The sequence below is a fragment of the Phoxinus phoxinus genome (genome assembly GCF_949152265.1).
Source record: "Phoxinus phoxinus genome assembly, chromosome: 4".
Lineage (NCBI taxonomy): Eukaryota > Metazoa > Chordata > Actinopteri > Cypriniformes > Leuciscidae > Phoxinus > Phoxinus phoxinus.
Window position 1 is genome coordinate 30,115,541 of NC_136879.1, and position 53,757 is coordinate 30,169,297.

A 53,757-nucleotide genomic window follows, 5' to 3' on the forward strand; every position below is an offset into this window, starting at 1 on the left:
CATATGCGGAAGTGAGATAGCCTACTGTAGGCTAAGTTTTGAATGCTTATATTTTCTAAATGCGAATGTTGTGTTTTGGAGCACACTAGCTTATATATAACAATAAGGCTAAACATATTCATATTAAAGCAAAAAACTAAAACAAAAAAAACAACAACAACTCAGTTTTGATTTCATGGGGACTTTAAGGGGCGAGACGTTGGGAGACAATATTTTTCTTAAAATATAACAAAATATGTATTTCTGACTAATTTAATTATAGGCTACAAGTCAAATAAAATGTGTATTTTCATATTATGAATTGTGTAAAGCGCTATATAAATAAAGGAGACTTGACTTTATTTGGGTTATGTTATAGGCTATCGTTGCAGTTTCATCCCAGGATCACGTTAATGTATGGTGGAAATATGAATTGTCTCTCAATTAACCTAAATGTAGGCTATTTTAAAACAAAAATGTACATTTGAACAGCACACAGATTGTTTTCCCTATTGGTAGGCTATTTAAAGCTCAATTTTCTACTGTTGCAAAGTGTCCAAAACACTTGGGCACTTTATAAACTGACAAGTGACAACTATAGGCCTACATGTTTCTGCTATGAGTTCTTTGACCACAAGAGTGCAGTGCTTTTATTTTGATAACGACAAACAATAGCCTACCACTGTAAAACATTGCGGGTAAGCGACTTCACTCAATGAATGACGTGTAGTGTTAAACGACACGGTTATTGGATGGATCTACAGCGACAGCTTTTGCTATGTGAGGTGATGGTCCTAGAATATCACTCTCATGGACAAAAATCCATCCAATAGACTTATTCCACACATACAGAGACCAACTCCTGTGGCTGACATTTGTAAAGTGGTCCCAGCAGACAACATCTGAAAACAAATTGATTTAGGTTCATTTTCAGGTGCTGAAGGCAGCTGGCATCTCTTACCTCAGAGGTTTTACATTTTGATCCGTCTCCCTGTGTCAACATCCTTTTATGTTTCTGGGACTTCTTATGACAATGCTGTGCTTCTGAGTGTGCGCCTCTTAAATTAAAAATGATTCTTTGTTTTGTCTGGTAATTGCCTCTCAAAGTTCAGAGATTAGGGGCAGAAGAAAGGCAAATAGAGTCGCGCTGATTAAAGTGCTCTCAGAACATTCCTTACAAAGCGCAAATCCCCACTGAACTCATTTTAGTAGCCTGCGCGGTGGAATGTATTTTCAACTCGGAGATCTGTAAGATTGAATAATGGTAGAGAATAAGAAAGAGGCAGAAATCTATTCCTTAAAGTTGAGAAGACCCAAAAAATCAAAGGAGGGGCGTAGATGACCTGATGCAGCACAGCAGGCCAGAGGAAAAACCGACACACCTCAGTGAGTTCACTCAGGTTTTATTCGACCCTCAATCACCTCAATAACTTTTTGGACTGTTTGTCGCACAATAAACTGTGATAGGAAAAAAAATGATGTACATTTTATCGACAGTGAGGTCACCATGAAAGAAAAGAGTTTGCTACAAGAATAACAAATGGTTAGCCTATGACTTTCAGGCTTAGAAATATGCAACACACACACACACACACACACACACACACACACACACACTGAGGTCAGTTTTTCTGAGGTCAGAAAAGAGATGTGGAGTGGTGATGTCATCAATATAATACACTCGTCACATTTAGTGTGAGCAACACTTGATTTTATGACCAAAAAACAAACAAACAGATTTTCAGGAAAGAAAGTAAAAACAATTAAGATTATTCTTTTTTACCAAACACTTATTGTTTTGTAGAGTTATTTCACTTGCATAATCTAAAGTAGCTATTTCTCTAGTTTAATTTGATGCCTTTCATTCATGCTAACTTGCTAATACAGTTAGCTTATGGCTGTTTGGGGTGGGGATAGTTTTAACAGTTCATTAATGTTACAACCCCTTATGATGATTCCAGTTATCAATCACATCAGCTGTTAGACAAAATCACGTGATTTTTTTTTTTTTTGTGGTAGGCTAAATATGTTTCCTTCATAGTTTATCCACGTCTTCTTATCGGATAAAAACATTACCGGCCTCATTGAGCACATTTTGTTCACTATTTTACTTGCCATTTCCAGCAGTAATATTGCAACATTCACATAAAATTAGGTGGATGGCAACATATTCTGTGACTGAATGAGGCAGGAATACAGTACAGACACGAACACACACCGCAGTTGTTTTAGTGCTAGATTTAAAGTCGTATAGAAATACAATTTCAAAAATGACAAAAACTAAATTGTTCACATTATTCAAAACAAATTATTCTTTGTTCTTCAATTCCATTCTTGCATAAATTTAGATTGTGTGCATCCTAATTCTCTCATTGTTGCATCTATTCCTTCCCAGCCTGTGTTACAAATCACCCCAGTAGTGCGGAAGGTTCTAACAACGGAAATCTTTGTGTTTGACATGAACTCACATAATCTGTGATTGTGTAGGCTAGTACATGTCCAAGTGAGTTTTATTTGTAGGAGAAAAATGTTGCTACCATGTATTATTCGTTAAATTTATATAGCGCTTTTTCTGAGACCTCAAAGCGCTTTACATAGAAGAGGGGGAATTTCCTCAACCACCACCAATGTGCAGCATCCACTTGGATGATGCGACAGCAGCCATACCAGAACACCCACCACACACCAGCTTACTGGTGGAGAGGAGACAGTGATGAAGCCAATCAGTATATGAGGATGGTTAGGAGGCCATGATGGATAAAGGCCACTGGGCATAATGTATCAACGTTTAAGAGATCTAGCACAAACAACCACTGAGTTACCGATGCTCAAACAAAAGTTACTTTCATTACTTTCGGTCTTCCCCTACAGGTACTTCAAAATCAAATGTAAAAATTATAATTAATTAACAGCAAAAGAAACTTAATCTAAATATGAAACACTTTTCCCTGTCAATTTATAGCTACAATAAAAAGTGAATTACAGACGAGCCTGTGGTCAATGTCAGGTTTTCCGCAGCAAGGCAATGGGCTTCTAGACTTCAGAGTAATTGGAGCTCAACATCATGGTGACTGCCCTTGGGCCTCACTTTTACATAAGCTTAAATTACAGTAATTGCAGTCATGCACCCGTGCCCAGCATGTTGTCATCGCAAACCATAAAACGTAAAATAAGACATTCATCACTAAAACACATCTCTGCTTCTCACGCAAACAGACTGTTCTGAGAGAAAGCTGAATTCAGTTTACAGCCTCAGTGAATTCATTTAATTTAAATCTACGCTAATAAGAATATTGCTGTGAGAGACGACGGAGTTCTTGCTTTATTTAATTAAGGACAAGTCCACAGGAGGACTTGTCCCGGTGCTCGGAGAAACGTTATCACTTTAAACCTCCTTCCACAGAATTGCATTAGTTAATATGGAATCTGTCAGATCCTTTTAGAAATGCTTTTCACTCGGATGTTCCTCTAGGATGCTCTGCCATTACTGTTCCACACTCTATCAATTTCACAGATAGTTTAGTAACGGTCTCTCATACTGTCCTCTGCTTGTGCACAAAGATAATTTTCAGGCTTTGTTGTGAAACTCAGTTTTTTTTTTTTTTAAATGAGGGGCATCGTGAGCGGCTTGCTTAAGCCAGCCACAGTGGCGAATTTTTCTATTTGTGGCACTTTCACCTGCTTTCACCCCTATATGAGGATGTTCCGCATACTAACATCTCAGAGTGGGAAAACAACAATGTTCTGAGCAATGTTGCTCTGTTTCTGTGGACGCCTGAAGGAGTTTGTGACTCTGGAATATCTTTGGAATTGGTTGGTCTGCACAGTAATTGTGTATGTAAATGGTTTTGTTGCAAAGCAATAGTAAAAGCACTGGCTCAAAACGTTAGAAAGCAGGAATCAGCTGAAGGAAGTGAGTTTAAAAACCACACACACACACACACACACACACACACACACACACACACACACACACACACACACACACACACACACACACACACACACACACACACACACACACACTCATATCAACATGTCAGACTCTGCCGTTCTCTAATTTATTTCATCTGTATTTAAAATCCAGGCCAGTGTTGCCTTAAACAAAAAGAGCATTAACAACCCAGGCCGCATTGGTAATGAGTGTCGCAGAATCAGCGTGGACTACAGCACATGGTGACGTATGTGCTCTATTGTTAGTGTAATGAACACCTGGACATCAGTGTAGTGCTAAATCAGACACACAGATGTAGCAGCTCTTCAGCTCTGTAGCCGTGAAGCGCAAGATGCTTCCCTTTTTTTAAAATGAATCTTTGTATACACTATAGTTACGAAAGCTGTGAAACATAACCAGCACAGTGATTTTAGCTCACACTTAAAGGGATAGTTCACCTCATAATACAAATTTTTTTTTGCTCATCATTTACTCACCCTTACGCCACCCCCGATTTATATGATATTTCTTATTCAGATAAACACGAATGAAGATTTTTAGGGAAATGATCAATCAAGGTGAATCCATAATGCAAGCGAATGGACATCATATACACACATAGATAATAAAAGATAGGGAAAGTCTTTGCCTTGATAGGCATAGATAATAATAGATAGATAATAAACTTTTTTGAATTGGAACTTGAAATGCGGTTTTAAAGCGACGGTAAAAAGGTAGAAGTTAAAAAAGCCTGTTTGAAAACAGTCATTATTTTAGCAGTTTGGTGTCACCAGTATCACAGCAATTGCACGAACCATCTTTGTATGGATATATAACAGACGATTTGGACAAACAAGGCAAAGACTTTTCCATCATTACAGACTAACTTACAACAACGAATAACAAAATTGTTGGGAATTTCATCAGCCACGTTCAAAATCATAAGAACACCCTTCTCCCACTAAACCACACAGCAATGGAGACAGCAGGAGCATGTGCATAATTTATTATCATGCCAGAATTTCATTAAGTGCAATGATTAAAAATAAGAAGCTCTCCTTGAGGGACCCTGATATAGCTCTTAATTACAAATTTCCATTAATTGCTGCTAAGGTACATTTCATTAAGATCATTCAGTGGAGGCAGTGGTCAGTATGCGGCCCATTCCACAATGCAAGTTTTATGATTCAAATGCAGCTGAAGCAAATTCGTCCAAACTGAAGGGACCAATTAAAATCCATAAAAGGTTATGAAAATTTCAGACAGTTACGCCTTCAGTTTCACAGACAAGCAGCTGATATCACAGCAGGAGCGAAAGTTCTAAAGGTTCCTTCTTTGATGATTATTTTATTATACTTCACGCAGAGACAAGTAGTGGTCCCCAAGAATCTTAATCTAACAAATCCAACTCAGATATCCTGATATTAGATTTATCAGGATTTAGATTTTAGATTTAACAGTGTATATAGTGTGAATATGTATACACATACTGTTAAAAAGTTTGGGGTCGGTAATATTTTTTTAACGTTTTTGAGAAAAGTCTCTTATACTCACTAAGGCTATGTATTGGATCAAAAATACAGTAAAAACAGTAATATTGTGAGATTTTAATTACAATGAAGAATAAGCTTTCCATTTTAAAGCAACACCAAGGAACTTTTCCTCTGCGGTCGCCCTACAGGTTTGAAGCGGAATTGTCCATTACCGCTGCCGTTAATAATTGAGCCTACCGCAGCCTACTGTCGCACTCACGCTCGCTGTTTATCCAGCACCGGCTTTGGAATGAACGATGTCCACAGACAAGGTAGAGTATGATGCATGATTTTATGAAAGTATGATGTATTGCAACATCAGAAACGAAGAAAAACTAAATAATGACTATTGCAACGCTTGACGTAAAGCAAGTCAAATTTGTAGTTTTCTTATGTCTCAATAGAACTACAGAAACGCGACCCGGTCTGGCAAACTTACATAGTGTGGTTATAGCACAGGACAGCAAAGCGGAGGCATATGCCTTTCACCCTGTTACGACTTGATGAACCACTGAAACAATTTTGGAAACATTATTTTAAGGTAAAAAAAATCTTCCTTAGTGTTGCTTTAATATAATTTAAAATGTAATTTATTTCTGTGATGACAAAGCAGATTTTTTTTAATTTTTTAATTTTTTTTTATAATATATATCATAATCTTCAGTGTCACATGATCCTTCAGAAATCATTCTAATATGCTGATTTGCTGCTCAAGAAACATTTCTTATTATTATCAATAAATTGCAGCACTTTTTTCAACATTGATAATAATAAGAAATGTTTATTGAGCAGCAAACCAGCATATTAGAATGATTTAGGAAGGATCATGTGACACTGAAGACTGAGTTATGATGCTAAAAAAAGTGCTGCTGCTTCATATTTTTGGTGGAACCCTTCCTGAATTTTTTTGTGAAAAAATTATTTGATTAATATAAATTTCAAAAGAACAGCATATATATATATATATATATATATATATATATATATATATATATATATATATATATATATATATATATATATATATATATATATATACATAGCTTACTAGCTTCATATAAGAACAGCTTTCAAAACTGCAGTGGGATTAAAGCAGTTGCTTATATATACAGTGTATGTGCACATGAAAAATACTCAATTACTAATCAAATATATGAGCATGTTAGCTGTGAAGAGGAAGATATTAGTTAATAATGATCACATCTGTCAAACACTAGATGGCTTTAGCGTGTCTTTGCTCTGTGCAGTGCTCTCATTTATTGGGGTTGTCATCCAAATAGCATGCAAAATTGTGAAAAATGTGTTTTTAAGGGGACAAGATGCCCAAACCAAGAGCGCGCATTATTACTTCTCAGCTTATCTTAAGCCTTTTACATCAGTTTGTGTAAGGACCACTAACTCTCGAGGACATCGGCTCTTTTTTTGGGGCTGTGAACACTCTGTGACAGACTGAGTCTTATCCTCACAGCATAATCAATGACAGCGGAGAGGCTGGGACGGATTGTTCCATCTGCTGATGACTGAAGTTTTTATCTTTTGGATGACAGGTATCAACTATTGGCTTTTCATGGCACAAGCTGAATCTGTTTACAGCACAGCAGGTTTTGAACTTGGTTCAGCATAATAGGGCAATTACAGTAAACATTATCTGTGCACATTTCATTCGTGTGCAATCATGTTATCCTCTTGTAGAAATAATACAATTAATTGCTCATTTCTGGCAGTAAATTGGGTGTCACTTTTCATGCTTGAACCTCCCACTGCATGAGGCAGACTTTCCCCCCTGCTCTATAAAAGTAACGTAACCCTATATATGTTTGTTTTTGCTTTGTGATTTATCTTCACCCTTTTGGTGTCACCAAACCTTAATGTCCCCAGTCATGTAAGGAAGGATAAAAGCACAAAATAACATGATAAGCCATGTTTGTTTTCATTCTCATGGCCTGATGTTGCATTTTTTCTGACAGAACTGAAATATTGTTTGCTTTTGTAAATCACCTGTTGAGTGTTTTTATGATTATTGCACTGATGACTCAGAAAACATCATTTGTCACAATAAGGTGTCTTGACAATTTAGATTTATCATTTTTATCCACATGGTTTTGCTCTCAGACAGTGTTTTCTAGCATATGGCTCTAGAATCACAATGCATAGCCATCCAAACGCCAAATAAATGACTAAAGAAGGAGAAAATAAAATATGTAAATTAGTCGAATTATTAGCATTTCAACAAAATAACATTCTCTCCTCTGGAACTTTTTGCCACATTCACGCCACAAAAAAACGAATCCTTGGAGAGACAGAAAAAAACCCAACTACATATATTATAAGTGCCTCTGAATCTCACTAAATACATAAACCAAAATGAGTCAGTTTAAGAGACACTCACTGTGACTAGTGAATGTGAAACCAGTTTTCTCTTTTAAAGGATCAGTGTTGAGAGATTAACTTTGACTAACATGAAAATGTTGGATTTCAATCCATTCAAAGGAGTACAAGCAATTTAAACACTTGGCAGGGATCCTTTTGCTTTGCCTCCGATTCCCTTGTGGTGCAGAACTAAGAAGTTTTGGATATTGGCAGGGAGGAAACTATTCTTAAGCTTCCCGAGCAATGGTTCAACACTGGTTTTAACCTTTCCATCCCAGCTTTTTACAGTCGCCCAGTAGCAGGTTTAGCAGAGCAGGCGATTTTCCCTGCTCAGTATATGAACTCAATCATGCGCCTGAGCTCTATTTGTAGCACTGGGACAGGAACAGATAGAATTAATCAAGGACAGAAATCATTGTATAATAACCAAAAGTGGCATTCAGTTTCCACAAAACTTGCCTTGTCTTGGAAAAATCTGACAGCATACGATAAATCAAGATTGTCCCATACAGTATGTGTATTCAGTGAGGCATTGAAATTGCATTGGATTATTTAATATATTTCCAAAAAGTGAACAAGGATCAAGCACCCTCTGAGGAAAGGTTATTCCTGTTTCAGAGCTGAAGTCCTGTAATTGCTTCAGCAAGGTATTATGAGATAAGATTCCGTCTGAGGATGTGACCTTTGGTTCCATTAAACATTCAGTCAGTCACCTTGTGCTCAAATACCTCTAATTAGACCAAAGTGCTCTAAAAATCATCACACTGGATATCCTAGCCCAAAATGTACACTCAATTTGTTGCTAACTTGTGCATTTGGAGGAATTACAACAATCCCCAGAGTATATGAGTTACAGTCATGCATATGCGGACATAAAATGATACTGAAATGTTATACAGCAGTTTAAGGGGTCAAGCGGGCTGGTTACCCTCTACTGGTAGATGTTGTAATTGCGTCTCTCTCCACTGGCGGCCATTCAATATTGCAATTTCTGATGAAGTGCTAATTTTGGCAAGCAACATTTTATTTGCAAATATGTATTTGTGTTATAACATATTTCATCAGGGGCTGATTTCACATTTTGCATACTTCTGGATGGGGCTACTGCAGATAAATGGATAGCTTTCTCTATGTATTGTAGACCTATGGGTAATGACATGAGAAATCATATTTGCCTTGCTCTTTTGACATATAAGAGGTCGTTGTACCATTAAAACATCCTGCAAGTTTTGTAGTTTCAAATATCCTCCTCATTATAAACAAAAGCATTTATTAAATCAAGCTCTAAAACAGCTCATTTGGATATTGTGAGATTTGTGACGTCACACGGGCAATTACATTTGCATATGATTTCCTCAAGAGCAAGAACAAATCATCGCACCATTTGCCTACAACAGATGCGAGCGTCACTTCCCGTCATATCATGTCAAAAGCAAATAGAACTCATTTTAATCACTGATGCTGTCTACACTGGATACACAGACGCGCGTTCAGTTTCTGACATACTCCACGCAATTGAGTCTGTCGACAACAGGACACAGGGTTTAGAATGGGGGTTGAGTGTGTGTGTGTGTGTGTGTGTGTGTGTGTGTGTGTGTGTGTGTGTGTGTGTGTGTAAACTTCATTTATATTATATAATAAGTGAACCTCAAGCAACATAAGTCCATGTAATGACCCCTTTAGACAATTACACTGTGTAATACTTCAAAAGTGTCTTCATGTCATCATGCCACATCATCAACAATAATGTCACGACACATAACTGATCCCCAGACCTGAAAATGTGCATCACTTACTGTAAATACTTTAGTCCTTCTTGAACCCAAATATGTTAAACAAGATTTTAACTGCCTGGCCTTTCTCCGACACAGCTGAGTTGATGCTTTCTGCCCTGCTCTTCACAGCAGTTCATTTCACTATTCAATAATTACTGGGTTCATTGAACTATGAAAAGTGTGAATCAACTCAAACAGCATTTGATGAATACATCACGGCACACGGCGCCTTCATCTGCCTCCCAATTACACATGCTGGGACATTAAGTGTTGAACACGCCCCGCTTTCACAACGCTGAAGGTCATGGTGATCCCAAACTCTGCCCTCTCACTCCCATCTGCCAGTATCCCACTGGCACACTCCTGCCAGACTTCACCGATGTGTGTGAAAGCAGGTTGAGTACCAGTATCATTAACTGGACCCCCCATCCCCCTCTAAATATAAAAATAAATTCAAGGTTTATTTTATGAAAAGTCTTTATTCAGTAGCCTCCTTTTTGCAATCTTGCTTTTAAATGTCTCTTTTAAAATTGGTCTGGAAAAAAACTCCAAATGACAATAGGTAAGAAATAATTATTTTATGGATGCCTCCTAAAGCACTTTGTCCATGCAATTAATAAAAGCTTGAATGTATCTGCTTGAATGTCTCTGTCTGAATTATACGGAGCCCCATGGTGATGGGAAAAATATGAGATGGGAGAAAAAAAAAAAAAATATTTCAATGCTTTTGTGTAGTGTTAGGGGTAACGCATTACAAGTAATGTAAGTTACGTAATCAGATTACATTTTCAAGTAAAGTAATGCATTACTTTTAAATTTACAACAAAATATCTGTTACTTTTTCAACTAAGTAAAGCAAGTTACTTTGTTTTCCCATTTATTGACTGACACCTCTCAGTCCCCATGTAGATAGAAATCAGTAGTGAGGATCAGAGGTGTTGTGTGTGCTGTGTAAACATGATGGTTATTGTAGTTCTAGACTAAATGTGAGCATTTACTTTTCACTTGCACAAAAACAGATTAAGATTCAGTCATAACTCAGAATATTACACAAACAATAATTAGAAGTGAAATAATACAAATATACTTTATGTATTTAATCTAACTTTATTAGCCAATGTTTTTCCTGCTGACCTTCGATGATCCAATTCAACCATACCAATAAGCAAAAATTACTTTAGATAAACAGCACATACATAAATACATCTACTTCCGCTTATCCTCCCGGTGGGACGCGCCCAGAACACCTTCCCGGAATGGCGTCCAGGAGGCATCCGGAACAGATGCCCGAGCCACCTCAGCTGACCCCTCTCTATGTGGAGGAGCAGCGGCTCAACTCTGAGCTCCTCTCGAGTGACTGAGCTCCTCACCCTATCTCTAAGGGAGCGCCCAGCCACCCTGCGGAGAAAGCTAATTTCGGCCGCCTGTATCTGGGATCTTGTCCTTTCGGTCATGACCCACAGCTCATGACCATAGGTGAGAGTAGGAACGTAAATTGACCGGTAAACCTTCTTCACCACGACAGACCAGTACATCGACGGCATTACTGCAGAAGCTGCACCGATCCGTCTGTCAATCTCCTGTCCCATCCTTCCCTCACTCGTGAACAAGGCCCCAAGATACTTGAACTCCTCCACTTGAGACAGGAACTCTCCACCAACCTGAAGTGGGCAAGCCACCCTTTTCTGACTGAGACTGGGATGAGAATCAGCACCTCGGATTTGGAGGTGCTGATTCTCATCCCAGCCGCTTCACACTCGGCTGCAAACCGTCCCATTGCATGCTGAAGGTCCTGGTCTGATTGGGCCAACACGACAACATCATCTGCATAAAGCAGAGACGAAATCGTGTGTTCCCCAAACCGGACACCCTCCGGCCCCTGGCTGCGCCTAGAAATTCTGTCCATAAAAATTAAGAACAGAACTGGTGACAAAGGGCAGCCCTGCCGGAGTCCAACATGCACCGAGAACAAGTCTGACTTACTGCCGGCAATGCGAACCAAGGCCCTTAGCAGAGGTCTCCGGACCCCATACTCCCAGAGCACCCTCCACAGGACAACGCGAGGGACACAGTCGAATGCCTTCTCCAAATCAACAAAGCACATGTGGATTGTTTGGGCAAAGTCCCATGAGCCCTCCAGCACCCTGGAGAGGGTATAGAGCTGGTCCAGAGTTCCACGACCGGGACGAAAACCGCATTGTTCCTCCTGAATCCGAGGTTCTACTGTTGGCTGAATTCTCCTCTCCAGTACCCTGGCATAGACTTTCCCAGGGAGGCTGAGAAGTGTGATTCCCCTGTAGTTGGAACAGACCCTCCGGTCCCACTTCGAGTTCTCCTCCTTCCGACGACATCCCCAGTGGAGGTCAACAGCTGCCCACCTCTACTGTAAACAGTGTTGGTAGGGCACTGCTTCCCTCTCCTGAGGCACCCGACGGTTTGCCAGAATCTCTTCGAGGCCAACCAGTAGTCCTTCTCCATGGCCTCACCGAACTCCTCCCAGGCCCGATTTTTTGCCTCCACAACCACCCGGGCTGCAGTCCGCTTGGCCTGTCGGTACTCGTCAGCTGTCTCAGGAGTCCCACAAGCCAGCCAGGCCCGATAGGACTCCTTCTTCAGCTTGACGGCATCCCTTACTTCCAGTGTCCACCACCGGGTTCGGGGATTGCCGCCTCGACAGGCACCGGAGACCTTGCGGCCACAGCTCCGAGCGGCCGTGTCGACAATGGAGGTGGAGAACATGGTCCACTCGGACTCAATATCTCCAGACTCCCTTGGGATCCGGTCGAAGCTCCGCTGGAGGTGGAAGTAGAAGATCTCTCTGACAGAGATAAACAGAACAGTTGTCTTAATTTTTATTTTTATTTTATTGCTGACAGGCATGAATTTGCATTTCCTTCAGCCTGAGGCTTATTCATTTCTCCTTAGATGGAAATGGCCTTTACGTGGCCTTGATCTGAATGGAGATGATCTCTGTTGAACCGGGGAGTGTAGGGGTTGTAAACTGTCTCATATGGCACATTTGAAAATTAGTCCTTTTTTTGCAGTGCAAATGGTAAATGCTGGAGAGCTTGTAGTACAGTGACTTCTTATCAAAATTTGTAGGAAAATGTTATTCCTCATGACAAGTAAATATTTTTTTTCAGGAAACCGAGCAGTGTATGATTAATCTCACATGAGTAACATTCAGATGTTGTTGTTTTTCAAAAGCAACCTTGAAAGTTTCTCTTATTCTGTCAAAAACTAAACATCTATGTCAGCAGTTCTCCTGCTGACACACAAACCATTAAACGCTCTGCGGGGCGCTGAGAAAGAGAAAATAATTTAATGTATGGGAAGTGTTATTCAATAGAGCAGTCTGTCTGATTTGTTATAAAAATGGATGACAACACCTGTCAGTCACCCATACCCAACCGGTGGAGGGGAATAGTGAGTCAGTCAGTTGTGAATTTTATAATGACATTCTAGGAGCAGGTTGAATTTTACATTGTGGCAGAGATGGAGTTTTCAGACTTACTCAGATAAATTGTCAATGTCAGAACAGAAACATCACTTTGAGCCTGCTTTATCACACTCACCCCATTTGCATGCATTAATGTGCCTCTATCAATAGGACAAAATAAGACATTCAGGTTGATCTAGATAAAAAAAAGTCTCAAACTAATAAGAGGAAATAATCAATCTTATACATGCTTTGCATTTTCTTGATCAGCCCATCCCCCATCTTTGTTTTTCAAGTGCTTTGCTGCCTTCATTCTTGCATATCAGTGAAAAGAAGGATAAGACTCGTAAGTGTTTCCTCGGCACAGTTTTTATCTAACTCTTACTTATCGTTTAGCAGCAGCAGGCTCACAGCCTTGACAGCACAGCACAGCTTAACAGGCTTAGAAAGGCAGATGCACGGTCAGAGCCAGATCACCACGTTCTGGGTCAAAGACCTGGATGTGATGAGGGAGATCTGGGATGCCTGGCAGATGTTCTCTTATCAAAAAACTCAGCCATGATCTCACTCTGAAAGCCATCCTTATCAAATTAATGCTGTTTAGTCTGGGGATGAAAGCACATATAAGGAATATGAATGGATTTGGTTAATGAATAACTTTATTATTGATTGATTGATTGATTGATTGATTGATTGATTGATTGATTGATTGATTGATTGATTGATTGATTGATTGATTGATTGATCGTTTAAAGTCGCAGGTGTATTTGAGAAAAGCATGTACTGTATCAAACCATCAAGGCAGTCTCAAAAAAAGAAACACCACTTGTGTATTTTTGCATTCTACTGTGATGCTTATCCATTGTCTTTCTATAGGTAAACATGCGCTATGGACAGATGTCTTTGACAGTTGCACATTTAGCCCATGTTTTGTGCTTTTAAATGCAAAAGCATTTTTTTGTGTGAATGGCTGCACCATAAACTCATATTCCATTCACATCATGCAGACACGGTAAGTTCAAGTTAAAGGGCTGCTCTCACAAAATGTCATTTTGTCTTTAAAATGTGAGATGATAGACAATGGAATAAAAGAAAAAAGCACGGTCGAAAGATGCATTTTTTTCAAAGTTGAACTTTTAACTTAAAGGTGCAGTAGGCGATTTTTGAGAAAGACTGCTGATATTAGATATTAACCCAAACAAACACACCCCTCCCTTCATTGCTCCACCCCCAAAATGCACAAACACGAAATGCAAGAGTGGATGTCTCTTTATCATAGCTGAAGCAAAGCAAAATAATGCAACAAGGAAGAGCATACAGTATTCAAGCAAGAGTTTGTTGTTAGTCGCCAGCAGCACACATGCTCAAGACAAACAATGACACTCAAAACTGTCCTGTTACTAACATTACAATAACAGCATATCTCAGTTCTGTGAAACATAGCAAAGCCAACATTACTCGCGTATGCAGCAGAAACAATGCAACCTCTGCGCCTGATTCCAGGCCTTCCCGCTTGGGTTTCTCCAGCACTGGAATGCTTTTCTAATATTAACGCAGGTCCTTATAACTATCATAAATCATATCATAACCCTTCTTTTTTCCAGTGATATTCCTCTGAGCGTTTCTCTTTTGTAATGTCTCTCAGTCTCAGCCATTTCACTTTCTACAGTCTTTATTTAAATCTCCCTCTTGTTCCCTCTCTCTCTTCCACCATCATGAGTGTATTTACGCCCCCTACTGTAAAAAAATGATTTCCATTATTTGTGATCACAACTTTTTATCTTTTGTCAAATCAACTTAGATAATTAATGTAGTTCAGATAACATAATATTGTTTCAAAAGAGTTTCTTTTGATTCAACCAATCTCCTTCATTGCATTAACTCAATTGTTTAATTTCAATTAACTAAAATTTTTAAGGCAACCAGATAACTTTCTTTTTTAAGTTAAACCAACAATAATTGTTTACAGTGTACTGCTGACTGGCTACAAGAGTATTGTGGTGCTTGATCTGATTCACTTTCAGCAGCGTTTCTCAGAAATTGCTTACTGCACTTTTTTATGAACCAGCCATTGAATTTTGCACATCTACAACCAACATTGTAGTGATTCGTTCTGAATGAATCTGTGTTTTGGAATAAGTTGGTTGAGTGAATGATTTAAATGACTGACTCATAAAAGACAGTCACTTTCTGCCATTTAGCCTATATATCTCTATATAAAATCACTATGGTTGTGTCACGGGGCAGTTTGTATAAATATGAAGGCAATATAAGGTGATATTTAATAGATCCAATGGGTAACCCTAACGAACAGAGCTACACACAACATTTCCACAATAGACGATACCGGACACTGAACTGAAACAGAACACAACATATATATATACAGGTGATAATGATAGTGATTGATGAGTGCACAGCTGAACATAATCCGTGGCCTTGACAACAAATGAGTGACAAAGGCAGACAATGACGAAACATAATGAGTCCAAACTAACGTGACTGTGTGTGTGTGTGTGTGTGTGTGTGTGTATGTGTGCGTGCGTGTGTGTGTATGTGTGCGTGCGTGTGTGTGTGTGGCTACATTATTATAGATATTTGTGATATATATATTTTATTTGAACTCTAAAGGTTTAGCTATAGAATAATCTTAAACAAGTTGTATAATATAGTACTGTATATTTAATATGGCACCATTCAAAACACAATGAGCACAAGAGTGACGTTTTGAAGGATACAAGTTGATAATTAATAAAAAAAATTCTCAAGGTAAAAGTAATCTTTAATGCAATTTGATTTAATTTGAATTGATTATAAACTTTTAATAGATAACTCGATTCACATTAAAATAGAATATAAATTCCCTCAGCTATCAGATAGTCCATCACCAGCTAAATCAGTGAATACGAAAAGACAAGAAAAAAATAAAACAAAATCAATTTTTGCCTACTTAATTCTGCTTCTAATCTCATCATTCTATCAGTACCCCCATTTTATTCTGTTCTGTCAGCAGAATGATTAATCGACAGGAACAAGATTTATGTTATATCAGCCTATGCCTTCATCAAATCTCTTCTTATAACCTTTCTTTGCAAATAGGCAATAAGGATCTAAACTGCTCACACTTAATGTAAATTAATGAACCCATGAACTGGATGCATGTAGATACATATAGCATCATTCATTAATTTTTTATGGGAAGTGTCCCAGATGCACTTACTGATGGAAGTGGGTGACTTATAACGGCGGTATGAGCATTCATTATGATGAATAATTTCCTGCGATAATGTAGCAATCCTTCTGTTTAGCTAAATACTGAAAGTCACCACAGCACTGTCGGACCTTAACCTTTAGTGGTGACCAGTTTTTTAATGAAGACGAGTAATACTGTTTGGAGACTCAGCTAAAACATTCATTTGTCACCTTGGAGTTATAGAATCATTTTTTATTTATCTTTATGTCAAGAGTCAATTATTTCAGCAAAACAGGCTAAATGTATTTAAAATTTTATGTATTATCATCACAAAACATTAGAGACTGAAATAAGCATGATTTATTGCCACATCAGCCTAAAGGTATTGAAAAGAACAGTATAGTAAACGAAAATGATGCCAATCAAAACAGGATTGTTTAGCAATGTATTTAAGGCGAGACACTACAGGTGAATAGGGTACAATTTTAAAATAATAGATATCACCATGAAACTTCCTCAGTTGATTACTTACACAAGTTCATAAAAAAAATGTATTACAAGTTTTTGAAATTTGTATGTTTAATTATGCAAATTAGGCATTATCACATTAAATATGCGCAATTTTGCATATATTTTCGGTAGATAGATCTGAACATATGATAAAGCCAGGTGCAAAATTCTTTTTTCATTTTGATTACACACAAGATGAAAAATGATGTTCAGAGGGATTTCAGCATATATGCTTTCATTACCTAGGAAATCAAAATATACTGTCCATAGCCTTAAAAAATCGATTTTCGTCATATTTTTTTTATTAAAAAGTCACATAAATCAGGCCAGGAATGATTTATTAACAAATCCCTCTGAACATATCTTCAGAATACTGCTAAGTGTATAACTGGAAAGTTTGGTGTACATAGGTGCTACATAGGCTGAGATGTTTCTACTGGAGAATGACAAAAAACTCACTTTGAGAAAAAGGCATTTAAAGATTTGTAATGTAAAAAAATCATAATTTTTTAGTGGAAACAACTATTTACTGACACAATATCTTATCAAATCATTAGCAACAACAATACAAACCACCTAAATCACATCAAAACTTATAAACACAGCTTTTATGGCCTTTAACTGAGCAGAAAAACAGTCAAAAACACACATCTAAATGTCAGAGCGTGTCACGTGATGCATCTGAACCAATCACGTTGTCAGAAATTGACATCAGCCAATGAGATTTCGCTTTTAGTGTTAAATGCCCATTATACTTTCACGATTGGTTGCTGATTAAAAGGAAATGACCATATTTGGATCCGACAGCATTGTACAGAAGAGAGAGAGCTTTTCAGACGTGTGCGTGATTAAAGGAAGAACACAGAGATCGCGGAGCAGCGCGTTGATTTAGAACGCCAACTTTTGTTGAATTTCAGAGAAATCTACAGACGCAAATAGACAAAGTTTAGTAAAATAAAGACCTAAATGTGTATTTTGGACTTTTTTTCACCACAAGTCTGAAAGAAGACATGCTATTGAAGACAAATATACCAAAATCTCAAAATTGACCAGTGAAAAAAAAACTATGTTTTTGCCTGCCGTGTCTCGCCTTAATGCTTCTGTTGGCTGAAAGTGATAGATTCACTGTATATTTATATATTTAGCAAGCGATGTCAGACAGCGTTTACAGGGGAACGTAGTGATCGTCGTATTTTTACAAAAGGCTGAGTCACCTCAGCTGCTTCCCGTCTTGGTCCTTCTACCTCCTCTTCTACAAGGCCTTTGCTGCAAACGCTCAGGACAATGAGGGTTACAATGGGAGAGTTTCCACATGGGATAATCCCTGCGGGCCTCCCATTCCTCAGCACACTCGTATCCCTTGGTTGAGTTTCTGGTTGGGGTGAGCTTAATATCTCATTCAGAGCTTGTGAGGAAGGATGCGATGCTTGCATCGGAGGGTGGGCTTATGCCTTCCGAGGTGGAGGACTCATCTGGGCATTCACCATCCGGCGTGTTGGCCCAGTCTGAAGTTGACGTGGAGTTGGCAGCCATGCTTGCCCGGTCAGCCACAAGCATTGGGCTGGAGTGAACTCCTCCACCATGTCCCAAACGCTCGCAGTTGGACGATTGGTTCCTAGGGTCAGAGCGTGATGCACAGCCATGCTCTGCCCCAGTACCTTTCTTCTGGGAAGTGAAGCTGATATCAATTATGAAATCTTGGAAGGCACCGTTTTCTGCCCGGTCAAGATTTGCTGGCTCCTCTGATCTCACTACCCTCAACGGCAGGGCAGTTTGGGGGTACACAGAGGTTCCACAGGTAAAGCGCGTGATTGCGGTGCACTTGTACACGCAAAACGCCGCCACCTGGAGAAATCGTCTGAGGCTTCCATCCGAGGCTTGAAAGTTTACCTCATCACTCGTGCCAAGGGCTTACAACGCCACTGACCAGGCGGCCTCTGCCCTGCATGCAATGGCCATCCTGTAAGTCTTCCAGGCCAAAGCATTAAAGATCTGCAAGAGGGTATTCCTGACCCAGAAGTGATGCAGGAACTGTGCAACCAACTATGCCCTTCAGGCTACGAAGGTTACGCCGCAGGCCCTGGGTCAGGCTAAACCTTGCAGAGATATGGAATGCAGAGAAAGTGATCTTTCTCAACGCCCCTATCTCCCAAGGTGGCCTCTTCTGCGACACTGTCGAGGACTTGGCACAGCAGTTCTTGGCAGTGAAAAAGCAGACGGAGGCCATCAAACATATCCTGCCTTGGTGTGGGTCCGCTTCCAGGAAAGTCAGACCCCCAAAGTTTCAGGCCCCACCTGCTCGTTAATAAGGTCTGCCCCCTGCGAAGGCTGCACCGACCGCGCCTCAGACTAGACTGACCTCCCAGACTAGACTCCTCACGCAGGCCCTGGAGCAGGAGTGATGTCTTCCAACAGAGGAGGTCCCACTGAAATAGAGAAACCTATTAACCCTGGGCGTTGGAAGGTTGTGAATTAGCTTAGCTGCACCTGCTTGTGGCACCCTAGTGTCTAACTCATTCGACACAACATATCATTACCTTCATCAGGGAACGGGGGTTACAACAGTAACCGAGGCGTTCCCTTTCTTTCACTCACTTCAACGTAGTGTCGAATGAATTAGACACTAGGGGTCCCTATACTAAACACCACAACTACTGAACTGTGTCACGAGACGGCGGGGCAGATGCAGGCAAGCCCTCACGTGCCACTAGCAGGTGCAGCTAGAATGAGACAAGACGTTTGTAGTCATAATATTATTTGAGATTAGATTTTTTTATATGTTGATAAGTAAATATATGAATATGTAATGAATTAGATTTATTTAAAGTGCTTTTCTGGTGTAATGTTAGGCACTGAACTGGAAAAGGGTGCTTAGAAGTTCCATTCATAGATGAACTAGACGGAGAGTTTGCTCAAAGACAGGTGGGAAAAGCAATCATGCTTCTGTGCACCTTTTACAAAGATGTCTTGGCCAAAAGCTCATTGCATCAACCTGCCAAACAGACGGCTCTCAGTGTCTGCATGAGCCATTGTCAAGTCTTTACAACCACCGAGTCAAAAAAATACTTTTTCTACCATCTGTTCTCTGAGAACTTTAGAATCAACACAAGTCTGCGTATTAAAGGTGTCTTTTCATAGCGCTCGCTGCCCGTCAATAATTCTGCATAGAGTTTAAAATCACATTTCATAGCAGCTGCTATGAAAGTCGGCGTGATTTGTTTTGCATTCTATATAAGTCTGCTCATCAGCAGGAGTTAATAGAGGCCACACAGTCTGAGTTGGGTTATAATGTGGCTCTCTCTCCCACAATTTGCTGGAACCCAAGGTCAGTTATTTAAATAGAGAAGTTTTTATTGTTATGATACAGCCCTTAAAGTGAAGAAAATGTTCCTGATCAGACTGTACAGTAATCTCCTGAGGGATGGAAGCAAATTGTTTGGGAAATGTAAGGCCGTCCCTCACCCTCACTTTAAAGGACATTAGTCTCTAAAAGTTTTGTGACTTTGCGTTAAGCGTGGCGATTTATCATCATCGTGGAATGGCATTTTCAGATCTCCAGTCCCAAAAACAATCCATTGGAAAGTTTTTAAACAAGCTGACCTTTAAAAATCACCCCTTAACATTCGTGATGGAGCTCTCTGCACATCCTGCTGACTTTTCGTGTATATATATATGAACATCAAACCACCACAAAAAATCAACCAATCACGATCCAATGTTATAAGTATTATCTAATCACTTCTGTAGTGTATATGAACTGTCATCCAATTAGAGTTATTATGAGGATTTAAAGAGATTAAATGTTGTTTCATTATGTTGTTTCACTTACTTTCTTCTTTGGAATACAAAATAAAATATTTTGAAAAATGTCTAAGCTACTCTATTGCTTAAAATGAAAGTGAACAGGGACAAGGGACTAGCTTAAAACACACATCAAAGTAGGGTAAATACCAGGAAACTAGGGTAAGCATTTTTCATTAAACTATTCATTTCATCCATACACACACTTCTGACACTTTGCCCTTATGACAAACCTCCTTTCATTTACAACATGAATTAATGCATAGAATTCCAAGTAAGTCAATCAAAAGAAGGGTTTTCTTTCTACTCTGTTTACTTGAATAACTGACAGATTTTTGGTCTGAATCCCCATGTGCGTGTCGACAGCAGAGACCAGAAGTCACTTTCACATTGGACTTTTAGAGCCAAATAAATGCTGACTCCTACATTTTCTACCAGGCTTTGAGCACTGAACTTTTCAACTTGAGAACTGTAAGCCACTTCTGAATAGTTTAAGATCTAGGGCTTTGGTATAACTTAGAGCTTTGGTATACTGTAACCACAGTGCTGCTTGAACTGTTTTCAACTACAGTATGTTTTATTTTTGGATTGTGCTTAAAGGGATAGTTCACCCAAAAAAAGGCCATTCTGTCATCATTTGCTCACCTACATGCTATTTGCTTTCTTCTGCAGAATCCATTAGGAGATATGTTTGAGAACCACTGTACAACAAATGTCAGGTCAACAGAAGAAAGGAAGTCAGGTTTGGAAAGACATAAGGGTGAGTAAATGATGACAGATTTTTCATTTCAAAGGTGCTACTTTCTGGGAAATATCAAAAAACCGAAGGGCAATTGTTGTCCCCAGTTTCTAAGGCAACAGGGTTTTTTGATTCACCCACATCTTATCATCCTTCTTTAAGGAGAGTAATAGCTTATCCTCTGACTGACTAGTGAGGCTCTGGCAATGTAGTACACATATATGAAATGCTATAAATCTGAAAATGTGATTATAAATCCATCTCCATTCATTAATGTATATATTTGAAGTTCCTACAGTATATGGTGTTAAAGCTGTATCAGTCTTGCACACAGTTTTTGCACTTATAACCTCGACACGGTTTCATTCCATTGGCCTATAGTCTCACAGCCCAACCACACATGGCACCAAATCCATTTTTCTGTGAACTCCACACGGACCATGTCTAAAGTCTGTGCACTCTGATCCAATCCTCAAAGCAGCTTTCTGTTGCTGTAGGGGAAGTGTGGGCTTGTGTTTTGTGTCCAGTCTTGAAGAGCATTTGAGGGCATTGAATTCAATCCTTACCCCAAGACAAGGAGCACAAATAATCTTCTGTGGGTACCAGTGATGCTTGCTCATATCTGGCTGAACCATATAATAGTTTTTGAAAATGTGTCACAACTGTTTGTAATCAGGGGATTGAGCAATAACAGATAAAGGCAATTTAAAGTCAGCATGATTTTTGAATTGTGGTCTTTTGATAATTGCCGCATTGATAATAATTGACAGGCTGCTGGAGGGAAGGCTTTACTGCCCAGTCCTTACATCATCAGAGAAGTGATGTTGTTGAAAGGGGAAGTTAATGTTCTTGATTTAATAGGGCACATGAATTAAATATATATATATATATATATATATATATATATATATATATATATATATATATATATATATATTATGAACACTGCAATATTCCATAAAAAATAAGAATTGACTATTTTGATTACGTGGGGATTTTTAAAGGTGACTTTTAAAGTCCCCCTGTTGTCAATAATTGTATCCTTAAAACTCAACCTTGATCACCAAAATTACATATTTAAACTTTTTTTTCCTGTGGAAAAAAATTCCTCATGCCTTAAAATAGCTTCATTTAATATATGCGTACCCAGGAATATGCTAATTAGCCCCACCTCTATTCACTCACGCCAGCTCACAGATTCACTCTGCCAACTTACTGTAGTAAACGCTGCACAATGGTATCGCTCTTTACAACGTCGGACACACAACGGTAATTAATATGATTAGCCTTTTGCTTGACTATAAACAGCTAATAATGTGTCACACAAACAAACCATGTTCCCGTTCGCCATCTCAGTGTCAGACAGCTGCCTTCTAACTATTATCCGAAACGCTTTGAACAACTCAGAACGTCAGTGGAGGAGACAGGCATGTAGTTCATCATAACATCGTAAAATACAGCAAAATACAGCAAAAAAGACTCCCCTGCTAGTTCGCTGTTAATGATATGCTAAAGCCAGCACGTTGACGTGATTGGTTATAAGGTAGTTTGTGACGTCAGAAACACAGCGATTTCAAAACACGTTTTTTTTTCACTGAAGTTTTAAGGAGAAAATACTCAGCAATGAAGTTGACATGAATTTGCGCATGGTTTGTCTTAAAGCATATTAAAACACCACATAGACACATAAACAACATTTTCACCACAGGGGCACTTTAAGAGATGAAAAGACATGTATTGACATACAGTCTAGGCCAAGCCCGCATTGGCTAAACACTAAGCTTTTAAATGGTCTCAACCACAGGAAAATGTAAGCAAATGCACTACTTAAAAAGCCATTGCTGTCAGAAAAACATCAAAGACAGAATAATGTTTTTGGCAGAAAATGGAAAGTTGTGATGAATTGCAATGAAACACGAGTTGCATGGTGATGCTCCAGAGCGGTGTCTTAAAAAAAAAATCTGCTGAGAAATATAATAATAGATGCATCTTTATCACAGCGAAGCATGAAAGAAGAGCTGTCATTGTGTGGGGAGCCTTTTTAGCTGCTGGTATCGGTGAGCTACTTCACTGAGAAAAGTAATTTAATGCTTTGGAGTACAGGAGAACATTGCAGAATGGCTTGCTTCCCATAAATGAAAAGTTGTTATCTAAAGAGGAATGATCAGATGCTATTTTTCAACAAGACAATTCTCCTGCCCAAACTGCAAAGACAACCAAGAAGTGACTCATGTCCATCAGGCTCATGTTTTGGCCTGCTCAGAATCCTGATTTGAACCCTATAATTAATATTTGGTCTCACATTAAACTTAAACGAACTGGGACACAATTTCAACAAATCAATAATTGTTTGAAGCCATTAACATTGAGTGGAACAACGCCGACTCTTCGTCCTGTAAAAAGCTGTCTGCAAGTTTACACGGCTTAAACATTTAAATAAAACAAAGGGGAAGGCTATTCCGTGCTAATTTACTTTATCTACAGTATTTGTGCAATTCTTGCTAATTTCCTGACCAGTGATTTGTGATTAAAATGATTAAGACCATTAAAAGACCACTAAATATTTGTGCCATTTTTGGCTTGGTCAATTTTTTTGCCCAAGGTTGGGGATGAAAAAGAAAAAGCTAAATAAATCAAAATCACCACCTTTATTTTAATCATTTTAATTCCAAAATAATTTTTTATCAAACCCAAAATATAAAACATATAAGGAACTATACACTAATAGATAGTTTCCAGTTTAAAGATGAATCGTTATTAATTTCTTGAAAGAAAGAAAGAAATCAGTTGGCCTACTATAAGATCAGTTACAGGGTTTTGAAAAGAAAAAGATTGTGATTACAGAATGCAACGCTTGTATTTTATTCTCACTGATGTTTATGTAACAGCCCCGCCTCGTTTTCCAACCTTCTCAATCTCTGTTGGAGGGACTGAGATTGTCCCTCAGTGGATGCTGAAGGTTACCGCGTGCGTAAAGCGCGCGCTCGGATGCTGCGCTCACACGCGCATTGCTCACACTCCGCTTGGACTCTCAAACGGATATGGGTTGCTCCTGCTAAGTGCAGTTTAAAACCTCCACAAAACCAGGAAAGGCATATTTACATCATGTTCACCTCCTTTTAAGCACCAAAATGAAATTACCCCGTGGAAGTAGTGTTCGCGCTCGCCGGTTTACAGTGGTTGTATCCACCCGTGGAGCTGTAATTGAGACAGAAGAGAAATACAGTTACAGTCGCTCGGATGGACAAGTGTATCCGATGGAGAAAAGTGGATTTAAAATATAAGAAACGGAATACTTCCGCTCTTTGGATGAAAGCTGCGGTTTGAAGGTACAGCACGGCATCTTCTCTTGTCTGTGAACTAGTTATTTCTGCTCATGAATAATTAGGAAACAGTTGAGCTGCTAATTAACAGATATTCGCTGATGCTGACACTTTCAGACAAACTTTACTCCACTGCGTGTGGAAAAACAAGCCTTTGTTTCAGACGACTATGGGTAAAATAGGGTTGTTATCTTCTCCAATTAATTCAACCTTTTTTTTCAAAGAGACTAAATTGCTGTAATTTCTCTGTGTGTGCGATGATGTGTTCGCGGGTGTTTGTTACAGAGAGCGACAGAGAGAGAGAGAGAGGGGGAATAAGAGGGTAAGGGAGAGAAAATAGGGATCTAACCCATGTTTAATATAGACATTGTCACTGTTGTTTTCAATTAATCTGAACTTAGAATCGTTAAATTTGTGTAGTTTTTATGTTTGGGACAATTATATTATCTTAAACTACTGTCTATACTAAACACTAACTGCACTATGAATGCATTTATGTTAAAGTAATCAAACGTCTTACCATATGCAGTATATATATATATATATTTTTTTTTATATATAAAAATATTTAAAATAGTATAGTATAATATCTATTAATATCTCTATATAGGTAGATAGATAGATTGATAGATAGACATCTATGTTCACAATAAGTACACAGTATCAAATGTTAAAATGTTAATCTAAATACATATGTAGAAGTTCCTCCTGTAAACAATTTTATTCTAATGAACAAAATTAATACAGCTGCAGGGACTTTAGCTTATAGTGAAGTGTGTGAGGCTTTCTTTTAGGTTTGATTCAGTTGTTAATGAACACTTATCTAAAGATAAATCTAAACTCCCATCCCAAAAATCCCATTCAAAACCCAACAAACAAACACAATCGCACATTATTATGAAAGTCCAATGGCTGATATGAGAAAGCATGAAAAAACATAATTTCTTGCTCTGCAGGGAGTGTCAACTCTGAGACAGCTTTCATGATCAAAACTGACACTGAGAAACCTAAAGAGGCAATTATGTGGAAAAACCAATAAGGGGTGGTCCCTTCACACAAGAGTGGGTTACGTCTGTGATTGTGGTGTTTTTGAATGGGTTTTTTCCCCTCAACAAAATGCTTTTTTTAACTATCATATTGAACGGTTTAAGTGACAACATATTGCTATTGCAGTTCTGCCTATAGCATTTGTTCATTTGCATTGCACAACTGCTGACGAGACCCTGAGGGATGTTACATTCAGGGTGCGGCAAGGTTCAAGCGTTCTTGCCTCTGTCTTTTCTCTTACATATCTTTCTGATTTATGTAACATGAGTCAAGGCAGTGCAAATTGACAGGTGTGATGTGTTCAAAATTGAATTTGTCACATTTTAATATGTAGCCAGGCACTTATATAAACTTTGATATGATAAAAAATATGATGACGTTCGAAACCTGTGTGACTTTCTTTTATCTGTGGAACACAGATAAAAAGATATTTCGAGGAGAAAAATCTTGTTTGTCCATACAGTGAAAGGACCCCATTGACATTTTTTTTTAAATCCCCTAAACTGTCTATTTAAGCTGCACCTTGTCCCTTCCATCTCAAAGTCATAATTAATAACATACAAAATAACTTAAGGAGACAAGTCATTGAGATGGCCACTATAGGTTAAATTGCCATGAAATGCTAATTAATTTAATCCATTTCCTCGTTATGGGCTATAATATATTTCGTGCTGAGCTCTCACGAATTCTGCAAAATGTGCTAAATATGGAACAAATAACAACTGCTCATTGTGCGGTTTCCTTTTTCTTCTCAATTTGCAGAGACTGTATAAACTACAAGCCCCTTTGTTGTGATATTTAATGAAACGCTCTCACCTCCCTGTGTCCGCTTATAATTGAGCTGATACTGCTTATGTTTCTGTATGTATTCTTGGACATTGTTCAAGGGAAACAGTGGGGAGGGAGGAGACTTCTGTCCTAGTTAGTCAAGTCACATCTAGAGTTCAAACACAGGCTTTTCAGGGCAGCTAAGCGAACTATCACCCATAAATAAAGGATAGACTATACACAGTGTACAACACAGCGCAAGGCCACAGCCCTGAGCTTTCTAGTGAAAGCTTCTGCTCAGGTGTTCCAATAAGAAATAGATTTTTCATGCCAAAACTTAGTGAGACATGCTGTGCAATCTGGTTGATGTGATAAGACGCACCCCGGGATACAAAACATGTGACTTAAGAAAATAAAATGCTGGATTTCTTTTATAAAAAAAAGTTTCTTGTCTTCGGTTCTAGAGTCTCAGCTTGGCTTCAACCATCTGATGGAAGTCTTCACGGAGTATGCCTATAATGAGAGCTTCTTTGAAAATGGATCCCGGGACTTCAATGTCACGGAAGAAGGGGGGCGGCATCAGTACAATTATTACGCCATGCTTCTCACGCTGCTCATTTTCGTCATTGTCTTCGGCAACGTGCTGGTGTGTATAGCCGTCTCTAGGGAGAAAGCCCTGCAGACCACCACCAACTACCTGATAGTCAGCCTGGCTGTGGCTGATCTGCTAGTTGCCACACTCGTGATGCCATGGGTGGTTTACCTCGAGGTAGGTTTCAGCGTGATCGGATCCTTCCATGTTGGGAATGCTAAAATGATTTGAACCATGAACCATAATGCAAGTACAGATTATTCAATTATTTTCAATTGATTAGATTGTAATTTATTTCGCCATCTTCTTCATAACTCATTATGTCAATCTGGGCAAGAATGAACTAAGAAGAGCTGCAGGCACCATTGTCTTAAACCTCATTTTAGCCAATCAATTTGCAGTAGCCACTAGCACATGTCTAATTCTAGGATGTCTGATCCTAGCCACGGGTTAGTAGTTATTTTCAACCAAGAGAAGCCTCCCTTGTGCTATGTCATTGAGCCAAACATATTAGCAAAGCTATCAGATTGCAAGCAAAATCCATAGGTTGAAATGTGCATAAAGATCATAATCTTGACTCGTGTTCTTCTGAGATAAATGCAAGCAGGTTGATTGTGTGATTTTAAATTGAGCTCTGAACAATGGGTTGAAAAAATGTGACACTACATATGTAGCATGTTCAATATACAGCCTTATTATAACTCCCTGTATCAAATTAGCCTTTTGATATCTTGTGATGTGTTGTTTTTCTCTTAAAGGGCAGCACTGAGTAACTGTATTCTCAGTTAATAAATGAAGTTCATAATTTATTTAGCTTGAATCATTTATACGTGTGAACAGAACATTAAGGAGCGCTACTGTGAGATGGATGAAATGAAATTTCTGATCATTGGCTAAATAAAAATTGCTGTTGGTGCGTTCCTAAATGAAAGTCCTCAATATTATTATTAGGACAGATGAGATCATCATTGCAAAAGCTGTTTTTCGTAAACAACTTTAAAATGTCTTCAGAACATGATGAAAATGTGTCATGAAAAAGAACCTATGCTAGCAAGAAATTACCAATCGAATTGAGTGCTTTAGCTTAGCTGTAGGGTTGGGCCAAATGCAGTTTAAGAAATGTCCCCCTTTCCGTTCATTAAAGGGTCAGTTTACCCCCAAAAATTAAAATACTGTCATTAATAACTCACCCTCATGTCGCTCCAATCCCGTAAGACCTTCGCTCATCTTCGGAACACAAATGAAGATATGTTTGATGAAATCCGAGAGGTTTCTGACCCCTCCATAGACAGCAATGCAACGACCACTTTCAAGGCCCAGAAAGGTAGTAAAGACATCGTTAAAATAGTCCATGTGACTCAAGTGGTTCACGCTGTGTACGTTGTAACCACAGTGCATCGCTTCCTGCGCCAGCATCACACGCATGTGTCGTGGTGCTCACGGGAACAGCGTCACGTGAACACCCCCAATTGGGGTCGGCGTTCTGACGTAGAACCTGGAAGCGCTGCACTGTGTTTACAATGTAAATAGCTTAGGAGACTGATTTGTCTGTTTTTTTGTGCACAAAAAGTATTCTCGTTGCTTCATAATCTTAAGGTTGAACCACTGTAGTCATTTTAACAATGTCTTTACTACCTTCCTGGGCCTTGAAAGTGGAAATTGCATTGCTGTCTATGGAGGGGTCAGAAAGCTCACGGATCTCATCAAAAAGATCTTCATTTGTGTTCTGAAGATGAACAAAGGTCTTAAGGGTTTGGAATGACATGAGGGTGAGTAATTAATGACATAATTAAAATACTAACTTTGATGAACTAACTTTTTAATATGAATTTGAATAGTAATTCAAATTAATTTGAATGGCAGAATCAACCGCTGTGCATCTCATTAGAGTTTAATTTCTGAATGAATCAGTGGTGTTTAATGAATCGTTTAAATTGATTCAATGACTCACTCATAAAAAGAGTTATTTGTCACCACCTACCAGCATAACGATGTAACTGGCAGACATTCTCGACGAATTCTAATAAAAACATACATCTGGCATTCTGACATCCATTTGTTAATAGCATTTCCATCCATCCATTCTCCAAACCACATGTCCTTTATAGGGTCACGGCGATGCTGGATGCCGAATACATTATAGGCTACTCTATTAAATCTTTTCTCCTTAAATTCCGAAACTAAATTGGAATTGAAATGCATTCTCAGTTCATGTCTGAATGCCACACAACTCTATATGTGCACAGCAATTTAAAAAGTTTCTATTTCTCTCCCGACTCCATGCTTATTGAGCGGACCCCTCTCCCTCCCTATATTAGTGCAAGGCCATGTTTTGATCACTAGCGATGTCTGAGAATGATAGCGGTGAGGCTCATTTCATCTGAGTTTAGAGATATGGTGATGAACTGATTCCGGCAACTCACAGCCGCTTTCATTAGAGGTGTCAAATAATTCTTTAATCAGTGACAGCGATGCAAACTCCAGAGGCAGGGACCTGAGACCATCAAGAGCTTTCTGAGTCCCTCGGCTTGCCTGAGGACACGCATTAATCAGAGGAGGCTCAGAAAGCTCTGCCAGCCAACTCAGGAGATGCAAACTGTGGATGAGGCTGACCTGTGCTATATTGCTTCTCTCTGCCAGTTTTATCGATTAAACCAGAGAAAATGCCAATATTTTATTGCTTTAAACATTATTATAGTGGCTGAAGCTGTTGCAAACTGACTCCCAGACTTTCAGGCGAGTATAGCTAGTGACTGTGGTGGAACCATGGATATTTATAATCTAAAGATACTGTATAAGTAATATGCAGTGCTTCTGGCAGGTAATTAACTATTGCACATTTACAGGTTTGCATTCCGATGTATTGTTCTAAAAATAAGCTGCACGTCTGTCCTCCTAGGTGGTGGGAGAGTGGCGGTTCAGCACGATCCATTGTGACATCTTTGTCACCCTGGACGTGATGATGTGTACAGCAAGCATACTCAATCTATGTGCCATCAGTATCGACAGGTAGGTCCACTGCCATTATAAGAGTCGTCTAATGCTGACCAAGACATAATTTGGTTGCTCAGGGAGACCAACCTCAGCTTTTACACACCTGAAAATAAACTGCATTTGTGGCTGAGGTTGTTATATATAGACAAACAATGAGAACTTAATTGTACATCGTCACTTACATGAGCTCAGAATAGTAAGGAATACTTGTTAGATCAATAGCGGTTCATACCAAACGTCTCTATTTATACAGTAAGTAATCCGATATTAGAGAGAAAGAATAGAAGGGAGTTCAGAGGTCATGGGAATAACCAATAATAATAGTCACATGATTACAGATATATTAGGAAAATCATGTCCAGAGACATGTAAGAATATGAATATATCATATATTAAAACAACAATGAATCCATTTTTGTCTGGTATCTCCCACAGGTACACAGCTGTAGCCATGCCTATGTTATATAACACACGCTACAGCTCCAAGAGGAGGGTCACAGTCATGATTTCTGTCGTTTGGATTCTGTCTTTTGCTATATCATGTCCACTGCTGTTTGGACTCAATAGTACTGGTAAATATGGGATTTTTTTTTAAAGAAATAAAAAAATGTATTCTGTAAGGATGCATCAAACACAGTTTTATAATCTTTCAAAAGCTTTCTATTTCAAAAAACGCTGTATTTTTGAACATTCGTTTGCTCAAAGAATCCTGAAAAATGTATCAGTTTCCACAAAAATATCAAGCAGCACAACTGATTCCAACATTCATGATAATGACACTGAAGCTGTGACATTACAGAAATAAATGACATTTAAAATGAAACTGTAATTTAAATACATTTAAACTGTAAAACTATTTCACAACATAACTGTTTATAATATATTTTTTGATCAAATAAATGCAGCCTTGGTGAGCATAAGAGACTTCTTTCAAAAGCATTAAAATAACCTTACCGTCCCTAAACTTTTTAACAGTAGTGTACAATTAAACTTTGTAATCGAATTGATCATATCTGATGAATTAATCAGTGTAATTAATTTTATGTATCTGCTGAGAAATGTCTTAAAATGATATAAAGACATTAAATTCTTGTAGAAGATGAGTAAATGATTGAATAGACATTTTAAAAAGAATCCTTAGATGCCAATATGCTGTTTTATATCTGTAAGTTTATATCCTACTGTGCGTAACTGTCCGCTTTGCAGCATTTTATATTCTACATGTGAATTAATAACCATAAGGAACATGATAGCTAAACTCTGTGCAAGTGGATCACCTTGTCTTAAACTTGAAAAATTGGCTTCTGCTTAGAAATATTATTATGGTACAATGTAACAGCTTGCACTTAAAGAGCTGAATTTACAGAGTATTAGTGTCATTATCTTGCATGCACACTGGTGTTAAGGGCAGCTAAAATAAGTTAGGTCACGGCTTCATTTGAAAGTTATATTAGAGGAAGTAATATAATCAGAATTTTTCTGCTTGACTGCTTGTAGTGGGAGGATGGGGGTCAGGTACTCGTGGGCATGAACAAAACAAATCACACTGCAAGATAAGTCGGGCGCTTTACTCTGCACTGTTAGATACACGCATTATGTTTATTAATGATTATTAATATTTGAATAATTGTTGTACCCAAATCAAAGTCCTGTGGTGTCACCAACATGCAAAAAAAAAAAAAGTTCATTAAACAGGGCATTATATCATAGAGAGAACTTCTACAGAGCACCAGTGTGTTAAAGGCAATTAAAATTAACCTTTTTTTGAAAGTTGTATAAAATATTTTTCAAAACCATTGACCCAGACATCTGTGCTAGCTATCATGTGGCAGACAATATATATATATATATATATATATATATATATATATATATATATATATATATATATATATGTGTTGAAACAAATGTAACGATTGCTTGAAAAACTCAATGATGAATATATAGATAAAACTTGGCATCTTCTTAACTAGCTCATTTTCATTGTATTTTCTGTTACAGACACCCACGATGATGCTCTGTGTGTTATCGCAAACCCTGCCTTTGTAGTGTACTCCTCCATCGTATCCTTCTACGTTCCCTTCATAATAACGCTGCTAGTATACGTGCAGATCTACGTGGTACTGCGAAAGAGACGGAAACGTGTCAACACTAAACGCACATGCCCAGTAACGGACGTGGATATGAGCTCGACTTTAAAGGTGAGAACAGCTGCTTGATGACGAGTTGTGAAAGTTTCTACTTACTTAGCACTCCAGTATAGTTTAGTGAATTGGGAATGTTAAAAAACTGCAGTGTCGAATGAATTTCATAGTAATTCATCAGCACTGCAATTCCCATTAGCAGTGTATCAGAAAGGAGCAGTTGGATGGTAATGAATAGAAGTACATATTTCAGGTTGTGCATCTGTGATCATAGCTTGTCTAGAATGACCTTTTCCTTTTTTTCTGCTTGTATTGATTCTGTCGACATACTGCAAATCAATGCAGGAAATGACCACTGCTTCATAACACTGTTATTATAATACATTGCTAGTCTTTGCATTGTGTTACACAGTGCAGTGACATCCAGGCTTCTCCATGGAGCGCATGCCGCAGCTGAATAAACTCAATATAGCATTATTCAAAGAAACTGATAGCTTATCTACCCATCCTAAGCTTCTTCAAGGGCATCAGTGCATTATTGAGAGCCATTTGTGTTTAGGGAGTTCTCATGCTGTGTCCTGAAGACATAAGTAAACATCGCATCTCCTATCAGTGGTTTGTTGTGACTCCTCCAAAGCATTCTGATGTGAAAACAGGCTTTAGATCAACATCATGTTTTTTTCAGGAATGCTTTCATTTTGAAGTGCAAAACTCATCCGCATCCATCTAGCAAGTTTCTAGTTTTCAGAACACTGAACTTTTGGGTTTAGACCTAAAATGATCTTTAGATTTGCCACATCTGCATCCAAAACGAATGCTTTGTAGACTGAGAATGCAAAGCTTTAGCAATCATCCTTATGTCGAGCAGGTAATTTAAAATGTTAAAGGATTTGGGAACGTTTCCTGCGCATTACCTATAAACATGATCTATAAGCTGACATTTGCACTCACAAAAAAATATCACTGTAACCGAATGGAATTAACCTTGCAGTTGCACGTTCCTCCGATTTTTATAATTGCAAATACATTTAATACGGAACCTGGGGCTGGGCAACTAATTCCTTTCTGGTCTAAATCTGTCAAAACAGTCTGGCGTTTCTCCCGTGTGTTTCAGAAATGCACTCACCCTGATGATGTGAAACTGTGCACTGTGATCGTCAAGTCCAGCGGGAATTTTCCTGTGAACAACAAAAACGTGGTACAGCCAATTTTACTCTTGCTTTCAAAATATCGCTCACAGGATTTGTATATCGCTGCTGCTTGTTGTATCCACCAGAAGTATTGATGACAGATGACATTTGAGAAATGACAACGTGCCAGCAAATATTAAATGTTAATCTCTGCGCCCACGGTTAACTTTATATGAAGTTATATTGACTGAAACAATAAACAAGATGTTATGAAATGAACTGTTTGATAGAGTAAACCATTTTTGTTTTGATGGGGATTCATTTCTTTTTATATCAAGGCTTGATCAAGTGCACTTTAGCTACATTTAGCCAAAATGACTTATTTTTCACCTCTTTTTTTGTTAGATCTTCATAAAGGAGGTGGTGAACAATGGGGACGACATCCAAATGGATGAGATGACAAACTTAAACCCTCCGAAACAGAAGAAGCAGGATCAGTCTGCTGCAGGTCAACAACACAGCAGGCTGGTTAGCTCTAATGTAAGAGAGACTGACATATCTCCCCCATCGCCTGAAGCTGGTGTCAAACCTGAAAGAAATGGCAACACCAGCAATATCACAAAAGTGGCCAAAGCATTTGAGATCCAGGTCTCCCCCACTGGCAAAACACAGACATCGGTCAAAACTCTTAACAAACGTAAAATCTCCCAGCAGAAGGAGAAGAAGGCCACTCAGATGTTAGCTATTGTCCTTGGTAAGTGTGTGATGTTATTTGGTGTTAAAATACTTTCAAGGGGACCTATTATGCCCCTTTTTACATGATATAAGTGTCCCCAGGAATGTATCTGTGAAGTTTCAGCTCAAAACAACACAGATCATTTATTATACATTTATTATACCATGTTGTCAATGCCCATATTTGAGTGTAAGCAAAAACATGCTGTAATCTGTAAATGCAAAAGAGCTGCTGCTCCCCACCCGCTTTCTAGAATAGTGCTGTGCCATAACAGCTCGTGCCTCGGATAATCTGCCAAAAACTAACAAAACACCTGTTTGGTTTTGATTATCATCTCTATCGCGGTGACATTGTACATGAGCGGGGCTTGTTCCAATGTGAGGTGACATTGGAGTAATTTCCTGAACGGCTCATTTTGAGACATTCGCTGTGTCCGAAATCACACACTGTTTGAATTTGAATTGACTTCATGACCGTTAAAAACATATGCTTTATATGAATATGGGTATGTATGAAATCAGGACACAATATATCTGCCATGTTGTTATTGTCACGTGACCTACAGTCATAAATCCTCTTTAGTGGCCTCACGGGATAGTAAAGTGTCCATCAAATGTGCACTTCAGAATCTCGGCAGAAGTAGTAGGTCATCCTGGGACTCTTTGCCTGTTGTTTATCGCATACTATTCTGTATAGTAGGGAAGTATTTGTTTTCGAAAGCAGCATCTGTTTCCGATTTATGAATGGATTTGTACCACAATACACACTACACACACTGCGGACACATAAATAACAATATGAAAATAAATCTTCCAAAATAGGCCCCCATTAAAACATTTGTGGGTTGATTTGCTTGTAAAGTGTAAACATTTTGGCTCTGTGGCACTTTGAAAACATTGCTGTTCATTCGATCATCACCAAAGACTTTATATAGAAAGACGATGCACTCGTATTACTTATGAATGGGAGAAAGTGCAGTAACACTTTATTTTAAGGTGACGTTACTATGTACTTTCTATAGTAATAACAGTAAATTATTCATAATTACAGTAACCCTAAACATAACCATAACTGTACATGTAGTTAAGTAATATTACTCAGTACTTAATTAAGTACAATGTAACTAGGTCACCTTAAAATAAAGCGTAACCGAAAGTGACACCGTTTCAGCCAATGGTGTGACTCTGGGGTTGGTACTATCTGATTGCCTGACCAATAGCAGACGGATTAAGTGTTCTGTTTTAATTTTTGCTGTTTGGTTTGGTGATACAAAGTTAATGGTGCAAACATTAGACACTTCAGGTTTAACAACACTGTTTGTTTTCATTTAACATTAAGTAAGACATGGCATTTCATCTTCCATTTGTTTTAGTGAGCTGCACAATATTACATGACATTAAAAAACGTGCCTCTACAAAACCCCTGAATGAAACGGTTTATATATAAAGCACAGTTTCTTAACATTGCCCACCCAAATATTTTCTTCAACATCTTTTTTTCTTTATTTTCAGGTGTATTTATCATCTGCTGGCTGCCGTTCTTCATCACACACATTGTGAACACTTACTGGAATGTCCCTCCTGAACTCTACACTGCCTTTACGTGGTTGGGCTACGTGAACAGTGCAGTCAATCCCATCATATACACCACTTTCAACATTGAGTTTCGCAAAGCGTTTATTAAGATTCTACACTGTTGAGAGAGAACTCGCTTCAATGGAGGAGAAGGGATGGAAATAATACCTCATCTGCAGTGGAGCACACTGTAAAACTTTATTCAAAGAATCAAAATCAGATCCCATGCGGACTATGGCCTGGGGGCGACATCGCTTGCATTTTCACTGAGATTAAAACTAAAGGAATGTATATAAATTGTCTGTATTATAAAAATGATTTTGTTCCAAGATCATATCGCCCCAAAAAAGAAAAGAAAAATGCATATAAAATCCCTGGGGGAGATGGGGCTTTTTAAGCAGTATCTTCAGCACAGAAAAAGACTCTTGTTTGGAATACAACTTCAAGCAATGCCTTTGCTTATCTGTTTGTCAGTATTATTTTTTTATTTGATTATTTGCTCAGAAACTAAATGCAGCTACCGTAGGATGACATTTTAAATCATAGTAGGAAATGCAGTACTGTGATACAAACAGATGCTTTGTAGTAGCTAATAGGCCATGCATTGCATGGAGGTTGTAATTCATTTCTTGTTATGTTATGTCCCACATTTATAATATGTTTGTGAGATGTTCTCTCAGCAACTAACAGCAGGCATAAACCTTAATACATTCAGCCAGGTCATACTGTAATTTCTGTACAAATATCAAAGAATTTGTGTCATGCCTATAGCAAAGTGGATTTAACATTTTAAAAAAAAAGAGGCAAAGTATATAATTTCAGTAAAATGCTGAGAATTTCAAACATAACAACCTTGACCGTCGTTTGTCAACCTTCCTGATGGAAGCATTAACCATTTCGGTTCCTTTTTTGTCTTGGTGGAAGATAAGACGGAGTAAAAGGGGAGAATAAGGATGAACTGCATGCAGTCCCTGATGATTGGTTTGTGTGGATTGACGAGAGCATCAGCCAAATGTGTCAGCAAAATGAGTGTAAATTTAATTTACGGTTCCATTTGACTATTTATTATGTTTATATACGTGGCTTTTCATGCTTTATATGACACACCTTGAATGTGATGGGCCTGCCGTTGCAATGTAATGCATGTTCTCATGAGATGTATGTTGCACAGTTATATAGGCTTATATGAATAAAGTAATTGTGCACTGGCGGTTTACCGTATCATGACAGATGTTTTAGTGATACGAAGCTACAAAATCTGCTATCCGATATCAAAATCTTTGTTTGTTCATTATTGTAAACCTTGCGAGAACTTTGGGGAAAGACTTTCCTGTGAACTTTATGGAGAAAAAGAACACTGGAGCTTAAACGAAGTTCCTCTCTGGCCTGAGGGTTGACTCAAATGATGTGGCACTGAACGTTTGATATGAACGCATGTTCTGTGGACAACACAATGACATTAGCCCCATGGCAGCCATCTGTGGACACAGCTGATGATCAACACACTGCTTTTTGTCGGTTACACACACACACACACACTCACACACACCACTACACTGCTAAACTTCGAGTGGTTCAGAACTTCAGATGTGCATTTTGAATTCAAAATCCCTGGAAACAATGTTAAAGTCCAAAGCCCTTAATCAGCCCACAACCACCCTGAGCCGTGACGTCGAAATACAGCAGAAAGAGAAACATATCCATTGCATTCTTTCAAATGCCTCCACAAAGCCTTCTGAATGGCATCTAGCAGAGGAAAACTGTGTAGCCAGAGTTTTTCAATAACGATTCTCCACTCAAATCTTCATTATAAAAAAGTTAAATTATTTACTAATACGTTGGCATTAAGTGTAATCTTATAACATAACAATAAATGTATCAGAAAGTTAACTTCAGTGTGTAAGATAAAGGGACATAAATCATCATCCTGCATTGATTGTGAAAAACAAATCACTGTCAGAACTCCCAGGGTCATCCGTATAGACATGCATTAAAGGCCTTAAGATGAGATTAAATCTGTGGTGCTTGACCCTCAACGACGGGGTGCAGGGCACTAATCATTCATTGCACATTTCTAAATAAAATCTGCCAAGAACATTTTTCAGCACTTGCTTGAATTCCAATCACAAAGGCGGATGGATGTGGACGTGCTGTATACGAAGTCTGTGAATAATGATTTTGCTCTGACAAATGAGAAACACTTGAGGAAAGTAAACTCCACACTTGACTTTTCAATAGACATAGATTAAGAACTTACAATTCTTCAAGCCTCATTAGCTGGCTAAATTACATGTGGAAAAAAGCGCCAGCTTGGTAAATTGCTCTAAATATTCCTGGAAGAAAACTACGCCATTCCGTGTAAGAAAACGTCATGAATCTGGACAGTTTCTAATTAACTAAATTGCTCCTTTGATACCCTGCAATCAGGTCTACTTTTCTTGCGAGTCAATGGAGAACAAATGCAAAGACAGGTTTCATCATTAGACGAGGCATTCAACAGCCCTTGATTGCTGTCGGCTCTTAACAAGAAAGGGGTCATGTGGATGGGAAATTAAGTCATTTTGGAAATGTGAAAGGTGACAGAAAGTGACAAGGGAGGAAGGGAAACATTTACGAATCATTTGAAGCTATTCTAAAACAACTGAAAATGTAACCCTTGTGTCCTTATGTACATTTTTGTCTTTTTCAGTTTTGTTTTGTTTTTTTTGACAATTTTGCCCATGTTAATGCCAACTGCAAAAAAATTGGCACACGTGTGTATTCTTATTGGAATTTTACTATGTAACCCCTTTTTCCTTTAATAAATCTATTTTAAACTAGGTACACAAAATAGTTACACTTAGGACCTTAAGGACAAACATGTCCCCATTGAAACCCATTAAAACTGCAATTTTTAATCCCAGGGCCATTAACTATAAATTATGCAATCGTTGTTAATAGGCTTTCATTCTGTTGGCAAGGCTTCAAAATTAAAATCTTTATTATTTTTTTCCAGATGGTGCCATATTCTCAGGCTTGGCCTATAAAGCAAATACTCACTTTTTTCCTGTTTTCTGCTTCTGCATATTATAGAGCCAATTAGATAAATTATGCAGCTATAATTGTGTGGACTTGTTGTATGGATGTCAGAGTGTGTGGTTTGTGTGTGTGTGAGAGGGGGGTGGTGGAGGGGGAAGAGTGGTACTCAAGAGGAAAACTCTTGTTTATATTTATGGCTTTTATTTTCTAGCAGTATTTTTAGTTCAACATGTTTTATTAAGTATATTTTTTATATAAAATAATTATCATAATCATTTTCATATTATCATACATTTTTTATAACTTAAACCTCCATAACCCACCCAAGGGTTTTCTTTAAAATGAGACCAAACTTACATCTGTGCTCCAAAACCTCAATTTTTTTTGACAGTTTTTTTATATGGACCTCAGAGAAACTTTTTTATATTGATGCACAAGGGTTAAAATGTACAGACTAGTAGTCATTCACTTTACCAATTCAAGCTTGTACAGCATAATTTGTCTCTTTTGGGCTTAAATCTTTGGGCTGCTGTAGATGTTGGGCTGAGAATGAGTTCTGAAGGCAAAAAGAGAAGAGAGAGAGAGAGAGAGAGAGAGAGAGAGAGAGAGAGAGAGAGAGAGAGAGAGAGAGAGAGAGAGAGAGAGAGAGAGAGAGAGGGATGGAGAGAGGGAGGGAGGGAGAGAGGGAGGGAGAGAGGGAGAGAGAGCGAGAGAGAAGGAGGGAGGGAGTGTGATGGCTCCCAAAGCGCTGAAGCTATAATCACTTGCTTGGCACGGTAACCCCCACTCCTATGAGCCCAACTAAAGAGAATTAAGCTGGACCAGCTGAGCCACAGGCAGGTGCTGTGTTTGTTTTTCTGATGTGTTAATAAGAGTGCTCCTGCTGCCTACTGGACCATACGCCACACACACCACCCAGTCAAACCACACAGCACTGATTCATTTAACAGGGCAATGCTGTCAGGAATTGCAAATAGAAGTCATTTGTCCACACAATTATGTAATTATTTGAGGAAATAGCATTGAACCGAGGCTTTCCTATCCCTTCGGCTCAAAGTAAAACCTTGTTATGATTTGAAGGGATTTTTGATCGACTAGAGCGACCACGTTTACATTCATTTCTAAGTAAACACATTTCTACTAAAGCACTTAACAGGAAAGTAGGTTAAATGTAATTACTTCAGTAGGGTAAGATGGGAAGATGCCCCCTTAAGAATAATGTCCATTTACTTTTAAATTGTAACATATAGAGATATAAGTTTAACTGATGATGCATCAGCCAATGAGTTAAGGGAAAATGTGCTAATGTGCTAGTTGTCATTGCACAAAATGTGATGTCCTCACTACTTTAGTAGTCTGTTTTAATGTGTACACAAATCGTCATTAACAAATAGGGGAAATTGATATTCAGCATGATACAGTCCCTAAATCTCACAAATGTTAATATTCAGATATAATGACAAAATTATTGTAGCTATTCATTAAATGTGTTGAGTTGTGATTTTGTGACATGATCAACTGTATGGTCAAGAGGGGGGTCATATACCCTTCTCTGCTAAAAACTGATTACAATGTTAAAGTCCTATAATAGCGTAATAGAGTCATTTATTTAAAAAAAAAAATGTTTTGATGCACACAGAAATGTGATCATTTTGAGTCGGTACGGTATGAGCCGTGGAGAAACACTAAGCACTAAACTTAAATTTTCGACGGCTTTGTTATATTTGATCAAACGTCTCAGCTTTCAAATCGTGTTAATTTTACCGCAAAAGTCTAACAATAAATGTCGTTGACGCTCTTTAATGTGGCGTGACAGATCGCTGTGGAAGCCCCAATCGTTCTCTTCCGCTTTACTAAGTTTCAGCACAAAATAAAAATGAATAATCATCTGTTGTTGGTATGTTGGAAGAAAAAAAAACACAACTTACTGAAATGTTTTATCTCTCATGTCCAGTCAGTGTTTCAACTGTGGAAAAACATCTATTTGTTATTTAAAGTTTGATTGAGCAAGTTTTAAAAAAAAACATTAAAAAAAGATATACAAATCACAAAAAAGTTTTGGGATAGATGAAGGTCCATTTTCACCTGTTCTGGATGAAAACAATTACATAGTTCTGGCATGAAACTCATGAAATGGGGCAGGCTGACAGGTCTTCGTTATCTACGTGGCACAGCTGATTGGTTGCTGTTGCATCAGCGGCCAATGAGCTTGCTGCTCAAATTCAAATACTTGGCATTGTTTGCTGTTGACGGTCTGTAGCGCGCTTTCAGAACCTTCCCCCTTCCCCAGCTCCACATGTATATATTGTGGGTTAATTCATGTTACATGTGCAGCGGCAGCAGCTTGTCATGCTCACAGCGATGTCTGTAAATGTATTGGCAGTAGCAAGTCTCGGTACTTGCTCTATTACGCCAAGACCAAATACATTAACATTGCCATATCATGCCAATCTCGAATTTTAACTTAAAATTATGTTAAATGATATAAAGTTATGACCACTAAAATTACACCTGACAGCTAGTGATCATTTCTGTTGTGTCTAAAATAGAAAGTTTGCTAACTCTTATTGTGCTCCAAACAAAAGTTAGGCCTATTTATTTCGTACAGAATGAGGTTGGGCAAAGGACAAATTATTCAGCTTAAACTAAAGCAAACAGAAAGTACATGGCGATTGTCCATGTGACAGGGTGATTTATGACATTTTAGAAAGACATTTCTTTTTGACATTTTGTTTGAAGTTGCATTTAAAATACACACCAGAGAGAGCAAATTGGGTTGGGCATGACACTTCTGACAGTAAGCCAGCGCTCTGGATGTGATAAATGTCAAAAGCAATAACTTGATTGTGGCAAATACGAGCAGCTGATGGACAGACCTGAATGGAAGAATTTTTAGATTCAGAGGAATTCCACCAAATGTTGTATACACTCAGACAGATGCAACCAGTTCAGATTGAGTCACAACAATTTATTGAATTGATAATAGATCTCACTTGGATAAAAAGTGATTGTCATTATTTTGTCCAGCATGTGACAAGATCAGTGAAGGACAATTGGTTGTCTAGGGGAAACTCCTTGGTGTTCCAAACATCAGGAAGTGAGTGATTAAGGTCTTGTACAGGAGTCTTGTCAAGGTTCAGTTTAAGGTAAGGAGGAGTTATCCATGTTGATGTCACAATGACAAACTCCCTCTAAAACTCCCATATTATTAACATGGCTTTGTCATTAAATTTGACATTAACCTCATTCTATCATACTTCAATGTTGAATAAACAACAGTGGCACAGAATCTGACAATATGCACATCTCTGAGGAATTCTGAATATGCAGAAGTTCTCTATCTTCTGCAAGGCGTTCACAAAGCCAGTTTCAATCGACATGGCGAATAATCTGTAAACCATTATTTCACACAATCACAACATTTGGGAATGAACCCTGCGTCAGCACCTTTGTTCACCACTAACAGACTCCCAAATAGGTGATTCAGAGGTTTTTTTGGATGACGGATGGTATTAGGTAGAAGAAAAAACTTCTTTTGGATCTCTTGTGATCAATAAAAATGTTCTGAACTGCCCGGTTCTTGGCAACAAAAAGGCTCTTTAATAAAATATGAAGCAAGTGTATATTTTCCTTTGGCATTGAATTTATTGAAGTTTCCACAAAATAATAAATATAATGGTAATTTTTGGCTTTCCAATGCCAAATGATTCCTTTCAGTCTTTTATTGTCTTTTTTTAAACAATTCATGACATATTCAGTTTATGCTTACTACATGAATAATAGTAAATAACTTAAACATATAACATACATGGACTGAAATCCACAAAACCATAATTAATGGGGTGGAAAAAGACACACAGTGTGCCTTACTGTAGCAATTATAATGTAAACAAAATAATTATTATGGCAACAGATAATGTGTTGACACTGAGGCCATGGTGTCCTTCTCTGGAAGTGGGTTTCAGTGCATGCTGGGTGAAACGTAATCAACACTCATTAGTAGAGCTATGCACATGCCTGAAGGACCCAAAAGTAATGAAATGAAAGTCAGACAGAGCAATAATTGGTCACACTTCACTAGAAATCTTCTCTTTGAGATGCTACTCTATTTTTCAGCACATTTCTCTGGATGTGCAGCCTTGTGTATAAATTCATTTTTTATCAAATTTGCTGTGGAGATTTAAACCTAATCCGCATATGATGCTCTTTGTTGCATTAGCAATAGTCCACAGGGGATATTTTGAGCTTTGGTAATATGAACGTTTTGAAGCTTTGAAGAAAAATGTCCCCGCACAAATTCCTCTCAGGATCTAAACACTAACAACTATTTAATTACATTAAATTGAGGATATCTGACAAGTGTAAATCACACAGTGAGAAGCCCTCTCTTAATCTGCATTTGTTTTGTCTTTGTGTACACACACACATACACACACACACACACACACACACACACACACACACACACACACACACACACACACACACACACACACACACACACACACACACACACACACACACACACACACACACACAATACTGAGCAGAATTATTTATAAATTATTATTTTACTCACTTGGAATTAGATACTGTACATAACTTGAAATTATCTTATCTATCCATTTTCAAAACTAATGCAAAATCTCTCTCCAAGAGAAAAAAAACGCCTGACAACATGTTGTTACATAAAAAATATCATTTATTTTCATATTACTGCATATCAATGAGTGTTGCATCAATTCATGCTGCAGATGTTCTCAAAGCTTTAGTTATTATTCTGACATTAATGATATATTTAAAGTGTCATGTACATTACAGTTGAGAGGCTGCAGAGCAAACCACAGGCTGTGAAAATGGTCTGTATGTGTTCTGATTCCGTCACAAGGCATTGATGTTTTATTAACATATTCACTTGAGGAAAAGTCAGTTGACACCAGTTCGCACATACTACAGTATATATATATATATATATATATTTATTTATTATGTGTGAACTGGTGGCAACTCATGACTGAAATGCACCAATATAATAACGTAGAATTTTTTATTTTTGTTTGCCCTTTGTATTTAGGACAAAGCTGTTGAACGTGAGCGGAAGCCTGCTGGGAAGTGATAAGCATGTTGTAAAACAGGTTTTTTTGGCCTTTGTCTGTGAATGTAACATGTCATTTGCCAACATGCCATGCTTATTAAAGGGATAGTTCATTCAGAAATTTCTTTCCCTTATGTTACAATCATGTATGATTTTCTTTCTTCTGTGGAACATAAGAGAAGATATATATATATATATTTATTTATTTTCACGCTATGGAAGTCACTTTCATCAACATTCTTCAAAATATTTTATTTTGTTTTCCGCAGAAGAAAATAAATCCTACAGGTTTGGAACAACACAAGGGACTGTAAATGATGACAGAATTTTCTGTCCCTTTAACTAGCCCTTTAACGTTATTCAATAACCTGTGTCCCAGTTTCAGGGATGGAGCAAGTTGTTATGTTTTGATGAAATATTACAAACAAACAAACAAACAAACAACTGATTTTGTAAGAATAAAATGCTCTGATTAATTATTCACAATAAATAAACTGACGCAATTATGATTTTGTTGACTTTCACTACATGCTGCTAGTCAAAATCCTTCATTCATAACACTTCCATTCCCAGAACACACCTGAGCTCCAAACCAAACCCAAACAAAGGCGTTAAATTCTAGGATTCTAAATCAAAACAACAGCGAGAGTGTTTATAAGAACAGGCTTTGCAGGAGGAAGGAAATCGATAGCAGAAATCAATGCTGGACTCCCTCTAATGGTAGAGTTATCTGTCACCGAACACGGCTCGCTCTCCGCCAGAGTCTCAACCAGTGTGCTAGCTGTCCAGTAGCTCCACAGCTTCTGTATTGTTGCACCGCTGAGCCAAGGTTAAAGCGGTACATCCTTTCGAGTCCTTTATACCCCGCTGTGCATTATTCATCAGTAGGGCTTTGATGATGGGGATGTTGCTGAGCTGGACGGCTAAATGCAATGGAGTTGACTGGCTGTTATTCTGTGCGTTCACATTGGCTTTGTGGGATATCAGCAGCAGCACACTAGGGAAGCAGCTACTGTTACAGGCTATGTGGAGGGGCGTCCAGCCGTTATCCTCGGCCAGGTTAGGGTCAGCACCTGCTGTTAGCAGCACCGTCACCACCCCCTCCTGTCCATGATGGCAGGCAAGGTGCAGAGGCGTCCAGCCGTCTTTCCCTTGGACGTTGACTAAGCCATGGTGCTCTTCCAACACAAGGATAGTCTCCGGATGGCCTTTCAAGGCTGCCAGGTGCATGGCTGTCCAATTTTGATAGGTTCTGATGTTGGGGTCGAGTCCGTTATTTAACAGGAGTCTGCAGATACCCGTGTGACCCTTCAGAGCGGCAAAATGAAGGGGGCTGTAGCTTTGCTTATCGACTGTTTTCAGATCAGCCCCACTATTAACCAGCAAACGGGCCACCCTGAAGTGCCCCTCATCTGCCGCTAAGTGTAGGGAACTGGACTGAAGGTTATCCTGTTTGTTGACATCAGCTCCCTTTTTGAGCAAGAGCTTGACGATCTCTAAATGGCCGTAAATGCAAGCCACGTGAAGTGGCGTACGGCCAGACTGGTGCTCCTGCTCATGCACGCCATCCAGGCGCGGGAACAAGATTCTCACAATGTTCTCGTGGCCATTCTGAGCAGCTAGATGCAGAGGCGTCCAGCCGTCCTTCTCCTTGGCATCGGCTCTCGCCTTATATTCCAACAAAAGGCGAGCGGCTCTGTCATCGCCAGTCTGTACGGCAAAATGCAGGGCAGTCCACTGGTCGCCATCGCTGAGGTTGACGTCAGCCCCGCGCTCTATCAGCAAGCTGTAGATGTCGTAAAACTTGTGGAGAACTGCAACAATGAGTGGGGTGTAGCCTTTTACACTCTGGCAGTTCACAGAGGCTCCTAGATCCAGGACCATCCGCACGCTTTCTTTGTCCCCGCTTGCAACGGTGTGATGAAGAAGAGTGTTGTTGTCTTGGAAGAGCGTCGATACGTGCTCTTTTCGCAGAACATTCCTAAAGCTCTCAAAGTCTTTTCTCATAAGTAGAGAGTGAATGCTAGAATCATCTGTAATAAATTGGAACAAAATGAGATGGTGGACAGTTTTACATACAGTAAGAGTGCGTTTGTACAGTTTGTACAGAAAGTAAGAAAGACATTGATTGTGAGAACAAAATACTTGCCTGAAACAGCGTCAGCTGTTTTCTTTGGCTAATGGAGAGAAAGCCAAATTAAAATCATGTTACATCTTGTGTGACTAGCAAATGTATAGTTGTTATCATGGATTTAAAAAAAATGTGTGCAGTTTTTGTTGTGCTGATCGATATAGCAGTAAGTACGTTTACATGCGCAGTTATAATTGAACTATACAGTGCTTTCTTTTGCGTACTTGAGCTATAGTCTTTGAGCCAGATTTGCGCAAGTGCAAACCCTCTTTTGGCGTTAAAAACTACTGTCAGGATTTACTAAAGTCACGCAGTGAAATATTAGCGCTAAAAAGGCTTGGACAGTTATTTTGCGCCTGACCTTATTGCATATGCATTTGTAAGAATTACCCTTTCAGACGCAAAATTTATGGGAGGAGAGTATTTAAATGAATCCTGCAAGGTGATTTACTAAGGTTTGCACTAGTCAATTTACTGGTATTTGCACCATTATTTACCTCCCCCCAAAAAAGCATGTCTTAAACCAGACGCTAAGTTGCGCTGCTCTTGGTAGATTGCATTGGTCATTATGGAAATGATCCAACTGTGTCTGTGTTTTTTAATTTGCGCGTTGTCAGTACATCACGCATAGACCTTTCCACTCCCATTGGTACTTTTTTGGAATTGCGCTCACACTAATTTGCCCTGTTTAGTAAATCTGGCCCATAATCTCTAAAAAAAAATGTAATTACTGAAAATATACACAACACTAAGGCACACTGAAGTACGATTAACGTATATATGCTGGACAAAGCCTAGCTGCTATCGCATTATTTAGGTCTGTTAGTTCGACTTTGCAGAAACCGGAATGATACGATTTCAGTCAGACTAAAGCGCTTATAATCAAGCACTACTATAGTCTTCATTAAACAGAAACAAAAACAAAACTGATGTTTGTTACCAGAGATGATGCAGGATGCAGTCTTGCTAGATAATCTTTATGTATAATACACCTTATGTGTTGATGGTGTAGTGTGGTCTAAACATGCACTAGAGGAGTCACTTACATTCAATACCTGTTCAGGCAGACGCTTTCTTATCTCACCCCCTGAAACCGTCTCTGGTATTTTCAAGACTTCACTGAGGACTTCAGTTACCCGAACAATCTCTGCAGGAAAATGGAGATGATGCAGCTGTTACTTTGGGAAACATTTTTGCTCTTGCCTTTTTTTAGGGCTTTCCACATACAGTAAGAGTGATCATTTGGGAAAAAATGTGCAAATGGCCAGCCAATGATTGACAGCCTTTTAGCTATTCTTGTGGAGCATCTTAATTGGCAGTGTAAAATGCGAGATAACATTGTAGTGCAGGGGTCATAACTGGTCTAATCACACTGCACTTTTAGTAATCTAATGTACACGATTAATCATATTCAGCTCATTATACAATACAACACTGCAACAAAATGAGCAGAAGCTTATTAATTAAACAAATGCTCGAACACAAACATTGAATATTAAAATTCATAAGCATTATCACTAATTTAATTAGACTTTTTACTGAAGGTGACCTGATGAAGATACAATCGCAGAGGAACAGGGAGGTTGATGAGAGGTGCAACAATGTTGGTTCATTGCTCATTGTTATTTCAGAAGGAATAAGACCAGAGAGACAACCGAGCAAACTTCCACTGAGGCTTCGGGAATGCATTTTGTCTGTTTGTAATCGAGCGCTATTCTTCATTAAACAGAAACAAGGGGAAAAAACGAGGTTTGTTACCACAGAAAGCAGGTCGCCGGCTGCAGTCTTGGTGCCAGCATTGCTGCATGACACCGATCATGTCCTCGCACTCAGGGGGCTTGACTTCAGGGATCTTCTCTATACCAGGCCTTTTGCCAGATGACACTTTGATTAATATTTCTGTCATAGTCAGACCTGTGGCAAGCAAAATAGAACAAATTGCTTGGAGTGTTATATTAACTCTAAATAATGAGTTTAACAATACAAACACAGCTTGTGCTTCAAGCGCTCTCAAAACAAACAGAGTGTAAAAGGCATATGCTATGAATTCAGTACAAATGATGCCTGAAACTCATTTTCTTCAATAAATGGTAGGTGAAAGGTGCTTCAGAAATGTTGACTATCAACCTCAGGTGGTAAAAATAAATATTGTATGAGCGGTTTTGTTTTGGATTCATTTTATATGATTTTCTCTTGCAATCCTGCTATCAACGCTATATGTTCTTACAATGACTTGGGTTGTATGACAAATGCAAAATTACAATTTGTGTGAAAATCAGTGGAAAGTGCCAAAATTAGGAACAATATTTACCTTGATACGAGCGCTGTTGAGTGAGAATTTCCCACATAATAATAGAAATGCTGCAAAGTGAGAATGGTTAGATGATTATTTAAGGGCATATCATAACTCATTGTCAAATGATCAATTAATGCACACGCCGTAATGTTCTTTAAGTTATGAACTCTCACCTGTACACATCATACATCGTTCCGGGAGGTTCAGGATTCTGGGTAAAGGTCTCTGGAGGCACATAGTTTATGTTCCCTCGAGCTGTCAGGTGTTCAATAAACTCAGTCTTACAAGAGAACTCCTCCCATTTAATGAGGCCAAAATCTGAAATCTTTAAAGAGAAAATATATCCTAAAACTGCAACAACACTATGTATATAACGTAACATATTGCATATATGTATAAAGTAACATTAACCAAGAATAATAAAAGCTGTAACTAATGTTATCTTAATATACAACCTTTTTTTAAAGAGTTAGCCAAACCAGCTCTCTTTCTTGTAGAGTCTCTCTTTTTTTCTTTTTTTTACCAGAAATGACTTCAGATACATTTTAAAACATGACATAGTATCAGACTCACCTTTACGTGAAGATGATCATCAAGAAGAATGTTAGCTGGTTTCAAGTTTAAATGAAGGATGGGTGGTTTCATGCTGTGCAGAAAATTCATGCCCATCGTCATCTCATGGATCATTTGGAACTTCTTGGGCCACGTTAAGAAATGACTGCTGAGAAGGTTATCCAAGGATCCCTTTCTCATATATTCCATCACTAAAGCAGGCGGATCTTTGCTTATTCCATAAATGGAGATTAAATAATTGAACTTCATTCTTCCAATTTTGGACATCTCTATCATGTTCCTATTGGGTCATAAAATGTAAAATAATATATGCAAATATTTTATATAAAGAGCAGACAATAAAAAAAACAATACAAAATACAAATATGAGAACTACAAAAATACAGACAATATATATAACATACAGTTTAATGTATACATATTTATATATACTGTAGTTAGCTTTCAATAAAACTGTCAGTTTAAAATACTTTGTCATTATGGTAACTGCCAACTACTTGTAAATAACAATATATCTTTTTCTACTCTCACGTGTAATTGTACCTGTAATCATCATTGGTTGTAGTCTTTAGGGCACACGTTTCTCGCCAGACTTTAAGCTTCACCTTATAGACTCGACCAAACTTGCGCTCAACCACTTTCTCCCAGTCATTTTCAAAGTCGTCTTTTTTAAAATGAGTAAATCTCTCCAGGCTGCCATCTCTGAAAGAGTCCTTTACACTGGAATTATCTTCTGTCATTTTGTTTTCCGGACTCAGGAAGTGAAGACGCTGTCCTTCAACATGTCTTCTTGGCACACAGAAACCAGGTCAAGGAAATGCATATTAAACTAAAAGGACTGCTGGTTTTGGTGGGAGGAGTCAGCACTGATTATTAGAATAGAAATGCAACAAAACCAGTTTTGAATGAGTTACACAGGTGAGGTTAAGAGATTTATGCGGGACACCTGGGAACTGGATATACCAGCTTCATGTTTTTACAGGAGGGATTGCCTCATAAGGCATGTTTGTGGTTTGTTGTTAGGGAAGGGCAGTTTATTTAATATAATTAAGTGACATGTCCAAAGATATTTGATGCTAAATATATAATTGAAGGTTTTATGATTAATTATCTTACAGCTCAACACAGCTTTATCAACACAACTTAAACACACAATTTAGTGCAAAAAAATGCATGTCACATTTTCATTATAATTACTATTGTTCTCTGGAAGTTTTCCCACTGTTCATTAATCTCTCAAGCACTGCCTCTTGAATTTCTTGGCACATTAGCAAAAACCTGTGAGGTGAATGTTATTCTAAGTCAAAGTGTGATGCAAATTAACCTTTAATGGCAGGTTTTCAAAAAGAAAGTAACAATATTAATAACGGTAATTAAAAATCAAGCGGCGAGCAGCACTTTTGAACCGAGGGGACGATGCCATGCCTCTTCAGCGTTCTTGTAAGGCTTCGAAAGAAGAGACTTGGCATGCAGCCGCTGCGATTCAGGCTTTGTCCTCCACTCGAAGAGACACTTCATCCTTTAAAAGGTGCACAAAGCCAGCCACCACGTTTCAACATGAATATAGAATCTGTTGATTTTCTTCTTGGGTATATATTGATGCAAGGACCAGGATTCACAGTCAAGACATGCCATAATGTTCTACTTTGAAATAATGGTATGAAGTCGTCTGTAATTTTCAGTGTACATTGTGCAAAGCAATTGAAACTGTTATAAATCATCCTTTACCACTAAAGGTAATGCAATCAATAAGCTAATTACCTTAATTATTGAGGGAGTAATTACGCATTAAACAACCACAAGTGTTTCTAATGGCCTAGTTCTGCACTTTCAAAGATTTAATATCGAAGCGTGTTTCTTTCCAGTTCTGTGACATATTCGCTTCGTTTCCTGTCGGGCCCATTTCGATTGTACTTTCAATTACAAGAAGCTATTATGTTTTTTATTAAGTGATCTTCAAAGACAGTAAATCTGATTCGCCCCTAGGTTGTCCCAGCCTGACGGTGGGATTTACACAGAGATGCATCTCAAAGGCAATGTCTGCTTGTTACTACTTAATTGCTTCTTTTTTCATCCAACGGCGATTACTTGAGAAGGAAACACATGGAGTGAAATCTAATAAGCAGCTGAACAACATATCTAACTTTTGTGAGCGCTGGGGTAGCGATACATAACGGGAAGCATTCATGTATATCTTTGACATCGGCACATCCTGCATTAAAGAAGGGTAAATGTCAAAACGGCTAAGAAAGGGTTAGAGGGACAATTCACCCTCACGTCATTCAAAACCTTTCTTCTGCAGAACACACATGCACATAAAAAAAAGATATTTTGAGAATAGTTTTTTATATATTTTGTTTTTTATCCATACAATGAAAGTCAATGGGTTCCAATCATGTGTAGGACTTGACAGATGTTTATATATATTCTTCAAAATATATTTTGTGTTAAGATGCGGTCAAATTTCAAAGGTCCAAAGTCTCTTTCAAACCAATCAGCATTCTGTTGGACAATCTTGCGAAATTTGTGTGGGGAAACCTTTTGACCCATTCACATGCATTCACATTACTGAATTTGCAGAACAAAGGTAAATGTGACTGGACTTTTAAGGTTCTGAAATGACATGAGGGCGAGTTTATCTCTTTAAATAGCTGTGTGACAAAAGTATTCACATTGAAATGGCTAATTGGCTTGTATTTTTAACATCTATTGTAATACTCAAAGCTTGACACTACGAGGCAGAACAAATGAATATCCAGAAGAAATTTGGGTTACTTTTAACAATGTTAAAAGTTTCATTAGTTTCCCAGTGCAACATCTAAACATAATGATGAGCAATTCAAAAACTGTCAGATAATGATTGAGTGCCCGATGCAGATTTTAGTCCGGTTGGCTGGCTTGCAGTGCGCTCTGTTCTGTTAGCATTCACAAAGGCCCCTGGACCAGCAGTAGGCAGACCTTTGCAAACAACGTCTGTTCCCAATCCAGACAAGCAAGAGAGCCAAACACGCCAGCAAACAGCCGGCCACTGAGCTGATAATCACCACCACGGCTTCAGTGTCATCTGTACGGCATTAACAAACCAAATCAGACAGTTCGGCTGAAATATCTTCCCATTAGTTTGTTTTATTACTCCACCAGAACAACTTGGTAATACAGTACGTTACCTGCTGTTTCAGAGGCTGATGAATTGTCTGCTCCTTTCAAAACCGGGCCGAAAGAAATGCGGTTTCCCGTGCTGCTGAAGATGGCCCTCGATTCCTCCCCGAGCCGTGCATTTCGACGCTGCACACACTGCTGAGATGTGAAATGGATAACCAATAATGTCATCATCCTGAAATCAAGCCATTATACGGCGCAGAAATAAATTCCCCTGAACTTCTGCATACTTTAAACTTGTTTACAGACTCGGCGAGTTATTCTGTTAGCCTACGAACTGCCGACCACTTCACTTTCTGTCTTGCAGTGACAGAGTAACAAGCTGCAGAGGATCATTTATTTAGAAACTGCAGATGCTGTCATCAAAAGAGGGAGAGTAATGAAAAGTAGAACATTTTTCAGGAGAAATATTGAGACCTCTTCAACAGTGATAAATGATCCCCAAGTTTTCATCTGTGAGGCCGGGTTGAGACTCACCCTCTCGCACTCAGAATGGTTCCTCAAGCACACACTCAGGTCACAGTGCAGGTAAGCGGTGGAGTAATTGATCATCTGGAAAAGACTGATGGTGAAGCTAGCCCTCTTTGACAGGACGCTAGGAAGCAGTCTAATGCCATGAGGCTCTATAGGCAGCCTGAGGGAGAACAAATCAAAGAGACGCATTAGCTCTGATGGCACGCACATTGCTAAAATAATGAACTTGACGAGTGATGCAAACAGAGGTGAAAGCATGACAATTAAATCCTGTGGATGGAGTGCTGTATGTAGATTTTTGATAGTTCTGATATTCGTCTTATCGATGTTATTGTGAACGATTCCATTCATGCATTCATCAACATAAAAAAAAAAGAGCTCAAAGTAAAAATGTCATAACTGGATCTTGCAGTGAAATGACAGACTTCTCTCTGGTGATGTATGCCGGACTTCTCCAATTATTTGGTCCTCCATGCCCCTCCATAAAGCATGCCCCTTCCTGTTAATCGACTGAAAGCTCGCATTTAGATCTGCCTCCATCCGGATCCGATCAACACCAGATTTATAGAATTAAGTTCCCGCCCCTCGCCGGATAAAAATAAACTTCATGCGTGATTGAAAAAAATAAGTTATGTGAACACATAACTTATTTTTTTCAGTTACGCATGAAGTTTATTTACGTAATAATTTTAAGGTGATGGCTTTCCTCACTTTTTTAATTGAAGTCAAATGATCACTTTTTACAGTGTGCCTGTCTCAGTGTTTAAGATTCTTGCACTAAGCCTCGCTGTACTGTATATGTCAGTGATAGAACACTACTTGTACTTATGTACTATAAACGGCATAGTGCAGAGGTATGCAAAATGGAAAGCATCCCCTGGCTTCCTCCCTCTGAACCTTTATCAGCTGTTGTTGATGTTCCCCCAGAGCAATTTACAAAAATGAGTGGTTTATACACTTTTGTTATACTTTATGCGCTGTACATTATTTCCATATCCCTTTTATTTGAGGAAATCCTACCTCCAATGTCTCCCTGATTGAGAGACAATTTTGCTAAACAAAAGCACATTATGTACTTCCAAAATATAGAATTTAGAAATAATTTACCTCAAAGATGATTGTTTTGATAAAAGGTTTAGTAAACGACTCTACTAAAAGTACACACTGTGCTATCTCTGGATATTAGTGTCAGTGTGCTATTGGCAACAGAGCCGAGACACTCACAGAAAGTGAATACTTCACACACCAGTAGGGAAACAGCATCAGCAGTTTACTGTACTGCTCTAACCACACAACTTTCAGCTCGATATAGGACATGCTTCGTCCAGGATATTTATAGCTTTCTCAAGTTAAACAGTTTGAGGGAATGTTTCTTAGCCATTCGTTATAATGCTGTCCCCCTGTGATAAGGTGACCAGTTAAAACGTAGCT

The 53,757-nt window shown here is 38.5% G+C and overlaps 2 protein-coding genes across 4 annotated transcripts; one reads left to right on the forward strand and one right to left on the reverse strand.

Moving 5' to 3' along the window:
* Positions 1-1,307: 1,307 nt before the first annotated feature.
* Positions 1,308-36,368, forward strand: drd2a (dopamine receptor D2a). 2 transcript variants are annotated; one of them, XM_079609684.1, is made up of 9 exons: positions 1,308-1,365; positions 21,206-21,293; positions 26,875-27,179; positions 29,902-30,011; positions 30,432-30,568; positions 31,998-32,197; positions 33,255-33,338; positions 33,676-34,024; positions 35,518-36,368. In XM_079609684.1, exons 2-9 carry the CDS (start codon positions 21,221-21,223, stop codon positions 35,703-35,705), a joined length of 1,446 nt encoding a protein of 481 aa, XP_079465810.1. In that variant the 5' UTR covers positions 1,308-1,365; positions 21,206-21,220; the 3' UTR covers positions 35,706-36,368. The 2 variants fall into 2 exon arrangements, with proteins under 2 accessions (XP_079465810.1, XP_079465811.1); XM_079609685.1 differs by lacking the exons at positions 1,308-1,365; positions 21,206-21,293 and adding an exon at positions 24,199-24,601.
* Positions 36,369-43,663: 7,295 nt separating this feature from the next.
* ankk1 (ankyrin repeat and kinase domain containing 1) lies at positions 43,664-49,528 on the reverse strand. Of its 2 annotated transcripts, none has more exons than XM_079610656.1 (8): positions 49,237-49,528; positions 48,694-48,973; positions 48,294-48,445; positions 48,136-48,185; positions 47,583-47,738; positions 46,880-46,971; positions 45,843-45,870; positions 43,664-45,726 (listed from the first exon to the last, which is right to left on the reverse strand). In XM_079610656.1, exons 1-8 carry the CDS (start codon positions 49,431-49,433, stop codon positions 44,471-44,473), a joined length of 2,211 nt encoding a protein of 736 aa, XP_079466782.1. In that variant the 5' UTR covers positions 49,434-49,528; the 3' UTR covers positions 43,664-44,470. The 2 variants fall into 2 exon arrangements, with proteins under 2 accessions (XP_079466782.1, XP_079466781.1); XM_079610655.1 differs by having other exon boundaries at positions 46,871-46,971; positions 49,237-49,527.
* Between the last annotated feature and the right edge of the window lie 4,229 nt (positions 49,529-53,757).

Bases quoted from the DNA above. Each gene is read 5' to 3' on its own strand.
- drd2a (XM_079609684.1), top strand. From the start codon at position 21,221: ATGTTTGAGAACCACTGTACAACAAATGTCAGGTCAACAGAAGAAAGG. The intron at 32,198-33,254 runs GTGAGAACAGCT...CGTGTGTTTCAG, and splicing joins ATATGAGCTCGACTTTAAAG to AAATGCACTCACCCTGATGA. The intron at 34,025-35,517 runs GTAAGTGTGTGA...CTTTATTTTCAG, and splicing joins GATGTTAGCTATTGTCCTTG to GTGTATTTATCATCTGCTGG.
- ankk1 (XM_079610655.1), bottom strand. From the start codon at position 49,433: ATGACAGAAGATAATTCCAGTGTAAAGGACTCTTTCAGAGATGGCAGC. The intron at 48,974-49,236 runs GTACAATTACAC...ATGACCCAATAG, and splicing joins ACAACCAATGATGATTACAG to GAACATGATAGAGATGTCCA. The intron at 45,727-45,842 runs GCAAGTATTTTG...AATTTATTACAG, and splicing joins AACAGCTGACGCTGTTTCAG to ATGATTCTAGCATTCACTCT.